General features: G+C 44.7%; 5 protein-coding genes across 6 annotated transcripts in view; 3 read left to right on the top strand and 2 right to left on the bottom strand.

Annotated features, from left to right (window-relative positions):
• Window positions 1-13,986, bottom strand: part of LOC128440403 (tyrosine-protein kinase receptor UFO-like) — a gene marked incomplete at its 3' end in the record, with an annotated part of 16,408 nt that extends 2,422 nt beyond the window's left edge. Inside the window, 7 exon segments of the mRNA XM_053423098.1 lie at window positions 2,874-3,069; window positions 5,360-5,475; window positions 5,573-5,653; window positions 8,590-8,772; window positions 8,854-8,954; window positions 9,317-9,527; window positions 13,141-13,986. Of these exon segments, the coding sequence (XP_053279073.1) occupies window positions 2,874-3,069; window positions 5,360-5,475; window positions 5,573-5,653; window positions 8,590-8,772; window positions 8,854-8,954; window positions 9,317-9,527; window positions 13,141-13,300 (1,048 nt within the window).
• A 9,400-nt stretch (window positions 13,987-23,386) lies between these two features.
• Window positions 23,387-30,054, top strand: LOC128440036 (cytochrome P450 2A10). The gene is made up of 9 exons (XM_053422612.1): window positions 23,387-23,776; window positions 23,871-24,033; window positions 24,133-24,282; window positions 24,917-25,077; window positions 28,399-28,575; window positions 28,758-28,899; window positions 28,993-29,180; window positions 29,257-29,398; window positions 29,489-30,054. The coding sequence occupies exons 1-9, from the start codon at window positions 23,606-23,608 to the stop codon at window positions 29,668-29,670; spliced, it is 1,476 nt and encodes a 491-aa protein (XP_053278587.1). The 5' UTR covers window positions 23,387-23,605; the 3' UTR covers window positions 29,671-30,054.
• A 2,460-nt stretch (window positions 30,055-32,514) lies between these two features.
• On the top strand, window positions 32,515-45,001 carry LOC128440402 (uncharacterized). The gene is made up of 19 exons (XM_053423097.1): window positions 32,515-32,761; window positions 32,862-33,024; window positions 33,124-33,273; window positions 33,877-34,037; window positions 34,178-34,354; window positions 34,545-34,686; window positions 34,754-34,941; window positions 35,018-35,159; window positions 35,249-35,426; window positions 39,818-39,860; window positions 40,067-40,303; window positions 40,741-40,903; window positions 41,068-41,217; window positions 41,679-41,839; window positions 41,923-42,099; window positions 42,410-42,551; window positions 43,139-43,326; window positions 43,407-43,548; window positions 44,399-45,001. Exons 1-19 carry the CDS (start codon window positions 32,591-32,593, stop codon window positions 44,581-44,583), a joined length of 3,060 nt encoding a protein of 1,019 aa, XP_053279072.1. The 5' UTR covers window positions 32,515-32,590; the 3' UTR covers window positions 44,584-45,001.
• Window positions 45,002-45,136: 135 nt separating this feature from the next.
• Window positions 45,137-51,854, bottom strand: LOC128440038 (cyclin-dependent kinase-like 1). The gene is made up of 10 exons (XM_053422615.1): window positions 50,979-51,854; window positions 50,066-50,250; window positions 49,528-49,649; window positions 48,735-48,807; window positions 47,910-48,000; window positions 47,372-47,572; window positions 46,851-46,933; window positions 46,706-46,762; window positions 46,452-46,604; window positions 45,137-45,817 (listed from the first exon to the last, which is right to left on the bottom strand). The coding sequence occupies exons 2-10, from the start codon at window positions 50,231-50,233 to the stop codon at window positions 45,722-45,724; spliced, it is 1,044 nt and encodes a 347-aa protein (XP_053278590.1). The 5' UTR covers window positions 50,234-50,250; window positions 50,979-51,854; the 3' UTR covers window positions 45,137-45,721.
• Window positions 51,855-54,609: 2,755 nt separating this feature from the next.
• On the top strand, window positions 54,610-64,644 carry tgfb1a (transforming growth factor, beta 1a). Of its 2 annotated transcripts, none has more exons than XM_053422613.1 (6): window positions 54,610-56,678; window positions 61,471-61,746; window positions 61,862-62,102; window positions 62,612-62,762; window positions 63,233-63,343; window positions 63,454-64,644. In XM_053422613.1, the coding sequence occupies exons 1-6, from the start codon at window positions 56,348-56,350 to the stop codon at window positions 63,499-63,501; spliced, it is 1,158 nt and encodes a 385-aa protein (XP_053278588.1). In that variant the 5' UTR covers window positions 54,610-56,347; the 3' UTR covers window positions 63,502-64,644. The 2 variants fall into 2 exon arrangements, with proteins under 2 accessions (XP_053278588.1, XP_053278589.1); XM_053422614.1 differs by lacking the exon at window positions 54,610-56,678 and adding an exon at window positions 58,222-59,532.
• Window positions 64,645-70,125: the final 5,481 nt, after the last annotated feature.

Here is a 70,125-nt window from a genome sequence, read left to right as displayed (position 1 = left end):
ACGTTGTTTCTCTGCTTCCCACATGAAAGCGACGCTGGCTTTGGCAACGCAGGCCGAGAAACAAACACATCTGAGGAACAATTAGTTCACAACAGCGAAGGTTAACATCTGCATCCAAGGCGGCCTACTGTTTTACAGTGGGTTGTGTGCTGCCGTGTTAGGAAGCATTAAAAACCTCCAACGTGCATCTCGTCCTCTGCGTCTCCACACGTGGACGGAACAAGGTCATCGTTCAGCCAGAGTCTGACTCACGACCCTGGGAGCTGCTCTCTGTTCTCCATTAATGAAAACAAGCTCAGCACGGAACAGGAAACTCTTCTCAGATCAGTGAAATGTTTGGTGTCATCACAAAACTCTCATCGATTCTCACGACGGAGCAGAACTGCCGTCCTCTAAAGCTCCGCGGCGGCCTTTCTGCTGACGGGAGCATTACAGGGAAATACATATGACGCATGTGTGTGTGTGTGTGTGTGTGTGTGTGTGTGTGTGTCTGTGTGTGTGTGTGTGTGTGTGTGCATGTTTTCGGGTCCAATCAAACTTCTCCCTTTCTTCCTGCTTCCACAGATTTGATATGTATTTGAATGCAGCGCTATTATAGAATAGAAACGCTCCGACAAAACAGATGATTCAAATGTTTATGAGTTATGGGTCTGGATCTTCAGTCCTTGTTCTGATCTGTGTGTTTCTACAACCAGTCGTAGTTAGTTCCCTTTGTTTTGTGCTTTGGAAAGATTCATTTCTTTCCGAAGCATAAAGAGAATCCATTTACAGAACGGACATTTAAAACGTAATCCCATTGCAAACTTCAGGATTAGGAGGGTGACACGGGTCGTTTGTCTTCCTCCCCCCCCCCCCCCCCTTCCCTCTGTTCTCTCAGCCTCCAGGGAAAATCGTGGACTTTGGGAAAACAGCAAAATGAGTGTTTTCTCAAAGCGCCCCCTTCCCCCCCCATTTCCACCCACGGTCTTCCACCCCGTCCATCCCTTCGCCTACTCACATCATCAGCCCGCTATTTTTGTTTTTTCCCACAGTGCCGATGGCTGTGTGCTCTGAAAAGAGAAATCCCAGGTCACCTGGGGTCAAGAAAAGAGGGGGGGGACTAGGAGATGAAGGCTGGAGAACCTCGCTCTGCCTCGTTTTTGAGATGCAGGGAATAAATTCCTCGGTGGTGTTTTGCGGGATTTGAGAGAGGAAAAGAAACGAGAGCAGGTTAGGGGAGGAGGTTTTCGGGAAGTGGAGGATGGATATGAAAATAAAAGCGAGTTGGCAGGAGAAGGATGAGAGCGCGGTCGTTTTTCAGACATGAACCCGTTGGCTTCCACGTGCGGACTCAGGGTCGGACGCGTTCTCCACGACAGGAACCTTTAAGGAACATTCAGGCGAGGGGCGGAGTCTCGAGTTCTCCAGATCATTTCAGGAGAACGTGCAGAGTTCAGTTCATGTGATGAATCCAAACATTCAAGAATCAGGGAGGAGACGTAGGAGAAGCAAAGAGGAAACTCACCCACATGTTAGAAATAGTTCAACCCAGTATTTACACAATCTGTTAATGAGAAACATTACGGGAGTGACAGCGTCCACCTCTCTCCGACCTCTAATGCCTCCTGAACTACATCTGACCACCAGCTCAATCTCATCCTTATGTTTTTTTATTTCATCCTCTGACTCATTAGAACAAGTGTCGAGAGAGCAGCCGCAGATAAAATCAAAAAAAAAAAAAAGAAGCCCGACGGGGGATTTATACAATTTGGCAAAAAACAGCCTTTTTCCACTGAAGTGAAACAGAGGTTGTTGTAACTCTGCTGAACAAAGAACTGAAACTCTGCGGTCCGGACAGAAACAAGAGAATCTGGAAACCACTATTCTCCTTCTCCTTTACAGAGAGTTCTGCTTCTCTCCCTCTCTCCCGCTCGTGAGAGAATCTGTGTTTTTTCGGATCGTAAGCAGCTTCCATTATGGAAAGCCCCCGTCATCCCTGCCGTGGCATATCTCTGCTCTTAGTAAACTCTATTTCCATATTTCCTATTCATCCGCGGATAGAGACGGCATGAGCTGGCATGGAAAATCCCACCTCAGTCTAAACACACACACACACACACACACACACACACACACACACACACACACCAGCCCAGCATTACAGCTTGGACAGATCGCTGAGATCTTAACTGAGGCCTTTCAGGAGACTTTAACGTCCTCCCTCTCTCCCTCCCTCCCTCCCTCCCTCCCTCCCTCCCTCTCTCCCTCTCTCCCTCCCTCCCTCCTTCTCGTCCCACATACTCTGTCCCTTCAGTACCAGTCTGCCTTCCACCTCAGGAGTTTACATTTGGAGCCCAGTTCACAGTGACTCTGGCGTCTGGTATTTTTTCATCAACACAGACTTAAAGGTAAAAGGGGCACAGGAAGGATTATTATGACAGGGACTGCTTCTCTCTCTGTGTGTCTGGACTCGTTGGGAGTCAAACTGAAAAGCAGTCAACAGACAACTTCCCAGTTTGAGGCGAGATAGAAAACAAGGAGACAGACAGATATCATCAGAGAACAACTCACACACATGAGTTCCTGAGCAGAAACAGTTCATATCAAATCTGTGCATCTACGACTCGAGATGCGAGTGGGAAGCAGCAGAACGGCCATGAAACGGAGAAATCTGTGAAATGAAACAGTCCACAGCACTTTAAGAAGTGTCTCAATTGTGCGTATCGGCTGTTGTGTAGCGTTTGTTATGTTCCCGTCAGACGGCAGGGACGGGAGGAGACTTGGACTGGAATCCCAGCCAGTAGCACGATAACGCTGCCGTGACCTTGACTCACTCACACACACACGACCTCCAGTGTGAAAACAAACATCTCCTCAAGTGGCCGAGCTCTCACCTCCTTCACTGGTGCGCAGCTCCACCCAGGGCGACCAGGCCGAGGGGCCCTGGCTGCTGTGACAGGCCACCCTCACCGTGTAGAGGCTGTGGGGCTCCAGGTCCCCGATGAGGTGGGTGGAGGGCGGGATGTTCACGTTCTGGTTGTGGATCATCTTCTCTGGGCCGTCGGCGAGCGACTCTCCTGACCCCCGGGCCTGGAGGACGGAGAAGACAAACTTAAATATCATGTTGTTGAATTTGGTTCACTGCTGAAAGGCCCAAACAGGAAGAGGACGCTGCTCTTGTAGTGCATAGGTTTTATATATTAATAATAACTCATATGATGGAGAAATCTGTTCCAACATGTTCAGGATTTAAGATAAAGCTAAAAAAACACCCAGCCAAAGCTTAAACTGGACAAATACACACAAACTCAGAGCAACAACATGTAGAAAGCAACTGGATTCAAAAGGGAAATGTCATCTGAATTAATATTAATTAATTCATATTATTGACCAGTTTAAGGGTTTTAGATATTTGTGAAAAATACCGTGAATTAAAAAGCTGCTGTGACAACAACTTATCTAAGAAAGAAAATCTTGTACTTTTCAAAAAATTTGTGTAAAATGACTTTAAATGACTTTTTGTAATAATAATCAAAGCTTAATTTATTTAATTCATAGAAAAAAATGGGTTAAATTGTCAAAACTAAAATAAAATCATACTCTTAAGCCAGCAGACGCTTGTTTATGACTTATTGTGGATGGAGAAGAAGGAGTTTGTTGTCTGATTCCTAACGACGGTTGGAAAGTTGTCGCTCGTTACGTGTTAATTGTGTAAAATTGTGTAAACGCTGTGTGAGCGTGACCCCGACTCAGCGAGGTGCACCGTGAGCAGAACTCATCAACCCAACGATCACACACATGAAAACCTGCTGCCGCTGCAAAGCCACGCTGGTGGAAAACAACACGTTTAAAGAGGAACACGAAGCAGAGAAGAAGAAATAAAAAATCCTTCATTGCACAAATCTTGAAAACCACATTAAAGTGTCTGGTTCTTTGTTCTCTGCTGCACCGGCTCATTATCGAGAGGCTGCTGCAGGCAACAGGCTGCATCGCACAGTCAGAGCTGCGCCGAACAGGGGAGCTACAAATTACATGAGCAGAAACAGATTAGCCCTGTGTGTGCACGTGAGTGGGGTGTGCACGTGACTGTGTGTGAGGTCCAGGTATTCCTCGTGTTGTGGGGACCTAAGTCTGTTTATACACCAACATTCTGGGGACTTGTCTTCCTTATGGGGACAAAAAGCAAATCCACGTGGGTTTAGGTCAAAGTTTGGTTTAGGTGAAGTTTAGGATTAGGGAAGAAGTAAAGGTTAGAATAAGATAACAAGAAAGTTACCAGAATGTGTGTGTGTGTGTGTGTGTGTGTGTGTGTGTGTGTGTGCGTGTGTGTGTGTGTTATGTAGTGCGTTGGCAGTAACTTTTAAAATCAACAGCAGTCTGAGTTATCTGAGTAATTTCGAGATGTATTAGATTATCTGAATGAGTGTATGAATGCCCTGTGTGTGTCTGTGTGTGTCAGAAACGTGGTGAATCACCGTGCAGCCTGTAAACAAGTGTGTTTAATCTAATTGTGAGTCTGAGTCACACTGCATTCCCCTTGCATGGCTCAGACAAAGTGTACCTGCTGCCTATACCCACAACCGTTCTCTTTCTTTGTTTCTATGTTTCTATGTTTCAATGTTTCTATGTTTCTTTGTTTCTTCCTTCCTTCATTCCTTTATATGTTCGTTTGTTTTTTCATTCTTTCCTTTCTGATCTTTTTGAGTTTCTGGTTTCTCGTTGCCACACAAAGAAAAGTTAAATTCAAATGATTTGTGCCCCGTGCTGCTGAGGCTGGCCCCTCGCCTTGTTCCCCTGTGAGGGGTGGAGGGGTTGAGAGAAGACCGAGGGGAAGGGCGGGGTGAGAGGGGGGGGGGAGAGAAAGAACAGCGAGAGGTACGAGGGGCAGCTTTATTAGAACCAGACGTTTAGGGGTGGTGCTGCACTGCTCCAAAAGAAAAATAGTTCCCCGGCTCTGCTGCGACCAGAGAAGTGGCAGAGAGACACTGACAGAGAACAAGAGAGAGAGGGAGCGGTGCTGGTCCAGGAGGCCACTTTCCCAGAGTGAAACCTGATCCACTGGTGCAGGAATAAAGCAGGGAGGGGTAGAGGATGAGTTAAGAGAAGAAAAGAGAAGAAAAGAGAAGAAAGAGAAGAAAGACCTCTTTTCTTTAAAAAAAATCAGCCCTGGAAAAAGGTGCGACTCTGTTTTGCAGCGTCCCACAAACAGAGTGATGAGTTTATTTAACACACAGGTCAAACAGGCGCAGGGAGTTTTCCAGCCTCGTTTTCCCAGCTTGTGGTTTTTCTCCTCTCTCTCTCTCTCTCTCTCTCTCTCTCTCTCTCTCTCTCTCTCTCTCTCTCTCTCTCTCTCTCGCTCGCTCGTGTCACGTGGTCTCACCTGAACCGAGCAGCGGATGATCGGGTAGTCGCCGCCGAACCCCGCCCGCCACGCCAGGCGCAGGCTGGTCTGAGTGACCTCCACGGCTCGGAGGTTCTGAGGCTGCAACGGAAGAACTAGACACAAGACAGAAATAAATACAGATTAGATAAACAACAACAAACCAGGAGAGGTTTTTTAAAGAGGCCGCACCGGAGTTCTCGTGCCACCTACCAGTGATGGTGCCGGATCCAGATGTGGCCACACCTTTGCGGTTGTGAGCTTCACAGGAGAAGGTGCTGGTCCGGTTCAGACCTGGACGGAAGAATCAGAACAACACACACGTGTGAGGAGTGATCGTTTGAGCTCTACACAAACCAGGGTGCTGAGTCGCAAATAATAATTATGTGAGAAACGGTGTGAAAGGTTGAGGTGAAGTGAGAATAGTGAGAGGGTAATGTTTTCCATAAGGTAACGTGATCTCTCTCTGTCAGCCCTGTTATGATCGTGTGTGTGTGTGTGTGTATGTGTGTGTGTGTGTGAGGACATTTTTAAGAGACCAAAAAACTAAAGGGCTGAAAGTCATAAAAAAGGTCGAGACTATTTCTGCTACATTTAAATAAATAAAAGCATCAAATTTCACTTTCTTCATTCAACACACATGTCTTGTTTAAGTATCTTCTTCTTTGTTGATGATATTATTTGAATTAGTTTGTTGTCTTGACCATGAAGTTGAGGTTACATGTTAATAAATAATCAATACAGTGAGATTTGATTCAACAGTATCTCCCATTATTGTTTCTTGATAAGGTTTTTAAAATATATATTCATTGAAGTTGGAGGGAACATCATGTTTGCCTACATGACAACTTTTATTTAACAGGAAAAACTATGATTAGAAGATATTTCAAGTTCAACATCTTTGGTTGTATTTGTGTTTTTCTTTTTCTTAATAGTTATTTAAGATAAAGTCTATTGTTAAACTGAAGAATGCATTTCTGTTAAATTAAGGGTTTGATAACGTCGATCCAATATTATTCTAAAATATGTATCGGCCAATATATCCCTCTTGGAAAGTTTTTACTCCATATTGGTGGATCTGGATATTTAATAGAACCACTCATCTTTAGATCTGTAAACCAGTGAAAGGGTGAAAACACTATGTGTTCAAACCACATGCATTTATCTGAGAACAGAGAGAATCGGTCCTGCAGAGTCTGAGCTGCTGAGGCTCCTCTGACACCGTGACACCGCCATTCAACACAGAATGAGTCCTCTGACAGAAGTGACTCACAGTGTGCTCTCACACTCCAGTCATACCACAAGACCGTGCACACACACACTCACACACACACACACACTCACACGCTGAAACATGTGATGTTCACGTTTTATCACTGTTATCTAACACCCCGACACTGACCACCAGCCACCAACACAGGATCACAGTGTGTCGCTCCGCACGGACGGCACCATGCCTCCATTGTGTTGTGGCCGGAAAAAAGAACTAGGGGCACGATCCTCTCTGGGTGAGGCGGGGTTGGGGGGGGGTTGAGAGAGGAAGAGGAGGGAGGGCTGATCACTGGCGGCTGTGTGGGTGAATGAACTGCTCATCAGGCCATCTCGAGATTGCGCCACTCGCCCTTCTGTCTGTTTCCGTCCCCGTCAGCAAACTGCAGCTCAACGTCCAGCGAGCAGCAGCAGAAGAAGAAGATGTCGGTCAACAGGAAGCACTGAGCTCATGGGCATCGCAGCACTGACCAATATTAGTCAGAGAGTATTACGACAGGGGCTTACTGTACTTTTCATAGTTTTGGTGATGTACTCCAGCTGTTTGGTTCGTTTTACAAGTTGAAATAGTCATTGTTGATTTAACGACTCCCTTTTAGATTTCTGGAAAGGATCAGGTTCATAAATCCAAACTGTGTAATTACTTTTAAATGTTTTCATGCTCTGACTTTTCAGAAAACATGACTTTCCTCAGACTGTCCAATGCTGCAGCTCCTCTTTTCAGCCTCTGTCGGAAAACACTTAGTTTTAAGGCGCCTGTCTCTTTAAGCCCCCCCCCCCCTCCTGGTAAAACTTCTTAACTTTGCTAAAGTCCTGTTTTCCAACTTGCAAATATATTCAGTTTGCAAAGCTACAAAACAGAGAGATACACGAACACCCTCCAGGAACAATGGATTCCAGGCCCTAGAACACGAGCATGGAACAGTGTGTGAGGACTTTCTTCAAGTTGTAATAACTTGTGCACTGGGAATAATACAACAGGGGTTTTAGTTCCTTCACTGTCGATCACATGTGAGTGGAAAGCTGCAGTTACAGGGGAACCCATTGTCCTTGACTCCTCACAGGTCCGTGTCATTCCTCCTCACCAGCCTAGTGAATGATTATTTGCCTTGGTGCGGACCTGTGGTCGGTCGGAGCAGCTGCCCATTCCACAGCTGTGAGTGCAGGTTCCCGGCAGCGGCAGCGGGTCGGCACGTTGGCAGCCTCCTCGGATGAGTCAACCCAGATCCTCACAGGGACCACTGCCGCCTGCCCCTCACTCCATCAGTCTGACTCAGCCTGTCCTCCTACTACTGGACTTAACACAGAGCAGATCTCTGGCACGCAGCTGAGGTCCAACGCCAGTAACTGAGCCCTCCTCCTGGTTATAACTGTCCTTTTATCTCTTCATGTCCTCTTCTCCCATTAGTCCAATCTTGTGCCTGCTGCTCTGTCTTTACCCAACAACCACAAAACCACAAGTTACAATGGATCCAGTGGCAGTGGGCCAGCCGACCCTCTCTCTCTCAGGGGAGGGTGGTTGCTCTGTGGTTTTGTTTCATCCATGAAGGGGGGAGGATCTGTTAAGTCTTTGAAACTATAGAAGAAAGTTTCAGTGCTGCTTTTTAAAGAGCAAATTATAATCAACCTAAATGGATAAATGCAATCGAAGGGTGTTTTATTGTGTTGTTTCGAGTGATTTAAACAACGTTGCTACTTGGACTAGAACTACAACTTACTGGAATGTAAATCCCTGTGACCTTTGACCTCTGACCACCCAAATCCAATCAGTTGATTTGTGAGTCCATGTGAATGTTGGTGCCAAACTTGAAAGGATTCCTTCAAGGCCTTGTTGAGATATCGTGTTCACAACAATGGAAACGGACAGACGGACAACTTGATAACAAAGCCTCCAGCCTCCCGGCCTTGGCATGGCAGAAACTGTTTAAATGTGACACTGGCTGCTGAGTGGAGTTTGATACCTGTGAGGTTGAGCGTGGAGGGCGACATGGCCACGGGGTCCGACAGGGAGTTGAGCGGAGCCCCGTCCTGCAGCCAGATGACCCTGACCGGCTCCGGGGGGCCGTGGGCCACGCAGCTCAGGCTCAGGGACACGTTGGCCACCACCGACATGTGCTGGGGCTCCACGGAGAAATGAGGAAGGCCTGAGGGAGGATTAACGGAGTCAGACCTTTTACCAACAGTCCAAGTAAATCTGCTTTGTGGCTGTCAGGAGATGAACTCACCCTCCAGCTGGATGCTCCCCTCCTCGGACAGAACCTGCAGATGTTCCGACAGGACAGCACATCTGTAGGAGCCCATGTCAGGAAGCTGCACCTTCTCGATACTGCAAAGAAAGAAACATGATTTCAGTGCTTTCATAAATATCAAGCAAAGACAAATCCCAAGTGACAAAGTGGGAGATAGAGGCAGAACGAGCCTGATAACTTCCCTTCCACATTTTGCTATCCAATCACGCAGGGATTAAACACATTCAGGGATTCTACTGGTTTTATCAGTTATTTCCAGTGCTCTCCACAGCAGCTGGAAGTCAGTGCACGGATCCAACAGAACTGGTTCAGCCAGGTGAACGGACAAGGTGGAGGAACAGGAAGTAAAATACAATCACAGCAGATTTGGAGCAGGTGTGGCTGCCTCTCAACATTCATTATTAGATCTCATGCAGCGTCCTGAGGGAGGCAGACCTACCTCAGCGTGCTTATTATCGTCCAACTGTGGCCGCCAGTGTGACCTTGGAACTGGTTGGTGTCTGCATACTGGAGTGGAACGCCGTCTCTCAGCCACAGCACATCAGGCGGGTCCTCCTCCTCACCCCCCGACCCCGTCAGGACACAGTGCACCTTGACGGGTCGGCCCAGCGAGGAGATGATATGAGCCGGACTCCGCTCAAACTCCAAATCTGTGATTGAGAGAAGGAGGATGAAGGAGAAGTGTGTTTGTGTTTCTGTGAAACCTTATTTAACAACCTGGAGCTTTCCCTTCTAAAGACTGCGTTAGGTCTGACTTTATAATATGTTCATACAATATTAAAATTAATATTCGACACAGTAAATCTAGATCTTTGGCTTTTGAATGGTTTGAATCGTGCAAACAAAAAACATGACTTCTCTTGAAGGTAAAAACCAAAAGGAAACATAGAAAGTCACTGAGTAGAGCGCATACTTCTTCTAAATTTAATTTCACACACTTTTCACTATCAGTCCTCTCAACATGGCAGTTTTTTCCGGGAATTGTTCCCTGTGAAATTGGTGAAAATGTCCAAAACCAACAGAAATTAAATTTAAAGTGAGATTAATACACTTTGGGAAGCTGCAGCATTGAATGAACGACTCAAACACGTAATCGATGATCAATATTAAAGTTGACAGGTCGATGAATCAACTGATCTCTTCACCTCTGAACCCGTCATTGTGCTCACTCTGATAAATCCGCTCATTAATGCAGGACTGGTTTCATCCCAGCATCGAGTTCACCCAGCACCACACCGGCTCTCTGGTGAGTCTGGTTATCTGGTGAGCGATAGAGGGGCTGACCTGAGGAGCACAGAGCTGATACTGGGACAAAGGCTCCTTGTTACGGCCCCAGTGTCACAGCCCAGAGAGCAAACACACATCCAGGGTTTCTCTCTCTCTCGAGCTGCAGGTCGACTGGGAATCTGCTCAACGTCCACAACGTGAAGATTCGCCAGAAATACCAGGACTATAAACTTCTCGTGGCTGCTTCTGGCTTCTCTCGCTTTTCAGAACATTTAACGGAAACGAGAGATGAAGTTGAGGATAAATCATGTGCGTCGGTTTGAAAACTAAAAGAACAGACACTCCCGTGGGTTTGTTTGGTCCTTTAGTCCTCGGGTCGCTCTCTGTCTTCTGAGGTATCAAATAAAAATGCTGAGCATCCGAGGCACGCTCACCCTGCACTTGATAAGAAGACTTAAAAGATTAAATGATTTGGGAACATTCCAACTCGGCCGGAGTTTTAGAATTTCTGGACAGGAATAAATCACACGTTTCACCGAGTGACGCCTGTAAAGATTTTCTCAAGCCCGTCAGCCCGCCCTCATCGTCTATTTCACGGCCGACCTTTGACCCCTTCACCCCGGAGGGCTGAGAGAAAAACACACGTAAACACTCATCATTCACCCGCAGCACACAGACCTTAAAACAACTTCTCACAAGCCAGAGTTCATCACTTGATACAATGAGTGTACATTTAAGATTAGACTAAAGGATCGAGGATTTCCAAAAATATAGAGTTTGTGGTTATGTTTTCATCTGTTTGTCTGTTTGTCAGCAGGATGATGCAAAACCTACTGCAGGGATTAAACCACAGAACCAGGAAATACAAGATGTTTTTCAACATTCTCAAAGTCAAATATACAGGACTGTTTCTCTCTGATCCCCAGTTTAAATATATAAGTACACAAGCGACATATAAGTACACAACATACCAATACACAAGCAACATATAAGTATACAACATAAAAGTACAAAAGCGACATGTAAGTACGCAGTCAAAAGGGCACTGGGAGGAAATGAACCTCAGTGTGAGATTATAGTGCAAAGAGGAAGAGATGCCAAATAGATGAATCAGTGCAAATACTTAATGACTAATGCGGAGACAATTCACAGTTGTGACAAGTTACGTTGGTCCAGAGCAACAACAGCAGCAGATGTTGTGACTTCATTTACGTGTTTTCTGATATTTGTAACTGTTTGTGTCATTTGGTGCAGATCCAGATGAAAAAATCCAGATCGAATGAATTTAGATGTGGTTTCTCTACAGGGGACTGCTGGGCCTTGGCGGATGTGCACGTTCTCTGGGTGCCTGTCTAGTTCCCCTCATATGAACGTGCTCTTTACACTTCACGTGCACACGTACATGCACGACTCAGAGAGCTTGTTCTGGGAGCGTGCAGTAAAAACCAAGGGCCCTGCTGAGTCTCTGCTCCACCGCCTCTCCGGCTCTCGGAGCTTCTTTGGCATTAAAAGTCATTCCTTCCTTTATTCCTAAGCTTGGCTGAGTCCTTTCAACGATCTGCTCGGCCCCGACTCATTACTCTCTCTTTTTTTTTTCTCACCCTTCAGCAGCAACACTGAATAAAACCAGCCCTACTTTCACTGTCTGTCTCTTTAGTGCTGCATTCATGTAATAATAAGCCTGTAAACCTTTTATGAGAATGCAGATGTAGACAGAGGCAGCAGGTCATGGTCAAAGTCTGTGTGTGTGTCTGTGTGTGTGTGTGTGTGTGTGTGTGGCCCCTGCTTCATTTGTGATTATCTCCTCCCTTGTGTCCCCTTTTGTCCCCGGAGGTCCCACACTCTTCTGTCTCTCTCCACCCTTCCTCTTTCTGTGTCTCTGGAAAATGTTCAGATGTTAAATGTCAGTGGACGTGCACATACCGAAAAAATACCACCACACAGTCCGAGCATTTATCCTCCTCTCGCTCCCTCCTTCTCCCTCTCTCTGGCTTTTTGACGCTCCTCCATTCTCCTTTGCCCTTTTTTCTCGTTTGGCCTCCCTTTCATGCCTTTCTTCAGATTCATCGCTACACATTTAACCACCTCCCCTCCCAGCGCTTTCTCCTGCGCTCTTGCCCCCTTACCCCATCCATCATCCCAGTGCTTGAGTCAGACCGGCTCTGACTCACAAACCAAAGCATTCGACCCCCCCCCCCCCACTCCCCTCCTCTCCTCCTCCTCAACTCCCGGGGCCCCCCCCAGCCGTACCTACATCCAAATAGGAACTGAGACATCAGGGGAAATTCTCCTGTGAAGCTATTAAATCACAGCAGCGTGGAGTAATCTCTGTCCCTGCTGGTCATACATCTAACTGAGGGCAGAGGTGCAGCTCCCAGAGAGAGGCTGCGTGGCTGTAATGGTCAAAACACATGAGCTGACAGGTGGAGGCCCCTGTAGGGACTCTGGGTTTTCATCCGCTGGCTGCAGAGGTCAGGGTTTTGGAACAGAAAGTGACCTCTGGGTGATAGTTGGCCATGTTCCCATGCACACTTACGGCTGTATAGTTTAGAGTCAACACTATTTATAGAGCAAGGTTTGTCTTTTTGCTCTTCTGGCTGAGGAGTGGGTTTTAATGACGTCCCCTCACTTTCCCAGCAGGATGTATTTTAAGCCTCTGAGCTGAGACATGTCTCTCAAACGTCCAATCAGGAGGAGAACCTCAGCTTGTTGCTGCACCTGATCATCGTGGAAAAACAGCTCTCCAGAAAAAACACACACTTTCCTGCTGTGACTGTCTCAACACCAGCAGATTTTTTTAAAACCCTTCTTTATCACCTTGTTTTAAAAGTGGAACGACTCCCTTGGTGTTGGCCACAGATGTTGAAGCACTTCCAGCTGTGGTTCCACTCCTCCAACCCACAGCAAATTGATTTAACGAGTTATAGGAGCAGAAAGCTGACTGAGCTAATTGCTCATTAAGATGTTTGGTGAAGTTGCCAAACAAGGCTGGAGAGTGAGGTTGGGGTGGGGTGGGTGGGGGGAGCTCCAGCTTACCTGTCAGGGAACCGGCGCCCACCGGCCTCCAGGCGGAAAACAAGAGGATCAGAAGCGACCATCTGTGAAACCCGGTCATGGTTCCTCTCGACGTGACGTCGCCTCTGAAAAGCAGCTTCAGGAGAAACGCAGTCATCTTGGAAACACCTCCGGACTCCATCACCGCATCTCAGCAGCTCCAAGACCTCCGCCCCCCCTTACCTCCTCCCCACTCAGACGATCCAGAAACCGGTTTATCCGCGAGTGGGAACCGAAACAAATCCGATTTCACACCGATCGTGGATAGAGAGAGGAACGTCCGCGCGTCTGGTCGCTTCCCCGCTTGTGTTGTTGTTGTTGTTGTTGTTGTTTTGTGTTGATCCAAATACACACGGCTCTCCAACGGGCGCGCGGCGAAACGAGCGCACTCCAAACTTTTCCCCCTGAAGTTTTCCAAATCCCAGTCTATACTGTAGAAACCCAGTGAGTATTATTTTTCAAACCAGTGTTCCCTGCAGCCTCTCTCCTTCTCACCGGTTCCCTCAGACTCACTCAGACATTCCCCCCCTTCGCCCTTTCTTCTCCCTCTCTCTCTCCCCCCCTTCAAACAGGATTCAAATTCCTCAACTCAACTTCTTTCCACCCTCCTCCTCCTCCTCCTCCTCCTTCTCTTCTCACTCCTCCTCCTCCTGGGTCTCCCTCCTTCCCTCGGAGGATGTGAGGAACCCTGCGGCATGCTGATTGTCTCCGAACAATCCCCCATTCGCTTTTTAATTACGCACGGATCCACACAAGTTGCAAATAGCCGCAGTGAATCGTTCATTTCCCGCTGGAAACAAAGTGGCCTGTGTGTGTGTGTGTGTGTGTGTGTGTGTGTGTGTGTGTGTGTGTGTGTGTGTGTGTGTGTGTGTGTGTGTGTGTGTGTGTGTGTGTGTGTGTGTGAGAGTGTGTGTGAGTGTGTTTGTGAGTCCGTCTGATGTCGGAACCTGCACAGAGAGCGAACGAGTCTGTTTACTAACAGATTCAAATCAGATTATTTTTTAAACACTAATACGAAACAGGGAAATTGGCTTAATATCAGATATCAATAAAGAGCAGAATTAAAAATGGAATTAAAATCAAATCAATCAATTAAAAAAAAATGAGACAAGAACATTAGGAGGTGAAGTAATGTGAGATTAGAGACTAGGATTAAAATGAGATGAGTTTTACATTGAAAACTTTATTTTCTTGATTATTAAATTTATTCTCATATTAATTGAGACATTAATCATATGTGCAGCTGATTTCATAAACACTTATCACTGTCTCCATATTGTATTTATCCAACAGATATTCTTAGGACCATTACAGTTTTATTTTTTATCGAACTTTATTATATCTCCATTTGTTGATATTTTGGTTCAAATTATTCTTTTGGTATTGTTTTTTTCTACTTTGCAGATTTTACTGCGTCTCATTTCTGTTTGTGTGTCTTTGAATGTTTTGTTTATTTTCTACACTGCAGCTCTATCATTATCTCAGCCTCATTGTGTTCCTAAGGTCAACACAAAGGTTGAATGGATGAATGAATTAGTCTCCGTGTCTGGGCCACAATACACATTATTAACACCTTAATTAATTTGCATTGTTAATAAAAACCAACTTGTTTTTAAAGGACGTCCTGAAGAACCAACGGCTTCTAATGAATTCCCTCAACCGGCCTGAAAACTAATTAAGTGGATTCTCAATACAACGTGAACTTTATTGACTTGCTGCTAAAAGTTTCAACCTTTATTTAACCAACATCTTAGTTAGGGTGGAATCACAGCCTCCTGATGGGATAAAGGGATTCAACCAAACAGAGGTCAGTAATCAAACTTCTGTGTTTGCATGAAACTCCACTGGTGCATCCTGAGCTGCTAAATAAACGCTGCAGGTCCCATCACATCGGACTGGGATGTCTGAGGGGAGCTGTGCTGGTGCAGCTCTCTACTGGGAGAAGGCCCTGCAGAGTTCACGTGAATCATTAGTTTTCTGTCTCTCTCTCATTAAAGTGCTGGGAGGTGCTGGGACGCAGGTTGTGGAGAGACCTGGTCCCACTGGCCCTTTAAGAGTGGCTCTGTGGACAGTGTTGTGTTCCCAGGGTCTTTAATGGAGACAGAGAGGGACTGAGAAAGACCCCATTGTATCTGCTCCCTTTTCAATAGGAGCTTGAGCAATGGCGCTCTCAGTGCTCCCAGATAGAAGCCCAGAGAGGGGGGGGGGGAGAGGGGGTCACCGAGGGGGTCCTGTACAAGAAAGAGGGGAGTTCTTCTCCAGAACACAAAGTTTTTTGGGGCTGGATGAACCTGGAAGCTGGGAATGTTTGGGTTTTTGAGGGGGATGGGCGTCAGCTGCAGGAATCAGCATTCAGGTTTAAGCCAAATCCTGCAAACCTGATTCACAAGAACCCCCCCGACTTCAGGATTTACAGATTTATAAAGGAAGTGAGAGTGGATTTGAAATGCCTCAAGTCAAAAAGCCACTCGGACCAGCAAAACCAGTCACACAGACACATTGTCGGGCTGCAGCACCATTCTGCCCAGTGGGCTCTGCTGAACAAAACAACCTGTTCGTTTCCAGTGAGAGACTCTACTGGCTGCAGGACCTGGGAGACACCTCGGTGCTGCTCTCCCAGCCGTAGGACCACCGGGGGGGGGGGCTCTTCCTCTTCCTCTTCTTCACCTCCTTGTTTCTGCAGCCAAAGATGAAGTGCTTCCCCCAACCTGTTGATGCATCACAGGAACTGACTTGACATGTGACTGCCTGGAGTTTGCAAGGGCTCTTCTGTCCCCTGGTGGCGGCAAACGGAAAAGGCCTCTTTCCTCACATGAGCAAATCCTCCACAATTCAATTCAAATGGTTTCACTTTGATAACAGTTTGGGGGGAGGTAGTGGGAGGAGCTTTGTTCGATTTTTATTTAGTTGAGGACTGTTTTGGTTGTTTGTAAAGTTTCCATTTCACATATTTGTAAGCGTGAAAACAAACAGATATGTTCTGTCTCTTTCCTGTTGTTATTAGGTTGTTGTTTTTGAATTCATACAGTTGTGTTACATTTTTTTGTCATTAATGCAACAGCAAAAATGTATTGATATATTCTTTCAGAATTGATCATAAAACACGACTACTGGTTGCAAAAAATGGACATAGTCCCATAAGAAGATGAAATTTTAGGATTGTATTCTATCCATCATCCATCATCCATCATCCATCCATCCATCCATCCATCATCCATCCATCAATCCATTGATTATCTGTGCCGATTATCCTTTGGATAAGCTGGAGTCAATCCCAGCTGACATTGGGCGAGAGAGGAAGAGAACATCCTGGACAGGTCACCATATTATCACAGGGCTGATAGAAGTCAGTGGCTGTTTGTGTCTATATACAGATCTACATGTGTACAGAGAGATATAGATATAGATATTATAGACACAAAGAACCATGCCAGAACATTTACATCTGCATGTTAGGAGACAGTATCAACTATTGCACATGTGCATCATACTCGCTTTTGAAAGTGGCACAGGAGAACCAGGGAGAGAGAGACTCCAGTGAGAGTGAAAATATAAAACGTCCCTGGAGGCAAATAGAAGATCCATTGACCCTGTGTTCATTTGTATTGTTGTTCTGATTCCTCTTTTAATCGCTGATTTATCAAAGAGTGTATTTTTAAGCCTTTTGTCTTCGTTCAGGCTCCATCTTTCAAACCATGCCTCCATGAAAGCTGTATACGTGAGACCTGTTTGACTTCAGTCTGGCAGTGGACATTTTTTTTTTTTTATCCCTCCTGTTACATAACGTTTTTTCAAACTGTGATAATCAAGCCCGGGCCGAGACAATGAGAGACGTTTAATCCAGGTTGGATATGTGACCTTGAAAAGCCGTTAATATCTTGGAGGTTGTTTCACTGGTGAGGCCACGTGTCCCAGGTCCGGGCAGATTAGAACCGCGGTCGGATCTTCAGCACCACAACAACAGGCTTCCAGCTTTACAAGAATAATAATCTGTTGTTTTTTAATCTGCCCGAGCGGGAGGTGATCCAAACCCTGTCTCCGAGCAGGTTCGATGACATTTCAATGTTGACCTGTCGCCCATATGGTTCGTCCAGGGCCGCAAATAATACAGGCTTAGATCTGTGTTTCTGAGAGAGGGGCAGTGTGGCACGGCCCAACGTGAACATGACATCTGGTGACGGCCATGATGAAGATCACAGGATCCCTCTGATGGGATTTGTCCATCGCTGTTATGATTATTATTCGTCCCTCCGAGGCTCATGTGTCTCTGTGCAGCAGGGACGGCTCCAATTCCTCTCACCAGGGCACGGCTTTAAGGAGGGGAGGCCTAAATAGTGCGGATTATACTCTCTCTCTCTCTCTCTCTCTCTCTCTCTCTCTCTCTCTCTCTCTCTCTCCCCCCCCCCCCCCCCCCCTCTCTCTCTCTCACCCTGTTCTTTTCATCATCAGAAGCCTCCATGTCTCACTTCAGTCCCTGGTGCCGTGATGACCACAGGCATGAGCACAGCGGGCGTTCATCGAGGCTTCCTCAGGAAATATGGTAGGTCTGATTTGATTCCCTCAGCAGCAGGTAGTTCCTCACTCTATATCTGAGACACAGCTTGTGTTTCATGTTGTGCATTATGTATATTTGTCCATTAAATGTAGGAGTATTAAGGTTCTTTTGAATCATCTCCCTATACGCCTGTGTTTTGATGTAGACCCTTTGGTCACATATGCATGCTGTGTTGTTTGTGTGTGTTTTTTAACTCTATGACATTGATATGAAATTACAATATAAGATCTTTTGGGAAAACTTATCCACAATTAGAATATCTCCGAGTAGAGTAGTCCCCTTATTGAATCACATTTAAATTCACTAGATCCAGATTTGACTTGGACCTGCATCACATTACAAACTTCAGTCCTATAAACAGGTAAAAAGAAAATGCCGGATCTGTCCCCTGATTCAGATCTGCACCAAAATGTAACACATTCTTTCCTGACCCATTTTTTCATCCATATTATTTGGATAATGCATAAAATAGTTTTTAGTTTTTCAATTTCTGACAGATGTGTTTTAATCCCCTGGAATATTATTATTATTTATAATAATTGTTTCCCTTTTCTTTTTCCTCTTTACACTGTGCACAAACTTTAGTAAAAAATAACTTTGCTATATCACTCGTATGATGTCATATAAATAAATCAGTCCACACCTCTCGACCTCTCCACCTCTCTGCTCTCTCTCTCTTTTGAAAATCCACCTGTCCATCTCTAATCCTTCTCTGGGAGAACTAGAGCAAGTCTTCCCCGTCCATCAACATGTGTCCTCCATCTATTATCATTATTACTCAGCTGATCGCTGTCTGGGACAATCCATCATGTGTGTCCTGCCCTGGAAACGTATTTTCACCCTTAATCCCTGAAGGTGACGACTGACAGGACACGTAGAATCAGCTGCTGTAATCATTTGCACGTAGTTTTCTTTTTATTGATTATATCTAGTTTACATTTCTACAGTTATTTTAGAATTCAGATCATACGCCAAAAGCAGTCTCCCCTGTTTTGTCGAGTAATCCTTTTAATATAACATTTTAGAATAGCCCTTATTTTAAATATGAATGTGTAAGGTGTCACTCATGGGGGGACTTTATGTTTCTGAACAGATCATTTAATATCCTCTTGTGCAGTGTAATAATATTCAGTACTCGTGTTCTGACCCGGCCCAACATTATAACCATTACTGATTGTTGTTGAAAGAGAAATTATTGCATCAATGCTATTTCTTGCTCTTTATTTGGTATATTTGTAATAATTCTTCATAACGATACTTGTCCAATTAAAACAAAAACTAAATAGAACATATATAAGTTGAGTACAAACTAAACCATAGCCTCAAAAAAATTAATTAATCAACACACAAACCTTTATATCCACACATTCAAAGTTTGAGATCCTACACAATCGTCTTAATATATGAATATGAATATATGTATATACATATCTATAACTGGACCTCGTGTGTTGTTTGTCTGCAGGGGGCTTCATGTTTAAACAGTGGAAGGAGAAGCACCTGGTGTTGACCATGGAGGGAAACCTGCTGGTGTGCCGCGACGCAGAATCCCCCCCCGATCAGGTGGTGGCTCTGCAGACCAGCTGTGGGTCCATCGTGGAGGGACGAGAGATCCTGGACCTGCCCCGGCTGCCTCCAGGGGGCAGGAGAGACTGCTGCTTCGCCCTCATCCTGCCCCAGAACAAGTTCCTGCTGCTGCTCACTGACACCCCAGAGGACTGCAAGTGGGTGTACATACTCTATACATGCACCTATCGTTCTTATGTGTGGTGACTGTGATCCACAGGCTTCTGAGTGAAATATAATAATGTTTGTATCATGTTTATCTTTCAGTCTTTGGCTGAATCTGATCAGGAAAGTGAGAGAGGTGAGTCGTGTTTTGTTGTTGCTTCATTCATCCCTGTTTTACCTTTTCTGATAATATAAGTAAACTATGTCACGTGTACAAAGGGAACACTTTGTGTATTTCAATAACTTTTTGATATATTGTTCCCGTCCAGGGTGTCATGTCCCCGCTGACCCTTCAGAGACGCTGCAGCATCACCCCCTGCATCACCGACAGGGACCCCCTGCCCGACTCCGGCAGTGAGAAGGACCCCGGGTCCCCCAGGACCTGTGAGGGGACGCCTCCTCTGGGTCAGGTCCCCGAACGAGGAGGCTCGCTCCGGGACAGACGCCAGAACCAAGGTGTGCATGTGGCTCGTCTGTAGTTAGCTGACGGAGGGAGATACAGTAGAGGAAATAACACAAAACAGTTTACAAAAAAGAAAGAGACACATGCAACATTCTGAGTCATAAAGTAACACACAGAGGTTGATTTACCACATAAATGGCAACTGTTAAAAAATACATGTTTCCCCCGAACCAAACAGTAGGTGTACATGTTATTTCTTTTTTTATGTTCAAGTTTTGATGATGAGGATGTCTCCAGTTTGGTTTTAATTACCTCGGCCAAGGTAATTAATCTACTGAACATCGTGAGATAGAAAAGTGGAATTTTACGTGCAATTTGGTGCAGATCAAAAGGAAAATCCATTTCTAGGAAGTTAAGTGTGGTTCCATAAGGGGACTGTTGGGCCAGAGGTTTCATTAAAAATGAGGCGAAACATCTTGATTGACAGTGAAGAATGACTTTCAATTGGCCGAGTACCACTCCCTGATCACTACTGTGCACACTCTGCTCCCAAGTAACATCAGAGCAAGATGGCAGCTCAGGTATCAAAGATAATTTGGCTTCATTTTTTCCTCCAGTGGGAGGAGGTTGAGATGCGTCATCCAGTTAAGGACCAGTCAAAGTCACAGCTCCGGTTGTGTAACGACTGAACGGCTCAAAAGGATGAAGAGAAAAAATTAATATTCAAAAACACTTCCCTGATTTGTTTTGCCTCCGCAGCCGCCGGAGCCCGACGGCCTCTGCCTAACGTGTCCGTGGCCCCCCCCCATCGCGTGTCGGATTGTCTCCGTCACGGAAACAGCAGCGATGCCCGGGCGGTGCGGGCGGTGTGCCTGCTGATGGGGGGGGCGGCGGCCTCCTCTGCCCTGGGCTACCTCAGCTCCTGCTCCCCGTCCTCCCCGCTGGCCAGCCGGGGCCCGGAGATGGCCCACGGCTCGGGCGTCTTCTCGGAGCTTCCTGCAGGGGGCTCCTTCCACGCCTGCAGCCAGGACGTCGACTCCCCCAACTTCAACAGCTTCGACTTTGAAGGAGACTCCGACTTCGACGCGTTCGACTGTGGAGGATTTGCTTTTTAGTCGTGACTCAGAAACTATTTGAAAGACCTTTAATTCTCCTTGTGTAGGTTTTCCTTTATAAGGGCATTAATTAATAAATTCCTGAAGGTGTTCTTCCTGGCGTTATGCCCATGCGCCTCGGGTTAAACCATTCATGATCGTGACTCCTGACATTTAAGCCTGCAGTAGTGTTCCTCCTCTTCCGTTGATATTTTATATTTTTATATTCATTACCTCTGTAAATACTTTCTCATCATCCACATTCTCTCCATTCCCTGGTTTGGCACTGTGCTCGATTCCACTTTGCCCTGGTTTCACAAATCACCTGATCATCTGCCATCTGGTCCGACCGGTGTCTCTCATGAAACGCAGTGCAAAGGTGAAGCTCCGAATAAATCCTGCTGTAATCATGACTGTGCCTCTCTTTGTCTCTCTCTCTCTCTCTGCATGCATGGTGTTAGTTGTGTGGCAGGTTTTGGAGGAGGGATGATGTATGTGTGAGTGTGTGTGTGTGTGTGTGTGTGTGTGTGTGTTAACCCTGCATGGCCGTTTGAGCTGAGCTTTGTTATCGTAGCTAAATTAATCTGCGTCACCCAAAATGAACTAGATGTGGACTTTGTTTGTGTGTGTGTTTTTTGTGTTCTAATTTTGTGCACCAGGTCGGGCGGCATGAGCTGAGACCATCAGCGGCTGTAAGAGAAGCTGCACAGGCCGCTCACCGGTTTCCTGTGTCACGTGTAAGAAGGTCTCAACTTGAAGCCATATCAAACAGAAAATCATATTTCCTCCAAAGTGAGATGAATCATGTGACACTCTGAAGAAGATTTAAATCCTTCCCCTTATAAACCCAGTAAGTTTCGAATGACGTGTCCATTATTGATTTGACCTTACCACAGACAGCACTGGTGTTTCTCATATAATGAAAGTGATGCAATAGATCAGAGGCTTGTTGCTCAACTTTGCGTGATTGCCAAGATATTGTTGACATAACAGGTTACGTGTTGTGGGCGGTGTAGCTCAACCGTTAAGGTTTCAAGAGCTGAACTCTAGTTTACCAGAGGTTTTTTTTGTTGATTTAATCATAATATAAATATATTTTATTTTATTTCAAATTATTTCACAGTTCACCTAAATGCAATGCTGCTTTAACCTTCTTGTTAAAAAAATAAATAATTCAAATACAAAGCTTGAAACTGGAAAAATGCTGATTCCCAGTGACAGATTAATAATTTTAAATGTCTTTAGATTGTGAGAAGAAGACAAGTACTTGGGTGGCCAACGAGTTCTAAACTCAGTACTCAACCTTTTTAAATCAGGATTGTGAATCATATGTGTTGAGATACTGGGAAGTGAAACCGGCCAATCGGTTTCACTTCCCAGTTTCTCAGTAACTAAAGCTAGTTAAAGCTGGAACCTCAGTCACCAGATATCTGCTGTTCAAACTTGTTGCAAACTCCAAATTTCAGCATGAACAGTCGATCCTCTTGTTTATCAAATCAATACAAATGCATAGATATCTTTTAACTAACATAAACATTTGTGAGGGGGGAAGTGAATGACCTGATTTTGTTCATGTAAAGTCAAAGATCACTGGCTTCACTCCAATGAACGACAGCAGTCAGATGAGCCTGTAGGTTGACAACAGAATCACATGGTTCACCTGGGGCCTAATGCGACCCCCACCGACCCTGGATGTGGTTTATAATGTTAGGCACCGTCAAAACTGTATCTGATGAAAACAAGCAGCTGGGCAGAGTTTGAAATATCTGTGGATTCAACTTACTGTAAAGCATATTTCCCTTTCCCCTGGGCCGTGTCTGTGATGCGTCGGGCAATAGTCCCGTTACACAACGGCACTGATTCCAGATCACGGGCAAATTTATCCCCATGCATGACCGGACTTATAGCTACAGCAGCCTGTTTAATTAACGGTTCGTCGATTGTGTGTGGTTTTTTGCGCGTGCATTTAAATATGCCACCTCACATGATGCCCTTTGAGCTGCGGCTGGGTTTGTCTGTTTGTTTAATAAGAACTTTCTTTGGCCTTGCTGCTGTAGCTCGTTCCTCTAATCCGTGTCCTAATAACCTCAAGGGTCAACAGAGAGAAACGAAACTGATGGAAATGTTTTTTTTGCAGGGTTTTATTCTAATTTCAACTCAAATTTATGTATATATTTATACAATAATGGGTTGAAATATTCCATTTTAAGTTATTTTTTAATGTGACGGGACGTAAGGCTGTGGAGGAGTGGATCCAGGAGGAGAGCCAGCACCTTAGGGGTCGCATCGACTCATTCAAAGGTCTGTTTGCAACTGTTGTTATTAAAGCTTCACAAATTGGTTTGTAATTAGTTGTGCAGTAAAGAGAAAAGCTTCGTTGCAATCGCTCTGTGTGTGTGGCTTTTTTTCATGTGCAATTAAATATGCCACCTCACATGATGCCCTTTGAGCTGGGATTGTCTGTTTGTTTAGTGAGGACTTTCTTTTGGCATTGCAGCTCTCGCTCGTTCCTCTAATCTGTGTCGTAATAACCTCAAGGCTCAACGGGGAGAAACGAAACTGATGGAAATGTTTTCATTGCATGGTATCGTATAAATACTCCAGACAGGAGAGCAGGTCACAGAGGGACAGTGGGTGGAAGAGAGACGAGGAGAGCAGAGCAACATGGACTTTCCTACCACATTGATATTAGCTGGGCTAATCGTAGCTCTACTGTGGGTTTTAACAGTGAAGAGCAGGAGGAAGTATAATTTACCTCCAGGACCTGTTGCCCTCCCTCTCGTAGGGAACCTGCCACAACTGGACAAAATTGCACCTTTTAAAAGTTTCCTCAAGGTGAGTTCAGCAACTGTTGTTTTGTCTAATTCGTAACAAATAGCCGAGAGCAGCTGTTGCTCAGTCGCAGCTTCTTCATCTGAACTTTCTCTAGCTCAGTGAAACCTACGGTCCAGTGATGACCTTGCACCTGGGCTGGCAGCGGACGGTGGTTCTGGTCGGGTATGAGGCAGTGAAGGAGGCGCTGGTGGACCAGGCGGACGACTTCATGGGCAGAGGGCCGCTGCCGTTTCTGTTGAAAGCCACCAGGGGCTACGGTAACAGACTGCTACAGACCTGTTTGTGTTACCGAGGTCTCAGTGGTGTCTCAGTGGTTTCATACCTGCATGTCTCTGTGTCCACACCCTGATGGTCAGGTCTGGGGATCAGTAACGGGGAGCGATGGCGTCAGCTGCGACGCTTCACCCTGTCGACCCTCAGAGACTTTGGGATGGGACGTAAGGGCATGGAGGAGTGGATCCAGGAGGAGAGCCAGCACCTGAGGGGTCGCATCGACTCCTTCAAAGGTGAGTTTGCAGCCGTTGTTATTAAAGCTTCACACATTGGTTTGTAATTAGTGGTGCAGTAAAGAGATTGTTGGAATCGCTCTGTGTGTTTATCTCTTTTACTTCAGCTCTTTAATCCTTATCTCATCCAGACTGCAGTTTGTGCAAAGTAAACACTGACTAAGTTACATAACCGGCAAATAAACACACACACTTCTGTCACAGCGTTGATTTACCAAGACTCACAACCAGGGATTTTAAAGATGCCTGCACAGCCCCATGTGGAGCTGGGCGATATGACTTCCAATCAATATCAAGATTATTTCAAACTTTTACCTTTACTACGAATAATAAACTGTTATTATTATTTTAATTGAATATACACAGTAACATTTTAAAATACCTAAAGATTTGATACATTTATAGCTTTTTACATTTGGCGGAACGGTGGACCAGTGGACCAGCATGGCCAACTCACAGCAAAAAGGTTCCCTTGTCAGAACCGGGTTCTTTCTGCAGTTCTCTTTTAATTAAGTAATTGGAGATTTTAAATTGATAATTGATGGATGCATTGCAGTTTTTTTGTGTGACCTCTCCAGTATCCTCTTCTCTCTTGGGATGAGAACTAACAGCGTGTCCTCCTCGTCTCCTCCAGCCGCTCCCTTCGACCCGACCTTGCTGTTGAGCTGCACCGTGTCCAATGTGATCTGCTGCATGGTGTTTGGCCAACGCTTCAGTTATGAAGACAAGCAGTTCCTGCAACTCCTCAACATCATGTCTGAGATGTTAAAGTTTGAGAGTAGTCCTCTGTGTCAGGTGAGTGGAGGGGGGGATGGTCCTAGAGAGATATAACTGTCTTTAGTCTGGTTTTCATTATAGACTGTATATATATAATGGACGTGGGGTCTGTGACGTCACCCGTTGGTTTCTGAGGAGTGAAGATGAGGCTAGTAGTAGGTATTCACCCGGCGCCATCTTGCCGGTGCTTACTCCTCCTAGTTCCTGGCCAACCCATAAATGGGCAAAGAGGAGGAGCGCAAGTGAAGACTGACACCTGAGCCACGCCCACAGAGCTCAATGTTACCTGGCTAGCTCAGGCTAAGGAGCTAGGCTACATGCTACCCACGGCTGCTAACCGGCTAGCGCTGCGATGTTGCTACCGGATGGTCACGATCTTTACAAAGAACTCACTAGAGGTAAGTAACCTTGAAACTACACAACAACGAAACCTATTGCTTTATTTATTATCATAATCACATACTTACATGCCTCAAGTGGTTTTTAACATGTAATTCTTATAAAAGTTACCGTTTATTTAACACGTCTAATGAACAGATTGAAGCAAATTTACTACAGAGTCGTGTGTTTGGTTGTGACTTGATTTTAATAAGTTAATATCAATACGCTACATGTTTAAGTTACATGTGATAGAAACTAAGTTTCACAAATGTTCTGATACAGGCTGGTATAACCACCATTACTATTACCACCTGTTTATTTAGCTTGTTATGGAGTTTACAGTGAATTAGACAGTTTAGATATGATTATAATCTCCACACACCAGTGTTGTAAACAGTTCTCATATTAATTATATAATCATGTTTTCACACTGAGAGAGGTGGAGAGACTTGATGTGGACTGATATCAACAGCTCTGTGGGAGATTATCACCTTGAATATTACAGATGAGGTAGAAAGATATTTTATCTATTTGTCCAATGTTTTATTTGTTTCAGTACTTTACATTTCATTTAGCTGACACTTTGATCCAAAGCGACTTACAGATCTGCATTCAACCATGAGGGTACAAACCCAGAGTCCAGTTCATCGGTTCTGTCTGAAATCTGTGGTGCTTCCACCTGCTGATCACAGAATAAACTTTAAAAACCAGTCTTTGCTGGAACATACACAACATAAAACATTCTTTTATAGTGAGTTCCTTCTTTTCATTAGATGAAGCACTGCAGCACCTGATGTCCTCAGCAACAACATGGTGGAGATCGGCAGCTTCAGGCTGGTCAACATGAGGACCACCAGCTTCATCTGCACAACACTTCATGTTTTCCTCCCTTAACTAAACACGGCCTGCAACTGTTTGGAGTTGGCAGTCATTGCTATGTGTCATGGATAATAGAGTTAATTTCTATATTCATTATGATTGGTTAAAAAATGAACACTCATCAGAACAATGTTTATCTTTTGCTTTCTGATTTGATACATTTTATTTAAGAACCCAGTGTTTTATTTTTCTTCTTTGCCATAAGAGACAGAACGTGGTCATCACCGCTGTGTCCTTCAGGCTTGTCCGTCCCTAATAAGATGATATGAAACATAAAAGTATGGCATTATTGTTGAGGAAGTGTTACTTATGAAATAAGTTTGTATCCTTATTTTCTGTGGATATTCACACTATGTATTTGAATTTGCTTTTGGATTAAACTGCACTACCAAGACAATGAATGTACAGTATGGAGTTCTTCCAAATTAAAAGTATTGCATATATTATTTAAAACATTATGTATTATGTGCAATACTTTGCTTTGATTGTTTGTAAGTTATGAAAACCGGTCTGTACCTAGAGTCAGTGTTGAAGTGATGACTCTCAGTGTTCAGTTTGGTTGGATTCCAGTTGTGTGTCATGTTGGACATCCTAGAGGAACATTCAACACAAATACACAGATATGTAAAGTCATACATGTGCCAGGTTAACTTCTTAACAGACTTATACATGGTAAAAATAAAAGTTTATTACTTCAAAGTTCACCAGATCATAATCATTTCAGCTTAGGAAATAGGTGGTGGACATCAGCCTCAGGTTCTCTATGTGACTGTCTATTCTATTAAAGTTACACTTCCTAAAATGTATTTATATGTGACAAAAAATACATTATTCTGCATGTCCACTGATTTAACACAATAATTCAGTAAAGTCTGCCTAAGATTAACGATGTAGAAACTGAAGGTAGCAGACAAGTTTAGTTTTCACTGCAACACGTTACAACACATCAACACCAATACTCTGAATAAAGAGCTTTAGGAGACGTAATGCTACTTTAAACAGCTGCTCTTAAAATGCAGATGTGACTTTAAATAATCACGTTTCAGTTGATCACAGTTAATCTGTTTCTGCAGAATAATAATCTGTGTAATTTAGTCACGTCAAATGGGTTGGCGAGTGAAACAACTTTACTTAACATTAGATATCTAACGTGGTGGAGCTTATTCTCCAGAAACACACTTTCTCCTGTCTCAGTTTAAAAGATTCATCCTCATAAACCTTAAATTGCGTTCATATCCCATATATTAATTGTTGCTTGCTGCCTGTATGAGTTGCTGATGTGCTTTCTTACACTATAAAAATAAATGTATTACTTTTACTACCACTACTGTTTTATGTCATTTTACTTGACATAGATCTTTTAATTTTTTTTATATATATCTTACTTGGATTTATGCATTTGATGTATTTTATTATTCAGTGTTTTACTTTCCATCTCAAGTTATGCAAGCTTTGCATTTTCATCTCGATCTGTTTCTTGATTACTTTATGTTTTACTCTTTAACTTGTTCAGGAGAACAAGCCGAACATTAAACCGTATTATTCATCCGATATGTGAGTGGAAGCCTCTCCACAGACTCAGGTCGTGTTCAGTGACGGGGATTAGCCTGTTAGCCTGTTAGCTCAGGTGAAGCCAAGCAGGCACCAGGCTAGGAGCTGGAGTCGCGAGCTAACGGTGACGTCACATGGCCATCAAGTGATAATTATTCATAATATCAAACCTCTATATAATTTAAACAAGTGAGTTAGAAAAAAATTCACTCCACTCAGAATTTTCATGAAGGAAGAACTTAGTGATTGTGACTGAAACGTTTTTTTGAACCAGGCTGTAAACAGGTTTAATTCTGCTCTAGAGTCGGGCTTTTTAACTTGGGAGTCAATAGGAATTGACTCCTTCTTGTAGCCAGCCTCAAGTGGCCACCCAGTGAACTGCAGCCTTTTGCACTTCCAAATTGGCCTCATCGCTCAGCCCAGGATGTTACCGCTTGGTTTTCATACAGTGTCTTTATATCATCCTGAAGACGATTTGCTATATACAAAGCATTTCACAAAGCTGTGGTGTGTGCATCTCTTCCTCAGATGTACAACGTCTTCCCCTGGCTGATGGAGCGTCTTCCCGGACGCCAGCACTACTTTTTTGCCCGAATTGAGGAGTTGAGAGATTTTATCGCGACGAAGATCCACGAGCATAAAGACACACTGGACCCCAGCTCCCCACGAGACTTCATCGACAGCTTCCTCATCCGAAGTGAGCAGGTCAGCTGAAAACACATTTATTCAAACTGGCCTTTGCATTGATGTGTAATATCTTGTATTCCAAAGATGTGTCATGTTTTGTTGTTTGGTTCTTTTATTTAAATGTTTTAACAGTTGTTCTTGGCCACCTGCTGCGTGAAGTACACATTAATATTTTGAAGATGTTTTTTTTTGTCTCTCAGGAAAAGGACAAGCCCACAACTGAGTTCCACCACGACAACATGGTGTCGACAGTGTTTAACCTGTTCCTGGCGGGAACAGAAACCACAAGCTCCACCATCAGATATGCCATCAGTGTGTTCATCAAATACCCAGACATACAAGGTATGTACAGCAGGTCCACTTCCCTCCACACGACCCACTAATAGCATCAATAAAACCTGATCAGAGTGAATTCTCTTTATTTGCCTTGTGCAGAAAAGATGCAGCAGGAGATTGACAGTGTTGTCGGAAAGGACCGGTGCCCCAAAATGGAGGACAAGAAGTCCCTCCCCTTCACATATGCTGTCATCCACGAGGTGCAGCGTTTTCTGGACATCGTCCCCCTCAACCTCCCTCACTACACACTGACGGACATTTCTTTCAGGGGTTACACAATCCCCAAGGTATCCTCAAGCTCATGCTGTCATATTCATGCAACACTGTGTCATATGACACTGACCTGATGTTTTGTCTCGACAGGACACTACCATTATTCCCTTGTTGCATTCTGTGCTCAGAGACGATAAACAGTGGGCGTCTCCCTGGACCTTCAACCCTCAGCACTTCCTGGACCAGAATGGAAACTATAAGAAAAATCCTGCGTCCATGCCATTTGGTGCAGGTGAAACACAAATCAGCACAAAACGTGACACTAACAAACACTGACAGCCTCGTATCAATCTGTGGTTCCTCTGCTTGTGTCTCTTCACAGGGAAGAGGGCGTGTGTTGGTGAGTCTCTGGCTCTCATGGAGCTCTTCATCTTCCTGGTGTCTCTGCTGCAGCGTTTCACCTTCTCCTGCACCGACGGCCCCGACAGCATCGACATGATGCCTGAGTACGGCAGCTTCGCCAACTTGCCTCGCAGATACAAGGTCATCGCTACACCGCGGTGAACCGAGGAGCTCCATTCTAAATGTACAAACGACTCTCATACTTGTATACAGACTATGTCAATGTCAATATCAATGTCAATTTTATTTATGTAGCACATTTAAAACAACTTGGTTGATCAAACTGCTTTACAGGTGGAGTGGTACGACCAAAGGACAGTAAAACGTAATACATTAAACATACATTAAAGTTCAAGTAATACAAATAAAATAGATTTGTTTATAAAAATTAAATTATGTGAGACTTTACATGTGTTATATATACTGTGGACTAGACTCAGAGTGTAAGACTTTACCCAGGGTATAAATACAATGTCAGACTATATTGCGACTATACTGTTTGTAGACTCAGACTATAACATGTCAAACTATACTTAAACTATACAGATTGCATATATATAATATCATATATATTAGAGTTCATAGACTGTTCTTGAGTTATACAGACTCAGAGTATACAGACTGTACTGAGAGTATACAGCAGACAGCCAGCAGGCTTTAAAGGAACAGCTTCTCCCCGAGCAGAATTTTGAATGTTTATTCCTTTTTTAAAGGTTTGTCCTTTCATGTGTAAATTCATATATGTATTTTGTATCGAGAGAGCTATATTGACCTAGTATATATATGTATATTATGTGATTCATATATATATATATATATAAGTATATATGAATTGCGTTCATATCCCATATAATAATCGTTGCTTGCTGCCTGTATTAGTTGCTGATGTGCTTTCTTACACTGTAAAAATAAATGTATTACTTTTACTACCACTACTGTTTTATGTCATTTTATTTGACACAGATCTTTTAGATTTTTTAAATATCTTACTTGGATTTATGCATTTGATGTATTTTATTATTCAGTCTTTTATTTCTATCTCAAGTTATGCAAGTTTTGCATTTTCATCTCGATCTGTTTCTTGATTTCTTTATGTTTTATTTTTAAGTTAAAGATATGACATCAGTGAATCGCTTTAGTTGAATCTGTTTCTGTAGCGGCCGGATGCTCAGTCAGCAGATATCTGCTGTTCAAACCTGTTGGAAAAACAGAAGAACTCATCAATCTGCCTCTGAAGACGTCAACAAAAGTTGATAAACAACCCTTTAAGAGCATCTGAGTACAGGACACAGCAAGAGGGGGAAGTTCACCCAGCTTTCATGAGCAGACTCCTCCTGAATATCAATCCTGCAGGCTATTGGTGTCCTGTCCTAACCCTGAGAATAGAGAGTAATAGAGTAATATTAATAGATATGTTTTATCTATTAATATTCTTCTCCATCGGCCTCGGGGAAGACAGACGAATTGAATAACTTGTTTCTGTCCAGACGTTCAAACAAGGTGCTGAGTCACTTAACGCTGGCTTTACTCCAATGAAAACAACAGTTCACCGAAGGATACATTTGGTGAACCAGGTGACTTCACCCATGGCCCAATGGGGCGCTCATGCATGCTTTCTGTCAAGTGGCCAAATAATTGGGAAATGACAACTGATCAGCGAGAAAACAAGAAGAGCAGACCGACATGGACTTTCCTACCAAAGTGATATTAGCCGGGCTAATCGTAGCTCTACTGATTAGCCTGAATGGCTGTTTGAGCAGAGATTTTGTATCGTAGCTAAATTAATCTGTTTCACCCAAAATGAATGAGCTGTGGACTTTGTTTGTTTGTGTGTGTTGTTCTAATTTTGTGCACCAGGTTGTGTGGCATGAGCTGAGACCATCACCGGCTGTAAGAGCAGCTGCACAGGCCGATCAGCGGTTTCCTGTGTCACGTGTCAGAAGGTCTCAACTTGAAGCCCTATCAATGCTATTATCTCCAAAGTGAGATAAATCATGTGACACTCTGAAGAAGATTTAAATCCTTCTCCTTATAAACCCAGTAAGTTTCCAATTACCTGTCCATTATTGATTTGACCTTACCACAGACAGCACTGGTGCTTATCATATAATGAATGTGATGCAATAGCTCAGAGGCTTGTTGCTCAACTTTGTGTGATTGCCAAGACGTTATAATTTAGTTATATGTTGACACAACAGCACAGTAACAGGTTAACTTTGGTGAGAGGTGAAGCTCCACCGTTAAAGTTTCAAGAGCTGAACTCTGGTTTACCAGAGTTGTTGTTTGTTGATTTAAAAAAAATATATATATATAATTTATTTCAAATTTGTAAAACCTGCAGTTATTTCACACTCTTATTTTTCAGTTCACCTAGAAGCAATGCTGCTTTAACCTTCTTGTTAAAAATAAAAAAAATTAAAATACAAAGCTAGAAACTGGAAAATTGCTAATTCTCAGTGACAGATTAATAGTAATATATATATTAATATTTGGATTGTGAGAAGAAGACAAGTACATGGGTTCAAACTGTGAGGCGTCGGTTATAACCACATTTAGTCTTTCTAAATTTAGTATATAACCTTTTTAAATCAGGATTGTAAACCATATTATATCTGTTGAGATACTGGGAAGTTAAACCGGCTAATCAGTGAAGTGGATCAGAACCAGTGGGTTTCAGTTAAAGCTGGAACCTCAGTCACCAGATATCTGCTGTTCAAACTTGTTGCAAACCCCAAATTTCAGCATGAACAGTCGATCCTCTTGTTTATTAAATCCATGCAAATTCATAGATATCTTTTAATTCACATAAACATTTAATATGATCCGTCAGCATCAGCCTCAGGGAAGAGAGGTGGAAGTGAATGACTTGCTTTTATTCATGTGAAGTCAAAGATCACTGGCTTCACTCCAATGAACGACAACAGTCAGGTAAACATGTAGGTTGACAATAGAATCACATGGTTCACCCCCGACCTAATGCAGTGCTCATGCCAGCTCCCTGTCAAGTGAATAAATACTCCAGACAGGAGAGCAGGTCACAGAGGGACAGTGGGTGGAAGAGAGACGAGGAGAGCAGAGCGACATGGACTTTCCTACCACATTGATATTAGCCGGGCTAATCGTAGCTCTACTGTGGGTTTTAACAGTGAAGAGCAGGAGGAAGTATAATTTACCTCCAGGACCTGTTGCCCTCCCTCTCGTAGGGAACCTGCCACAACTTGACAAAAATGCACCTTTTAAAAGTTTCCTCAAGGTGAGTTCAGCAACTGTTGTTTTGTCTAATTCGTAACTAATAGCCGAGAGCAGCTGTTTCTCAGTCGCAGCTTCTTCATCTGAACCTGAACTTTCTCTAGTTCAGTGAAACCTACGGTCCAGTGATGACCTTGCACCTGGGCTGGCAGCGGACGGTGGTTCTGGTCGGGTATGAGGCAGTGAAGGAGGCGCTGGTGGACCAGGCGGACGACTTTACGGGCAGAGGGCCGCTGCCGTTTCTGTTGAAAGCCACCAGGGGCTACGGTAACAGACTGCTACAGACCTGTTTGTGTTACCAAGGTCTCAGTGGTGTCTCAGTGGTTTCATACCTGCATGTCTCTGTGTCCACCTCCTGATGGTCAGGTCTGGGGATCAGTAACGGGGAGCGATGGCGCCAGCTGCGACGCTTCACCCTGTCGACCCTCAGAGACTTTGGGATGGGACGTAAGGGCATGGAGGAGTGGATCCAGGAGGAGAGCCAGCACCTGAGGGGTCGCATCGACTCCTTCAAAGGTGAGTTTGCAGCCGTTGTTATTAAAGCTTCACACATTGGTTTGTAATGAGTGGTGCAGTAAAGAGATTGTTGGAATCGCTCTGTGTGTTTATCTCTTTTACTTCAGCTCTTTAATCCTTATCTCGTCCAGACTGCAGTTTGTGCAAAGTAAACACTGACTAAGTTACATAACCGGCAAATAAACAAACAGCCTTCTGTCACAGCGTTGATTTACCAAGACTCACAACCAGGGATTTTAAAGATGCACAGCCCCATGTGGAGCTGGGTGATATGACTCCCAATCAATATCAAGATTATTTCAAACTTTTACCTTTACTATGAATAATTAACTGTTATTATATTAATTGAATTACGCAGGATTTTTGTACATTTTTAGCCTCGGACATTTGGCAGCACGTGGACCAGTGGCTCGCACGGTCAACTCACAGCAATAAGGTTCCCTGTTCAGAGCCGGGTTCTTTCTGCAGTTCCCTGTTAATTGGAGACTTTAAATTGATAATTGATGGATGCATTGTAGGTTGCAGTTTTTTTGTGTGACCTCTCCAGTATCCTTGTCTCTCTTGGGATGAGAACTAACAGCGTGTCCTCCTCGTCTCCTCCAGCCGCCCCCTTCGACCCGACCTTCCAGTTTAGCCTCACAGTGTCCAATGTGATCTGCTGCATGGTGTTTGGTGAACGCTTCAGTTATGAAGACAAACAGTTCCTGCAACTCCTCAACATCATATCTGAAATGTTACAGTTCGGCAGTAGTCCTCTGGGTCAGGTAAGTGGAGGGGGGGGATGGTCCTAGAGAGGCATAATTGTCTTTAGTCTGGTTTTCATACAATGTCTTTATATCATCCTCAAGACGGTAAGCTATGTAAACAGCATTTCACAAAGCTGTGGTGTGTGTCTCTCCCTCAGATGTACAACGTCTTCCCCTGGCTGATGGAGCGTCTTCCCGGACGCCAGCACTACTTTTTTGCCCGAATTGAGGAGGTGAGAGATTTTATCGAGACGAAGATCCACGAGCATAAAGACACACTGGACCCCAGCTCCCCACGAGACTACATCGACTGCTTCCTCGTCCGAAGTGAGCAGGTCAGAACTACAGGAAACCACACTGAGTGATGTTGTTCATTTAGCTTCGACACAGTGGAACAATCTTCGTGTCAACATAAGAGCTGTGATCCCTGCAGCTGAAAACACATTTATTCAAACTGGCCTTTGCATCAGCTGCTGCGTTAAGTTTATTTAAATATTTTAAAGTTTGATTTCTTTTGTCTCTCAGGAAAAGAACAATCCCACGAATGAGTTCCACCACGACAACTTGGTGTCGACAGTGTTGAACCTGTTCCTGGCGGGAACAGAAACCACAAGCTCCACCATCAGATATGCCATCAGTGTGCTCATCAAATACCCAGACATACAAGGTACGTCCCTGTAATCTTTATCTTTATGGCAAACTAAAACACTTAATAACTGATTTCCCTTGTGCAGAAAAGATGCAGCAGGAGATTGACAGGGTTGTCGGAAAGGACCGGTGCCCCAAAATGGAGGACAGGAAGTCCCTCCCCTTCACAGATGCTGTGATCCACGAGGTGCAGCGTTTTCTGGACATTGTTCCCTTCAGCCTCCCTCACTACGCACTGACGGACATTTCTTTCAGGGGTTACACAATCCCCAAGGTATCCTCAAGTTCACGATGTCATATTCATGCAACACTGCGTCATATGACACTGACCTGATGTGTTGTCTCAACAGGACACTGTCATTATTCCCTTGTTGCATTCTGTGCTCAAAGACGAGAAACAGTGGGCGACTCCCTGGACCTTCAACCCTCAGCACTTCCTGGACCACGATGGAAACTTAAAGAAAAATCCTGCGTTCATGCCGTTCGCTGCAGGTAAAACACAAATCTGCACGAAACGTGACACTAACAAACCTGACAGCCTCGTGTGAACCTGTGGTCCCTCTGCTCGTGTCTCTTCACAGGGAAGAGGGCGTGTGTTGGTGAGGCTCTGGCTCGTATGGAGCTCTTCATCTTCCTGGTGTCTCTGCTGCAGCGTTTCACCTTCTCCTGCACCGACGGCCCCGACAGCATCAACCTGGTGCCTGAGTACAGCAGCTTCGCCAACTTGCCTCGCAGATACAAGGTCATCGCTACACCGCGGTGAACCGAGGAGCTCCATGATGAATATACACACGACTCTCACTGATGGCGCCAGCTCAGAGACTTTGGGATGGGACGTAAGAGCATGGAGGAGTGGATCCAGGAGGAGAGCCAGCACCTCAGGGGGTCGCAGAGACTCATTCAAAAGTGTGTTTGCAGTCAGTTAATGTGGAACAGGAATAATACACAACCCGAGCTAAATTAGTTTAGAGCTTAATCTTACCCCTGATAACAATGTGACTCTGAGAATAAAAAACACTGTAAAAAAAACTTTTATTGTTGCGTTTGATATCCTTTCACAAACTACACTGAACAGATGCAGAAAGAGAAGATGCATAAAACCAGTGGAGGGTGACGGGGGTGCAGTCGACTCTCAGGGAAGCAGCAGTGGGTCAGTGTGGAAGCTTTGTTGGAATCGCTCTGTGTGTTTATCTCTTTTACTTCAGCTCTTTAATCCTTATCTCTTTCTATCGGGCAGTTTGTGTGCAAAGTAAACACAGAATAAGTTACATAACCTTAAAAAAAAAAAAAAACACACACTTCAGTCACTGCTGTGATTTACCAAGACTCAGAACAGGGGATTTTATAGCTGCACTTTAATTTGGACAGATAACATGTGTCTCATTGGAGGAGATCAACTGATTGTTCTGAATCTACTCACTGTTCTCGATGATGTCCTCACAATTCATTTAGGTCAATAAAAGTTACTGATTGAATGACATTACTGAAAAGATCGACACAGAGTTTCCTACATTCCAGATAGTAAGCAGGCCGAGACGTCTATGAAAACACACAGTCCAAGGCCAATGTTTTTACTTTCAAGTTAAAAGCTCCAAGCATTCGATAGCATTGACAAAGCAAAACCCGAGTTGCAATGCACCTTTAAATCAACTTTTAAAAACGCAAACTTTTCTCCCAGGTCCCCGTTTATGGTCTGATGACAGATAACAGCAGGTTGTTGAAATGTCCGGATTGAGCTGGTTGTAGATGTGGAGGTTTGGAAAAGCTGTCGAGACCATGACAGGATTGACTTTAGGCTGAATGTTAGAATCCCAAAAACAAAGTGAGTGTGGGGTAAAACCTTCTATCGCTAAAAATTACTAGCTTACTCTCAGGAGGCAAGGAAACAACCTCAGGTGATCCTCAAATTGAACCTCGGGTAACAAACAGAACAGGTGACATCAAGGGGAAACTGGGATTGAACACAACCTCACAAAGACCGAGGGCAACACAACAGTCGTACTGTGACCACTATATAGAATATACAATCAACTATAGTGAGACTATGCAAACTGTGCTCACACTATATAGCCGATACTCACAGTATAAATACTCTGTGAACCACGGGGCTCTCCAACACACAGCCAGAGACGGAATGATTGCTCTTGAACATATCATTTATTAATCACCACACACGTGATCAAACATATAAAATGATCACACACATCAAGCTTTGCAGCTTCACTCCGGCTCTTCTCATGTTCCTCCCTCTGTGAGGCAGTGAAGAGGCTGCCTTTTAAAGTGTGAGGACCAATCAGCTAACAGCTCTCACCTGCGCTGATTGATCCTCTGTGGTGCAGGTGAGGGTTCTCTCCCCGCCCCCTCACCTCCTCATATCAGTACTAATCAGTGGCGGCTGGTGAAAATTATTCTAGGTGGGGCTGTAGGTGCCAGAAGCTTTCGGTAACTATCCCAATAAAAGAACCCAAACCAAAAGATACCATTGTTTTAGGGATAAACAATAATTATTTAATTGCCCTTTAAAAACAACAGTTTGACAGATACTTGGATAGCTTGGATGGGGAACCATCCAAGCTGTGTACAGTAAGGATGGGACTCTGTTGACCTCAACTGAGGAGGTCGTCGGACGTTGGAAGGAACACTTTGAGGAACTCCTGAATCCGAATAACACGCCCTCTATGTTGGAGGCAGAGCTCGAGGTTGATGGTGTTTCGTCGTCAATTTCCCTGGTGGAGGTCACTGAGGTAGTCAAACATCTCCGCAGTGGCAAAGCCCCAGGGATTGATGAGATCCAGCCAGAAATGCTAAAGGCTCTGGGTGTTGAGGGGCTGTCATGGTTGACACGCCTATTCAACATCGCGTGGGAGTCGGGTACAGTGCCAAAGGTGTGGCAAACCGGGGTGGTGGTTCCCCTGTTCAAAAAGGGGGACCAGAGAGTGTGTACCAATTATCGGGGTATCACACTTCTCAGCCTCCCTGGTAAAGTCTACTCCAAGGTGCTGGAAAGGAGGGTTCGGCCGATCGTCGAACCTCAGATTGAAGAGGAACAATGCGGTTTTCGCCCCGGACGTGGAACTACGGACCAGCTCTTCACTCTCGCAAGGATCCTGGAGGGGGCCTGGGAGTATGCCCATCCGGTCCACTTGTGTTTTGTGGATCTGGAGAAGGCGTATGACCGGGTCCCCCGGGAGAAACTGTGGGAGGTGCTGCGGGAGTAGGGGGTAAGGGGGTCTCTCCTCAGGGCCATCCAATCCCTGTACTCCCAAAGCGAGAGCTGTGTTCGGGTCCTCGGCAGCCAGTCAGTTTCGTTCTCAGTGGGTGCTGGTCTCCGCCAGGGCTGCGCCTTGTCACCAATCCTGTTTGTGATATACATGGACAGGATATCGAGGCGTAGTCGTGGTGGGGAGGGGTTGCAGTTCGGTGGTCTGAGGATCTCGTCACTGCTTTTTGCGGTTGATGTGGTCCTCATTGGATCATCGGCTTGTGACCTTCAGCACTCACTGGATCGGCTGGCGGCCGAGTGTGAAGCGGCTGGGATGAGGATCAGCACCGCTAAATCTGAGGCCATGACTCTTAGCAGGAAACCGATGGATTGCTTACTCCGGGTAGGAAATGAGTCCTTAGCCCAAGTGAAGGAGTTCAAGTACCTCGGGGTCTTGTTCGCGAGTGAGGGTACTATGGAGCGTGAGATTGGCCGGAGAATTGGAGCAGCGGGGGCGGTATTGCGTTCGCTTTACCGCACCGTTGTAACGAAAAGAGAGCTGAGCCGCAAGGCAAAGCTCTTGATCTACCGGTCGATCTTCGTTCCTATCCTCACCTATGGTCATGAGTGCTGGGTGATGACCGAAAGGACGAGATCGCGGGTACAAGCGGCCGAGATGAGTTTTCTCAGAAGGGTGGCTGGCGTCTCCCTTAGGGATAGGGTGAGAAGCTCAGTCATCCGTGAGGGACTCGGATTAGAGCCGCTGCTCCTTTACTTAGAAAGGAGTCAGCTGAGGTGGTTCGGGCATCTGGTAAGGATGCCCACTGGGCGCCTCCCTTGGGAGGTGTTTCAGGCACGTCCAGTGGGGAGGAGACCTCGGGGAAGACCCAGGACTAGGTGGAGAGATTATATCTCAACACTGGCCTGGGAACGCCTCGGGATCCCCCCGTCAGAGCTGGTCAATGTGGCCCGGGAAAGGGAAGTCTGGGGCCCCCTGCTTGAGCTGCTCCCCCCGCGACCCGACCCCGGATAAGCGGATGACGATGAGATGAGATGAGAGTTTGACAGATAATGACAATGATATGAGATGTATATTAGTGAATACTCTTAATACAAAATTCAAGTTCTTGAGAGACATTTACAAGAGGTTGATGATTAAAAATAACTATATACAAAGAAAAACTGTCTCATAGGAACATAAAATGTACCAATTGGATTACATATATTAGTGAATACTCTTAGTACAAATTACAATATCATTGTATATTATTGTAATATTTACAGGTGGATGATTAAAGTTAACTATATACAGTTAGCATTAGCTGTAAGGTGGAATCAGGGTCAGCTATGGCATGATAGAAGCAAGAGCGGCAGACAACGTTACTCACCCCGCTGGTGCGCGCTACCGCACTCGTCTTCCCCGGTGGAGCGACTCCACGCTGTAAGCCAGTCCGGCAATGTGACAAGGTGTCTCAGTCAAGTGTGCCGACCAAGGTCCCGGAACGAAACAACAGCGCCAGGGAGACGCGAGTAAGAGTGGGCTGCTGCCTTAAATAGGGGCTGACAGCGCCCCCAGTGGCAGGGAGGGCACCCGCATCTGGCCACACTAGGATACTTAAAGCTTGGGGCGATATTTTTAGCGCCCCAAGCTTATCAAATTCGATGACGCTCATTGGCTAATTTACCCGTTGCTATGTGTTTTTTTGCCTCAGCAACAGCCTACCATTGGCTGAGCTGCTGCAGTGCTGGGGCGACTTTCCCAGCGCCCCAGGAGGGAGGAGAAATGACCATGGACACAAATTATCCCCTAACTAATGGTTTATATTATATGTATGACTGGTTCTTGATGATTCAAAACATATTTATTTGTAGAATAAGCAGTACTTAAATGATTATTTTGAAAAAAATAAAAAAATAAAAATAATTTTTAAAAATCACTTTCAATCAGGTGGGGCGGCGCCCTAGCACCCCCTATTGGCCAGCCGCCACTGGTACTAATGTTACTGTTTATGGTCATTTTGTACACGTACAGACACACAATAACCACAACATGTGTATATGTATCCTGTGTTTATGTGTGTGACATATAAACTGGGAACACACACAAACACGAGACCCAGTTGTAGCGGTGCACATCCTCAGTCGCTCCTCATAGAACTGGAGTTACTCATGGTAACCTCTTTATTTTGAAAACAAGGGATGTTGCTCAATCAGTGAGAGAGAGTTTCCTGCAGAGAGAGGACAGGGCTTGGTTCACTGGGACAGTATGGACGTGTCACTGGTTCTAGTGGCGGGGCTGATCCTCACTCTGCTGGTGCTGCTGGGTCTGAAGAGAGGGGGTCCGGTGAGTTTACCTCCAGGACCCTCAGGCCTCCCCCTCATAGGAAACCTGCTGCAGCTGGACAAGAGGGCCCCGTTCAAAACCCTGCTCAAAGTGAGAGACGCACACACACACACACACACGGACACACACACACACACACACACACACGGACACACACAGTAAGGCGGTTGGTCACATTGTTGACTTCTTTATCTCGATGGGCTTGAAGCTTTAAAATACATCGACATTCAAGTAACATTAAATGTTATATCGTTTTCATGTTTTTCATACTAAACATTTTTGCATATTGTTTCTCTAGTGTAAAACACCTTGAACTGCATTTGTACATCTGTATAGAACATGTAAAAATAAAGGTTATTTTAATAATGTCGTATGAGTAGCCCTCTTGTTTACTCTGGGACTAAAACACAGTACTTTCACCCTCACTTGTAAAGACAACACATGCTCTCATGTTTACTTTACTGGTTTGTCCCTCACACGTCTGAACAAGAATCCCATTCACCTTTGCTGTGGTATCTAACCTCCAGCTCAGTGAAAGCCACGGCCCTGTGATGACCGTGTACCTGGGCCCTCAGCGGGCTGTGGTTCTGGTCGGGTACGATGCCGTGAAGGAGGCTCTGGTGGACCAAGCAGACGACTTCACGGGCAGAGCACCGATTCCTTTCCTCTTCAGAGTCACCAAGGGCTATGGTAACGATGGGAATTTAGTGACGCAGTTCATATTTTGTAGTTAACAGCAGGCTGCAATCTGTGTTTTACATCTGCTCCTGGATTATTGCACCCTAGACTCTTATATAGCAACAACAAACTGCCTGATTCCTTTTGAATGTGGAGCCCAGATTTCTTTTTCCCAGGTTTGGTGATCAGTAACGGAGAGCGCTGGCGGCAGCTGCGGCGTTTCACCCTCACAACGCTCAGGGACTTTGGAATGGGACGCAAGGGGATGGAGGAGTGGATCCAGGAGGAGAGCAGCCATCTGGTGGCACGCCTCAACAGCCTGGAAGGTATGTGGAGAATGTGTCAGAGGAGCTGCCAGTGTGATTCATATTCATCCCTCAGGTTGAAATTTAAATAAACTGTAAATCAATCAGGAGATTTTAACTTAAGTCCTGTAATATATTCTGCTGAAGAGAATATTTGAGATTTTGTGTCTGCTTGTTGTTTTTTTTAAGTGACTACAGGGTTGGGTTGGTTTGTCCCTTTGAGCCTGATAAACCAGTTGATAGGTTTTATCCATAATTAACTTTCCATGTCCAAACTGCCGGCTGGGACATATATGGACATGCAGGAAGTTTTCACTTTGTTTTCGCTCTCTGCTCTCACGGACCAACTCATCAAGCTGGTGCCACTCGATCCCTGTGAACTTTCTTCAGGAAGAAATTAGTCCTGTGAAAGAAAGTTCTAGAAGGTGAATCTGAATTTCTCTCACTGAGACCAAACACTTTGTAATTTTGTGATCCTTCAGGTGCATCTTTTGATCCGACCTTCTACATGAGCTGCACCGTGTCCAACGTGATCTGCTGCTTGGTGTTCGGTCAGCGCTTCAGCTACGACGATGAAGAGTTCCTCTACCTGCTGCAGACCATCTCAGAAGTCCTGAAGTTTGGCAGCAGTCCCTGGGGTCAGGTGAGGAGGAGGAGGAGGAGGTGGAGAGGGTGGGTGGACCCTACGACAGGTTTAACTTTACTCCTTCTCTCTTCTCGTCACAGCTGTATAACGTCTTCCCCCGACTGATGGAAGTCCTACCGGGTCGACAGCACACAATCTTGGCCAGGGTCGGTGCGCTGACAGATTTCGTCAGGCAGAAGATCCGTGAGCATGAAGACACGCTGGACCCGAGCTCGCCCAGAGACTACATCGACTGCTTCCTGCTCAGAGTCCGTCAGGTACGACCAAGTTCATCAACCGCAAGAAGCCTCTGGTCCTAAAAACATCATGAGATGGCCCCCTGGTGGCTGTCTGCAGTATAGATCGTAAATCTAGCCTCCTGCTTCTTAGTGGACGGGACATGGACAAAAGCTAAAAGTAAAAATTCACATTAAATAAATGTTTTCTAAAGATGTTTTCTGTCATTTTATGCAGTTCTTATCACACTGTTTATTTTTTTCGAGTGTCGATTTATGTAGAAGAGGAAGTAGAGATGCGTCATCCATCCATCTTGATCAAAGTAAAGTGGTTCTCATCTTGTTCTTCTAGGAAAAGGAAGTTCCCACGACTGAGTTCCACCATGAAAACCTGGTGGCGACGGTGTTGAATCTGTATTTGGCAGGAACAGAAACCACCAGTTCCACCATCAGATTTGCACTTAGTGTGTTCATCAAATATCCAAAAGTACAGGGTACGTCCCAACCAGTGGAAACCAGTTTGTAAGAGGAAGCTGGTCCAGTGATTCAGGAAAAAACAAAAAGACAGACACACTTTTTCTGACACTATGGATTTAACTTGCTCTTTGTAGATCCACATATATATTCCTCAAAAGAATTGTTTTATTGTGTGTAATCAACGATTTGACCCTGATTCATGTCATTATCAAATCTTAATGAAGAATATTTTACAGTTTTATTCTAAATAAATCCTAACCCTAAAACTGGAAATTAAAATATCTATGAACAAAATTTGTTAACAAAAATGCACAACTACTCTGCATTCAGATCCACACAGTTGAAGGTTAATATGGTTGGTTTGGCCAAACACACATATCACACACAACATTTTAAATGCTATCTCTAAACTCTCTCTTGAGATGAATATCACGTGTGTGTGTGTGTGTGTGTGTGTAAAATATGTCAGGAGCAATTCTTCAGAATTCAGAGGCTGGAACTGGGAATCAGTTAAATGACATTGTGTTGTTGTTGTTGTTGTTGATTTAGTAATTGTTCCTACACAAGTTAAATGTGTTCACTTGTGTTTTTCCTCATTCTGAAGAGGATATGCAGCAGGAGATTGACACTGTGATTGGACGGCAGCGTTGTCCCTACATGGAGGACAGGAAGTCCCTCCCCTTCACAGACGCGGTCATCCATGAAATTCAGCGTCTGATGGACATTATTCCCATGAACCTCCCTCACTACGCCCTCCAGGACATCACCTTCAGGGGCTACACGATCCCCAAGGTATTCTGCTTCCCAGTGTTCTTCATCCAACCTTCTTCTTCCAGATAGTAAACATTCCTCTTGATCTTGTGTATCCACAGAACACCTTGATCTTTCCCTTGTTGCACTCTGTGCTCAAAGAGGAGAAGCAGTGGGCCACACCTTGGTCCTTCAACCCGCAGCACTTCCTGGACCAAAACGGCAGCTTTAAGAAAAATCCTGCGTTCCTGCCATTTTCTGCAGGTGAATAATTTACTAAACATCCATTTATTATCATGAGAAGGTGGCTGAACATTGGCATAAGACATGGATGACGTCATACTTACAATCTATGATTTAGACAAGGGGTCTTCAAAGTTTTTCAGGCCAAGGCCCCCAAACTGGTGGAGAGATGGAGCAGGGACCCCCTACTATATATTGTATGAAATTGTGTTTTATATTAATTTGGACCTAGTTCCATATATAAACATAGCTACCCTGTTATTGTGCATTCAATACTAAGCTATTCAAATATAACACGGGTGCATATATTCATGTTTTTAATTTAAACATGTGCAAGGTACAGGTTGGCCATGCCACTGCCATTTATTAACATATATCTTGCATACAACCCTGAGCTATTAAAGTAATTCACAGATTCATGTTTTTATTTTAAACATACATGTAGAAGAGACAGTGAATCCTCAAGCCATCTGTGGATGCCACACATACTCCCACATTGGTGAGATGTCTGACCCTGATGGGTAGCACACAACTTATCTAACCTTGGACAGATGGAGGTTGTCGGGCAGAGGGTCAAATCAGCCTCACAATATGTCGGATGCATGTTAATGTGTATTTAAAAACATTTAAATTTGTGGGGGGAAAAAATTGGTTAGAAAATAAATCAAAAATTGTAAAAAATAAAAAAAACATTTCGAGACCCCCCTGCAGTACCTTCGCGGACCCCTAGGGGTCGCGGACCCCCTGTTGAAGACCTCTGATTTAGACTATGATATTAATTAGAGGCCATTTACAAACCCAGCTCCTGCAGCAGCTCTGTCTCAGGCGTTTCCTGTATTTTCACTCTCACTGGTTTGTGTTGGTTTCTCAGGAAAGAGATCTTGTGTTGGAGAGTCCCTCGCTCGCATGGAGCTCTTCCTCTTCCTGGTGTCCCTTCTGCAGCGTTTCACCTTGTCTTGTTCCGGAGGTCCTGACAGCATCGACCTCAGCCCCGAGTACAGCAGCTTCGCCAACGTGCCCCGAAGGTATGACATCATCGCCACGCCGCGGGAATAATGGATCATTTGATATCAAAGGAAATAAATTCCGTGGTAGCATAAGTCCAGACAGATGACTTCATATTTCTTTTCTCCTGTGCCCATAACTCTCATGTTTGACTTCACCTAATAGTGTGAGTCCATGTTTGTATATCTTCTGTGTCCGTGTGTCAAATGTTAACAAAGTGTTTACCAAAGATTTTAAAGAAGCTCATTACATCACTTAGTCACGTGTTGTACTTTAATTACACCTCATAATACACAACTCACAAACACAGCTTATCTAATAGAGGATCTCCGCTCTTGTAAAAAGTTATGTAATATCATCAACTACTGTTTGAAGCTTCATCTTGTGAACTGAAGTAGTTTTTTGTTTTCTTGCTCTTCTTGAATCACGTAACAAAACATGAGAAGGATTGTATGATAACATATTAATGTAACAGGTAACCGGTAAAATACCATCAATTAAAACAAGTCTGGGCCCTTTAAACCCTTTGCTCAGTGACATGACCTGGAGTGATGTCAGTAATCTGATGAGTTCCAGGTGATCCATCGAGCAGCCTGTCGTTGTGTAGAAGTGTTTAGAAGTGTTTAGAAGTGTGTAGAAGTGTGTAGAAGTGTGTAGAAGTGTGTAGATGTGTGTTCCAGAGCAACAGAGTGAACGTCGGTGTCAGACTTAAGGGATCATTGTCCGACACTGAGGCTGAAGCGTGTGAGGAACCCGGAGTATCAGTTGTCATGGCAGGTTCTATTAAACCTTAATAAGACTTGGTTAAGATCTTACACGTCAAGTATTAGGTGCAAAATATTGTGCCGCAGTTTATTATTGTTTTAATAGAACAAAGTTTACAACACGTTTACAGAATCTAAAGATAATGCATTTATTCAGCATATACTGTTTCCTATAATAAAACATATCCACAAATATATTCTATTGAAGTTATATATTTTTACTGGTTAAATAGATGAATCAGCTGTTTACACTGAGTTTGCCAGAGAATGAGAGAATTCTGGTCCATGTGTCTGAGTGATGATGGCACACCGGTGATTCTTACGCCTGTGAGATGTTTAATATGATTATTAAATTAATATGATGTTTAATATGATCAGTGACCGAACTCGGTCCTGAACACGTGGAGCAGGTGGTAAAGCGTTTGCTAGATGTTGGGCAGGTGATATTTATGCTTCACCAGTTTCTTCACATCCGGTGCTGGTGAGATGTTGCTGTTTGGTAACTGAGGCAGGTACTGGGCCTAGAAGGAGAGAGAGGGGGGGGAGAGTGAGAGGGGGAGAGAGAGAGAGAGAGAGAGAGAGATCACACAAGTAAAAAACACAAATATCAGTTCTGCACCCATTTTTATGCCTTAATGTATCAGGGTAATTGTATTTCGGGGGGGGGGGGTCCATCCTGCACTTGTAAATGTGATATGTCAGAAATGCCTTGAGGGAATTTCCTCAACATTTGGTGTTACTTGGACTCGGGGATAATATCCTTTATGAAAACTTCCTTCAAAGCCTGCACTGTAAAGCTCTTTCATATGCCTTGGTCATGTTTTTATTTTGGTGAATAAACTTTTGAAAGTTGAAGCTTCTTGCTGTAATTTCTGTAAATATTAAACTACTGGTTATTTGCTCTGTGTTTTGTTTGGTTTGACCAAAAGTCTTTTCTCTCCAGCAGCTTGATTGTTTGGCGGAGGCATTAATTCTAGCTTATTATTAATAATTAATGAATTTGTCCGACTGATGGTGGTTAAAAGTGGATTCTTCGCTCAGAGATCAGGTTGAAGGTCATGTGACCAGCTCAAGGCCATGCTTGACTGTAGCAGCAGGCCCAGTGTCTGAGTTTGAACTGGTGGGGACGGTTAGTTCCCCGTGTTCCAGACTCACCCCGGCCTGCCGCCGACGGGAGCCTTTGTCGTGTCGTCTTCCCGGGCGCTCGACCTCGCGGCCCCAGTTGGCTCCTCCTTCTTCCTGGAAATACGGCAGCTCCAGCAGCTCCTCACAGGACAGGCGGTGAGACGGGTCCATCACCAGGCACGACTGCTCACACGTACATGGACAGAACCGAGTCAAACACCTTTAAGATGACCACGGCCGACATATCAGGCTCTTACATGAACATCCACATGAACTCAACACACCTTCATGACGTGGAGGGCCTGAGAGGAGCCTCCGTGGAAACGCTTCTCCAACGGCTCCTAAGAACAAAAGCAAACAGAGAATCAGAACAACTTGACTACATCACGTCTTCTTCTGGTTCACATGCACACGTCAGAGGGCTGGTACCGTTGTGTCCGGCTCAGGAATACTGACTCCACTGAAGAACACGTTGGAGCGAAAGACCTGCTGGTGACGAGGGATCAGGTCACCTGAGGTCAGGAGGGAGAAACGTTTAGATCCTCATCCTGGAGCACAATGTGGAAGTGGAGTGTGTGTGTTTGGTAGATGAGGAGTTGAGTCCTCAGGGCGCTTCTATTCCCAACCTGCTTGTTTCAGCTTAACTATTCTGCATCTGCACTTTAGATTTAAATGAATTTGCAACAAAAGCTGTGAACTCGACAGGTTTGTGTTGTATCTGTGCTATTGTGGTTTCTTTCTTTTATTTTAACAACACAATAATGTGGTTTCGGTGTTGTTTGAGTTTGGCCTGAATAAAAAAAAAATACATCTACTTGTAAATTCAATTTGCTGATATCAGGACCTGTCAAGAGAGTAATGTCCTCATAACTGTGCAACTCAAATTAGTGGATTCATACGTAGATGACTTATTTTGAAGCGCTCATTAATATGTCTTCTAATCAGTGCACCTAGAGTTTTCCGGATGAGGTAGAGCTGGTCCACGTCGGACTTCCCGGGCCAGAGCGGGTTCCCGTGGAGCAGCTCAGCGAAGACGCAGCCCAGAGCCCACACGTCCACAGGAGGCCCGTACTGGGTATCTCCCACCAGCAGCTCCGGGGCCCGGTACCAGCGGGTCGCCACGTAGTCGGTGTAGTCATCCTCTGGTCCTGCTGGGTAAACCGACACACACCTTCACTGATGCACTGAATAATGAACACTAAGTCGCACACACATTGTAGAGGAGGGGATTACAAGGCCGGATGAATGACTACACGTTATTGTATGGTAACACAACACTGAAACCTAAGGCAGGATGGGTAAACAGAGACACATCCTACACAGAGGGGCACTAACTGGCTGAATGCTCCTCCTGTGTAGGGCAGTTACTGTAGCACTGAAGTGTGGAGGCTGTGGACAGGAGACGCTATAGGCTCCACGTTGAATAAGTCATTAGAGGAACATCAACACTAAATGCTCATAAACGCCGCGGCTCTGTGGACGACCTACTCAGGATGCGGGCGAAGCCGAAGTCGCAGAGCTTGATGACTCCGGTTTTGGTGAGGAGGATGTTCTCGGGCTTCACGTCTCGGTGGATGCACTGGAACATAAAGTCTCAGGATCAGGGATCAACAGGACACACACAAAGAAAAAGAGGTTTATAATGATGAGTCAAGAAGAGGAATTCATGTGGAGGAACAAAAGCAAGGGATCAGAAAAACCTCAACACATTTGATTAACGAAACCTAAGAGCTCCTAATGGAACGGTTAATGACAAACCTGATGTAATAACTATTAAGAGTAACTTTGGCCCCTTTCCTCTCAGCTGTTGGTTCATTAGAGACATGGAATATGACGCACCAGCTGAAAACTATAGCAAACTCCCCTAATGCCAAATGAAAAGGAGTCAATTAACTTTTTTTAGGAGGTTTACCCGAATTTAAAACCTGGTGTATACCTGCTATTTTGGTGTAAAAGACATTTTATACAAAGTAATGATTCTGCTAAATTTTGGCACATAATTAAGTTCTATCGTAAACAAATAATCAGATGCCGTATGTACATTTATCCCTTTCTAACTACTCAGTAAACTGTGGTGGACAAAGTCACTGAAATGTAATGTTGGTGGACTTTGTAATTTTTCTCTCACTGTGTAGTCACATGAGGAATTGATCCCTCTGTGGCCAGTAGAGGAGGAAATGATAAATGTAACGTACATAAGGTATACAAATATTATTGTATGTACTATAGAACAAACAAAAACCACAATGGTGATAAATAAATGAAATTCCACAAGGTTTTAACTCAAATAACAGTTTATAGAAATACACTGACGTTGTGTTTGTGGCAGAAGTTGACCGCCTGCAGCGTCTGCCACACGATGCTCTTCAGCTGAGCCTCAGGGACCCTGTGCAGAGACAGACACACACACAAACCAACACCAGTTGTAGTGAAGGAGAAACAAAAGCAAAGGTTCCAGCGAATTTAAAATCAAGACGTGGAGCTTAACGCAGTCCTCGGGTCACCCCGGTAACTTTAGGCCCGGTCTCTACCAGCGACAGCTCCTTTGTTTTCAGGAGCAGATAGAGTTTCTGCTGCGCTGTCTGGGAGGATAGAACAAGCTGAGGAGACTTTCTGTGACGTCTTCATCACGAAAAGCTAAAATAAAATCCTATGACCACAGGTTACACGACCTCCAGAACTCTACGTCTTTAAAATCTCTCTGCAACAGTCTTCACTCCCTCTTTTCCTTTCTTAAACAATTTACACATGATCATTAAATTGAATGTTAAATATGACATCTTCAAATGGGAGGCTCACTTTAGTAGTGGTGGAGATATTAAGATCCTTAACTTACTAACAAAAGTAACACTATGAATAATGAACAATTTTTAAATGCTGTTAAAACTGCACTCAGGTAAAAGAATAAAAACAATGACCAGCTCCATATACAATTCTTGTTATTTTAACTAATGTAATATTTTCAAACACACTCTAAAGGCCAAGTGGGTTTGTGTGTAAAGTCGCTACTACCTGTTGAATCAGCAGAGATAGTAGAAGTATAAAGTAGAATAACAAATATGTTTACCTCTGAGTAGTACCTAGGTAAACAACTCAGCGGACTTACCCTCGGGGGTGCTTGTCCAGCTCGTTGAGAACCGTCTGCTCACAGAACTCAAACACCAGGTGGAGCCGTCTCTTCCTCCTGAACACCTCCAGCAGGTTGACCAGGTTCACGTGTTTCAGCTGCTGTGGGATCAGCAGAGGATGTGGAGGCTCTGAGGATCTGAGGCCTGCGGGAAACTCTGAAGACCTTTAAAAAACTTTTATTTTTGAAGGATTACCGTGAAACTTGATGGAATGACTTCGACCTTCTTGTGGAGAATACTTCATAGAGTTTGTGCAATTTGGTGCAGATCCAAATAAATGTCATAAGGGGCCACGGCAGAGTTTTGCTTTTATTATCTTTAATCATATCAGTCTTTAAAAGCTAATTATAATAATAATAGTAAGTCGATGGTAAGCGTGATGAGTTCCTCACAAAGGGACTGAAGCCAGTAACTTAATAACAGTAACTTAATGAGTGCGTGTGGACCTGAGTGGCTGCAGAAGGCGTGAGATGTGAACAAACCTGATCCTATCGAGTGATACTCATCTCCTCTCACCTTCAGCATACGTATTTCTCTCAGTGCGATCTTCTTGATCACCGGGTCGTCCTCGGACTCCACGAACTTCTTGATGGCCACTACCTGACCCGTGTCCCTGTGTTTGCACTTGAACACCACGCCGTAGGAGCCCTCGCCAATTTTGGCCAGTTTCTCGTATTTCTCCATTGGGGCGGTTGGTTTTGCTGTCACGTGTCAAAACAGGACAAATGAAAGTACTTTGTCATTTCTCAGGTACAATAACATAAAGAGGTTTACTTACTGCTAGTTAAAGTACGACATAGTAACCTCAAAAAAATGAATATAGCACCTTTTCAATATTAGTTTTCTAAATGTTTAACCTTTGAGATAACTCCACAGTCGCTTTGAGTAGCATTCTGTTTAACTAGTGCCGTTTTTCTAAGTGTCACAATCATAAACTCTATATGAACATACTATATTTATGTAAATACTTTATATATAAATGTATTGTACTTTATATTCACAATATCTAGAATAAACTAAACTCTAAAACAGCTTACTGTGCTTTCAGTCATTCGAACCCACTCTGTTATTCTCTACTTGGCCTAAAAACAAATATTTTGTGTATATGCTTTTAATTGGGGTAGAGTCAAAGAGCACCTCTTAATATTATTTTATTAATTTCTATTGAGTCTTTACTTATCTAATGATCTATTGAATGTACATGTTGTTTCATAAGGGGCCACAATTGGGTGCCATTCTAGTTTTGCTTTTTATTTGATTTTATCATATCGTCTTTAAAAGCTAATAATAATACTGAAATTATCACAGACTAAGAACTTTATTTCAACTCCTATCTCTTGTCATGTATTTGACGAGAACAGTTGATTTTTATCCTGAAGCACATTGAGTTTATTCTCCTGATATGAAAAGTGAAATAAAAGTTAGTTACCTGTTGATCACCTGGAGGATCTGAGGTCAATCACCTGAGCAGAGAGAATCCTCATCGAGGGTGGGACTCCACCAAAACACTGCAGAGCTGCACGAAGGTTGTTGGTTCCAGTGAAAGTTATTCTTTTCAGTTAGTTTTACCAGTTGAAGGTTATTTTTTCAGTGGAAGTTATTGGTTCCAGTGAGTTTTACCAGTTGAAGGTTATTTGATCTAGTGGAAGTTATTCTTTCCAGTTAGTTTTACCAGTTGAAGGTTGTTTGATCTAGTTGAAGTTATCTGTTCCAGTGAGTTTTATCAGTTGAAGGTTATTTGATCCAGTGAAAGTTATTCTTTCCAGTTAGTTTTACCAGTTGAAGGTTGTTTGATCCAGTGGAAGTTATCTGTTCCAGTGAGTTTCATCAGTTGAAGGTTATTGGTTCTAGTTAGAGTTATTCTTTCCAGTTAGTTTTACCAGTTGAAGGTTCTTTTTCATTGGAAGTTATCTGTTCCAGTGAGTTTCACCAGTTGAAGGTTATTTAATCCAGTGGAAGTTATTGGTTCCAGTGAGTTTCACCAGTTGAAGGTTATCGGTTCCAGTCCTCCGCTGTCAGCTCGGTTCCTCCCCCGGGACTCTCTCCTCCCTGACGGCCGGCACCTCCTCGCTCTTCTCGGTTACTTCTCCTCCGCTCGGTCCCGGTGGTTCTTCATCTCCGCTGCAGGATCACGACTCATCTGCGAACCCGGAAGTAACGCGTCGCTCTCTGCGATGTTTAACTCGCCTCCATGGAGACGACGCGACGGGAGAAGCGTGCGCAGACACAGCGCGATTCACAAAGGAGGGCTGCGCAACGGAAGAAGCGTGCGCTGTGTCCGCGGAGACGGGTGACACACCGTTAGCTTCCCTGCTAGCTAATCAAGCTAGCTCGTAGCGCAGTTCACACGTGATTCAGATGTTATTAAAGAGAATTCTCTACATTTGGATGAAGGATGATATACGTGGAAAACTCACTCAGGTACTGGGACGTCTCAGATGAACTGTTCTCATGGTTTTCAGTTTGTTGTTGCCTGTAATCAGTGATTAGTCATAGTTTGTTCGTTAACTCAAGTGCTGCAGAGTTTGAAGTAAACTTTATTTACTTTACTTCATCTGTTATAGTTATGTACTCAGAAATTAAGCGTTTGAATACAAAACGTGATTAATTAATGATTAATTTGACCAAAGACCCATCTACAATATAAACAGCTTTACACGTTTATATCATTACTACTATTACTACTACTACGACAACTACTTATACTACTATTACTACTACTACTATTACTACTTATACTACTACTACTTATACTACTATTACTACTTCTACTACTACTACCACTACTTCTACTACTACTACTACTTATACTACTTATACTTCTACTACTACTACTACTACTACTACTACCACTACTGCTTCTACTACTACTACTACTTCTACTACTACTTCTACTGCTACTACTACTTCTTCTACTTCTACTATTACTACTACTATTATTGCTACTACTACACTACTACTACTACTATTACTACTACTACTAATAATAATAATAATATTTTAAATAAACTCCAAAACAAAACATGAAGATAAGTAATATGATATCATGTGAAGTCAATAATCAATAATAATCAAACAACTCAAAAACAGATGGAATAATACCTCATTCATATTTAATGGCAGAAAGAAAATTAGAAAATAAATATAAGTCATATCTAAAGACATTATAACATGTTATAATAATTACCTTTATTTATAATTCCACTTTCAAAATCACAGTTGCCAATTTTGATTTCGCAAGGTTTCAGTCTGAAAAGTAAATTGTATTAATAAAATGAAAATGTGGATACTTAATAAACAGGAAAGGTTTTAAGAGGAACTTAAAGGTGACACTGACTCAGCAGCTTCATTTCCTTTGACAAGTCGTCACAGAGCTGTTGTGCCCTGAGGTCAAAGGCTCTGTCCCCTCATACTATTAAAAATAATAGTAAGATGACCTCATGTTACTACAAATACTCCAGCATAGGTTTTCATTATACCGGCTCGTTCTAGAGTAATATTCCCCCCAGTTGAGTAGAGACTGTTTAAAGAAGCTGCAGCATCATGTCACTCTGCCACGGACCTGAAGTGTCTGCAGGACCAGCTCTGATGTGGTCACATGAGTTATGAACTATCTGCTCTCTCGGTTCACTGTGAATATCTCTTCTCCCGGCGTCCTCCCTCGGCTCCTCTGGCTCAAAGGCCGGTGTTTGCCACACGGCTCTCTGGGATCCTCCGCAGAGTCGTACAGGACTTCCCAGTGAATGATGGGAAAACAGAGCATGTTGCACTCTTGTGCTCAGAGACACACAGGCACCTCCAGGTGCTGGCACACGGGGACCTTGTGGCAAAGGGTATGAAATGCCCCATGGCAGACTGGTTAGACGTGTCGGTTGTGCGGCGTCAGTCCGGCACCAGGGTTGTTGTGTTCAGGGGCCAGTGTCAAAACCACCAATGGAGAGCAGAGAAAGAAGGTCAGGATATATACTTATATTACTGCTACTACTGCTACGGGGCAGTTTAACATGTATGGTTCAAAAGAGGTTGTTTTTTCATCTGCATTTGCCTGTTGAGAATAATGAATGGATCTTGTTAAAGTATAGGGGATGTTTAGGAAATTTGTATATATATTTTTTTTATATATGATTTATTTGTAGAAATTTCCAAACAAGACTTAATGTACAATAGTCCTCACAGATAAGAAATGAGAGGATAACATATCAGACAGCCAAATGGTGAGGATACACATTACAGCCCCAAACATTATTTTGATGACAACCCCAAACGCCTGTCTCATCATTCAGAAGAAAGCCATGAGAGAACATGTGCGTGTCATACCATCTTTGACCAGGAGGTGACAGTGCACACTCACATTTCCTCAGACCCACACACAACAAAACAAGTTACAGTGGTGGTTGTTGACATTTGATAGCCACCTCCACTTTATTCTCACGATCTTATCATTAAAGGTCAATCAATGAGATAATGCGGATGTGAATGGGGGATTAACTGAAGCGTCTGTTGGCATCGTTTTCTGTTGTTTGCGTAGCTGGTATTTTAGGGGATTTTTCCGCTTCAGCTTCCTTATGTTGAATGTCACCATTTATTGTCATGGTTTAATGAATAGCTCCTTCTCTACATCTTAACAATAGACGCCCTTAGGGAACACGGCCACAACCTAAAAAGCTCAGAGACTACAATGGCAATTTATTGTCTTTATTTCCCTGTTGAATCATCCCTCAGATGGAGACAAGATGATTGAAACCACCAAAGGTTTTGTTTTAGTCTGGTCTTTCTTGTGAAAATACACAACCCAGCCTCTGAGAAGCATGCAGACCTCGGAGAGGGCACCACACGGTCCTGCCCTGTTGGCTCTCCATCCCTTCAAATGTCTACTTTTAGACCGGACCTGTGCCAGGTGCCTCAGCTCTTTGGCCTGCCAGGCGCTCACCTTCACAGCCACCAGGTAAATGTGGCGGTCAGCTGGCGAGACACTCGATGCCATACAAGGCTTGTTGACATTGTCAGTCATCATGGCCACAGCCTCAGACTGGCCAGAGACTGTGTGAGAGAGAGCTGGTGCCTCTGACTGCTTCTAACTCAGCGCGTTCATCTCCTGGCTTCCTGATGTGGACGAGCGGCCGGCAGCAGAACTCCGTTAAACAGCAGATGTTTTACACTGTGGCCGTTACCCTCATTTCCTGGGCGGAGAGCTCCCCGCTCTATTAGACGAGTAACAGGAACCAAAAAGAGAGTGAGAGGCAGAGGCAGAGCGAGAGAGTGCAGTAGAGAAGTTAGCTGAGTTCTCACAAATCACTTTGTCACCAGCAAGCTCTGACAAGCACCAGAGAAAGAGGGAGCGCACAAGGAGAGAAGGCAGGGAGTTAGAGAGAGGTGTGAATAGGGACTCGTGTCAGAGGAGACTCACGAGGGAGGGTGTGAAGGAGCTGGAGGGGGCATAAACGAGGTGATACCGATGGATGGATAGAAGGAGAGACAGGACACAGACGAGACTGCAATCTGATTCCCTAAGCAGCCAGAGAGGGACTGTTACTCTTGCTCCTGCTGCTGCTGCTGCTGTGACTGGATGGTATTCGGTCATTTACAGAGAAAGGTTTGTCAAGCTTCATACTTTGTCACAGGAGGACAGATTTACTCAGACAAGGAGAGTTTTGCTGTGCTTTATCCTCTGAGAGATGTCCCCTGACATGTTGTTTCATATTTGAGAATGAGGACACAGATAGAAAGACAGCTGTTGTCTCTGTGAAGCAGGCATGAGGCACTGAAAAGCAGCTGTACACAGATCACATGCTGTAGCTGCTAAAAAGAGGTAGTCAGAGCCGAGGGGACATTTATTTATGTCTTGACAGCATAGGTTCCCCACTGCTGTAGAACAAGAGCTGAAACTTTTTGAATTCAAAAGTTATTTTACTTTCATTCTCTTCACTGTGGATACCGGATCAGCACTGGACTGACGCACAGCCCCGGAGAGTTTTATCAGGGTTGTAAAGGAAGCCAGAAGCCATCAAACTTCGACAGCAGGGAAATAGGAAATCCATTTTTTGCACAGTTAAAGCATAGGTTAACGGGTCGTGGCTATCTTCTCTTTGTCAGAGGCGTTAGGCTTAACATCCATGTACAGAACCATCCTGACTGGTTGAAGAGACCTCGTGGGTCAAAGAGGACAGGAAGCCGTGTCAGCTGAAAGCCGTAGTGTCAGATGTAAGTACGTTGTAAAGCCCCCATCACACACAAGACCGACTGTTGAGCAACACAGCCCTGAGCTGACACGTGGGGGGGTGTTAATATACGTACTTTAACTAAGATAGGATTCAATCGTGTGAGTCTTAGAGAAGCAGCTCTGTTGTGTGTTGGTAGATTGATGGCTGGTGCACAGGTCTTCTGAGGCTTGGAGGCGCTGGGTGTGTTTGTGCAGGCTTGGATGGGCGCTGTTTGCTTTTGACAGCTTGTCTCTGGACTCACTTCAACGTCACTGAGTTACCTGCGAGGCTGAGTCAGAGGCTGGCTCATCGCTCCCTGTCTGCCTGCCCACTGGGATTCTCTCCCACCTGCCTCGATGCAAACAAGCCCACAAGTGTTAGGGTGGTTTTTGGCAGCAGTGGCACTGGTAGCCCCGAACCTGTAGGACTCTCAACACTGCTTTAATTGTCCTGCTGTGAGTAAACACCTTGCGTCAGTGACACCTCTCCGCTGATTCACTATTCCCTGAGTGTTGGAGGCAGGCAGGGAAAGAGAAGGTGAGGGAGGATTGCCCAAAGAGTGCCGAAGCACAGAAGAAGTCACAGTCAGGTTGGCACCATGAAGCTGGCACTGTTGACGCTCATGGTCGTCTACGTGGTGGGCCATGTGAGCGGCATGTCCACGTGCAAGACGGTGGATCTGGAGATGGTGAAGAAAAAGCGCATTGAGGCCATCAGGAGCCAGATCCTCAGCAAATTGCGTTTGCCCAAAGAGCCCGAGCCCGATCAAGCCGGAGACAAGGAGGAGATCCCCGGCCCTCTGCTGTCGCTCTACAACAGCACCAAGGAGATGCTGAAGGAGCAGCAGGCCGACGTCCAGACAGACATCTCCACCGAGCAGGAGGAGGAGGAGTACTTTGCCAAGGTGCTGCACAAGTTCAACATGACCAGTGAGTACCAGTTGACTCAAACATAAGTTGTGTGTATTGTGAACACGTGGACACCCACTACTGATGGCTTTACTAAAACCACTAGAACTGTCAAGTAATGGTTGGTCTGTGATTTATGCTCCTACATTTACAGGCACTTGAAACGCACACACACACACAGTCACACAAGCACACACCTAACCTTAACCCCTAACACTGCACGTTGTATTAGTGAGAATAAGGCTTTCCGTAGCCACTAACCCAAACCATGATAACTAGATGCCTAACCCTAACCCAAACCCTAACCCTAACCCAAATCTAACCTTAAAAGCACGTTTTTACCCTCAAACAGCCAATTGAAAGTGGGTCAGAAAGTGAGGAAAATTATATATTGTGATACACCTCTTCTATTCTTGAAAGCGGTTGTTCTTCTGATCTCACATCAACAGTTGTTTGCGGTGGGAGGGAAATGAACCTGTGTCCACCAGAATGACGACATGTAAAAATACCAAAATCCCCAAAACACTTTGTTTGCTCTACACATCTCAACATTGTAATCGCAGGGATCGACGGACGTTGCAGCTCCAGCCCAAATTAATCATCACTCGGTGTCATTGCCAATCTTCATCTATAAACTCCCTAAATTCCCTGAACACGTGTTCCTCTTCTGATCTCCACCCAACTTCTTCAGGCGGCTTGACGGGTTCAGGGATCACATGCGTTACGCGTTAGCAGGACCGTGAGTTGCATCTGCTCCGATGCTCTCGTGTGGCCTTCATGGTATCCACAGCGTTTTTACTGCTTTATTAGCGCTGTTTGTTTGGCGAGCATGTGTGCGCTGTTTGTGCAGCCAAATGCTTTTGGGCTGCGATCATCCAATGACTCTGAGGCTGTTATGATAAACATATTACTTTGGTTTTGTTTCTTCGCTCCATTGTTCTCTACATGCCTACACTCCTCACTCTATCAGGCAGGCATCCACACTATCCCTCTTTCATCCACCACTTCAAAAGACAGAGTGGCTGGACCGTGTGCAGCGTCGAGGGAGAACAAAAGAAACGTTCACAACGATGGGCACGATGTTTGTTCTGCTCAGATGAAAACCAAAGAGCAGGAGGGGAAAACAGAAAAGAAGTTAGACGAGAGAAGACATGAAGTGCACTCCTTCACCCTCACCCTCTCCACTTCTCTTTCATTTTCTGAGTGTTTTTCTCTCTCCGTCCCTTGGGGACTGGGGGTTTCCTGAAACTTGAGCATCGGGCTCTCCCTTCGCTTATCCTGTCACCTGTTCTCCATCATATCTTTTTCATTTTCATGTCTCCCTGCCCTTGATTATCCGGCTCTACCCCCCCCCCCCCCTCCCTTGCCGCTCTCTGCCGGGTTTCCTGAGCCTATTATCAGTGTGTTTGCAGCGTGTTTGTGACAGGGCAGCTTGGCAGGAAGGAAGGCAGGCTGATGGCCACTGAGATCTTGAGTGACTCAGGTCCGGTGCAAGCGGTGCCCATGGGGAGCATGTGTTTCCTACCTCTGTGGAATGCCAGTGAACAGCCCTGCTCGCTCTCAACCCGCAGCGAGGCTTCTTGAAAACAGACCCAACCTCTAACGTTGGGAAAAGGGCGACCGCCAAGTGTAATTGTAATTATTTAAAGAAGAAAATAAAAACTCTACCTTTTTACGAGCGTGTGTGGGAGGCAATCGGGCTTCTGTTGTTTATTTTAAACCTTCATTAACAATCTTATTTGTGGTTTATTTCACTTTATGGTTCTTTTTACTGCACGCCCTGACTTAACTCCCCTGATGCCCCACAGCAGCCGTCAGCGACGCATCGTTATATGCTGAGCATTTTAGAGCCTAATAGATTTAATATCCAACGTGGTAACTGTGTGGCGGATGAGGCTGAATTCCTGCAGTAACACCCTTCCTCGGAGCCCACACAAACTGACCTCTTATATTTAATATGGTGCTCGTCCAATGAACTCTCTCCTCGTTTGGAAATCCGCCCCAGGACTGAGGTGGACACCATGACTTCAGACTAATTATCATATTTATTGGAAAGTAAAGCTGCTGCCACCCTTCGATGGAGAGGAGATAGAAGAAACCGGGGTCCGAGACTCCGTGTGTAATACAGGCTGAGGTGGGGAAGCAAGACATCGGCCAGTGGGGTAAGGGAAGGTGGAGCCGAGCATATGAAGGAGGCAGGTATTTAGCCTGTTGCTGGAATCTGGTTCCTCCCACTGGTAATTACAGGGCTGTCTCCCTACCTGTTGCAACAGCTGTCCTGTGGATAGGCCCTGATTCAACACACAAATCCCCCCCCACACCCATGTCAGTGCGCCGGCTCAGGTGCTGTCTTCACCCCGATCTGAGAGAGAGAGACTTGGTCCTGGTTCGTTCGTGTCGAAGAAATTTGCCATTACATTATTTCGAAGAAACGGTTCAGTGAGAATCGGCCGGAGGTGAAGCGAGCTGTGCTAATTAGAAAGTAGAAGTGAGGGTAAGAATTTATGCTGCTGCAGCCAATATGCTTCCTCTGGGAAGTGACTTAATTTCCTCTTTCGTAAACACTCCTCTCACCCATAACACTTTCATCGCAGTTTACTTGAACTAGCTAGAGAGACGATGACTTTCCATGCCCGGTGTTGCTCGGTACATCATCACTATAGGTCACCGCTCTCCACACCTACTACACACGCCGGTGACGCTCTGTGTTTCCATTCACACTCTTACAACCAAACATACGACTCGGCTCTGGGTGGGACCGGTGAAATGTCATCTCGTTTCCCGTTGCACTCCACACCAGCTCTTTTCAGTTTCACTTTGGCTTCGGTACAAGGGGTGAAACTCTACCTAAGCAGCAACACAGATGGCGATACTGGTAAACGATACACACGCAGCCTTTGACAGCGAGGATCCTGGTACAGCCGGGTTCGACTATGCAGCACAGAGTATGTGAGGCTGCGGCGTGTAGCTGCTGTCAGCGAGTACTTCCCGGACTTGAGAGTATGAGATACCCACGTTTGGCAGGGCTGAGGCACAGTTGACTTTTTCGGGGGCCTGGGCTTCAATTCTCCAATTTCTCTGCGCCCTCCCACTCGCAACCCGTCTACGCCTCACTGCTGCGAGTGAAATTCACATGAGTGCATTCTTCACTCTGCTGTTTTCTTTGCATTGACCCTGTTACACCCCCCCCCCCTCCCCCCCCCCCTCCTCCCTCAACCACCTCCTGTCATTCTCTTTCTACACAGCGTTTCACTCTCGCTCTCCTGCCTTCCTGCACTTATCTTTGCACGTATCGATGTGACTGAATCCGCTGTAATGTAACGCTGAAAGATTTACGGTCTTAGAGCCTTCAGTAGCTTGGCTCTGTTTTCCGTCAGGCTCTGTGCGGGGGAATGTTCCTGCTGTCATGTTATGGGCAGTTCCGAGGCATCGAAGCTGCTGGAATGGGCAGCACTACTGTAAGAAGACAAGACGCTCTCTATGGTCTATGGTCAACGTTACAGCTGCTGGAGGAGACCAGTGTTTGGCTGCCCTTACGAACATTGGGTAACGCCGTGAACTTGGCCCTTCCCGTATATGAACGTGTGTACAAACAGTTATGAAATACCTTTTTCCCAAGAACTTTTCATCAAGTTAACTTTTGAGTAGTAAACTAACTTCCCACTACTACAGCACACTGCGCAGTAAATTACTGTGTTGAATGTGCCGAGCATGCAGGTTATAAAGTAAATACTAAAAGGGACTTTTCATTATAGTGTTATAAATGTTAGGAGACGGAATCTTAAGTGGTTTGTTGATTCTTTAGCTCACGTCCATTAACTGTCCCACTGCCATCCATGTTCTATTATGAAAGAATTCATACTCTCTGTTGCCAAGAGATATTGCACAATGTTTTTTCGTGTTTAGTACTAAGTTCACTGCATTTTTACTGTAATTAGGTTTTGCCAATTATCAAAAACACACCAGAGCTCCACCAACCACCCCACGACCACAAAATGGAGCAAAACAGAGAATAGAGGGAAAGCGTAGATCATTGATCTTCTCACATAGTCTTGATTTAATGGTTGTTGTTTTTTACATAATAAAGCAGTGCAGTGTTCATATGGCTTTAAAAAGGGAAATTTAAAACACATTTGACACTAAGTAAAGTTGGTTTCTTTCTTGTTTTTGAGACCTTCTCCAGAGAATGTGGTAAAACAGAAGAAACTGTTTTGTGGGACCTCAGTGGATGATCCTCTCGATTATGGCGTTTTGCTCTGTGTTGTCCAGAAGATCCAAATGGAAATATTTTCTCCCCTCAACATGACTAATGGAATCACAGAGGTTATGTTTCATGTCCATGTAGAAAGAATAAGCTCTTGGGGTTTGGCGAACCATCTACATACGTTTAGCTTCCATCAAAACCATGTGTACTTTACTATTTCATTTCTTAATTTACCTGCTTTCTTTATTGCTTCTGTAAATTGACTGATAGTTCAGTACCTCAGGGGTATGGGGGGGGGTGGGGGGGGGGGACTTTGGAAGGAGAAGTTGTTTTTGTCTTTTATGATATGATTAAAAAAAGAACACATAATTCCCCTTTATAGTTGTTCCCCCGTCTTTATGGAAAGAAGACTGAGGCGCCAGATGATAAGACAGCTGGGCTGCAATACACAAAGGATCAGAAACTGATGAGGGATAACAAGCAGATGACCTCATAGAACTATTCTGTTTTCCACGTCCCTCAAATATGCAATTAAACAACTTTATTGCCTGTAAAAAAAACGGTAAAAAAAACTCCAACTAAGCAATTGTCCTTTTTTTTAAATCACAGGAACAAACGACACTGATGTCAAGAAAACCATGACAATGTTCTTCAACATCTCTGACATACGACAAAGTGTCGGCGATCACCGGCTGCTGACGAGTGCCGAGCTGCGGATGTTCATCCAGAAAACCAAGATAGCCGATGAGCAGCGGGTGGAGCTGTACTATGGCCAGGGCGCGTCAGCCCGGTATCTGGCTTCCCGCTTCATCAGTAACGACTTGAATGACAAGTGGTTGTCGTTCGATGTCACCGAGACCCTGCAGAAATGGCTCCCACAAACAGGTTGGTTCCAGTAAACGAGTGCAGCTCATCTAGTGATCTAGTGCTGTGACCTTTGTCCCTCTGCTGCCCTGATGAGTGACCAGGCAGTTATGGTTTTTAATCTCTGTCCCTCCAGAGGACGAGCAGTGTTTCCAGCTCAGGCTCTTCTGTGGATGCAGCGAGAACGGACTGAGCAAGGAGAGCGGTTTCAGTTTTGAAATCTCTGGCATCAAGAAGGACAGATCAGACACCGGATTAATCAAACAGTTGATGCAGCAACCGCCCTACATCCTCACCATGTCCATCCCTCAGAACACCAGCACCCACCTCAGCTCGCGCAAAAAGCGCTCCACAGACGGGACGGACACGTGTACAGCGTAAGCAAACCTACACATCACACTGTATACATTTGATTTCATTGACAACATAAAGATATGGCGGCTCACTGTCATCTGTAATCCACTTCAAAAGGCTGTGGTCATTTTAATATCTGTAAATGCCCAGTGTTTGCGTAGAGGTTTTCAGCCTTATAGGATAAAGCACAATGCTCCTCTTGTTTACCCACAAACCGAAGCAAGGCCACGCTGCCACACGAGGCAGATGGCCTGACCATCAGGATCACTGGTGGTTTGTGTCTTCTTGCTCAAGGACGCCTAAATGTGTGGAACCGAGGATTTGGGATTCAAACCACAAACCTTCAAGCCTCTAGACCACAACGGCTCCGGAGCACTGGCTCGGTGCTGTGAGGCGACATTTTGTGTTTTAAATTAAAACTATTGTTACTGCAGCTTGAGAACTGACTGGTTTCAAACATGGGAGCTCTACAGACACTCTGTCTGTAGCGTGTCATCATCTCACCTCGCTCTCCCTGGGTTCTCTCCTGCAGCCAGACGGAGACCTGCTGCGTGCGGAAACTCTACATTGACTTCAGGAAAGATCTGGGCTGGAAGTGGATACACAAGCCGACGGGCTACCACGCCAACTACTGCATGGGATCCTGCACCTACATCTGGAATGCTGAAAACAAATATTCTCAGGTATAGTGCCGAGGCATGCAGCTACAGAAACCTGACCTCAGAGCCACTGGTGTAGACTTTGTGGAAAAATTGTTTGGGTAGTAATGTGTATTCAAACATATAGTTTTATGAACTGTTTTCTCTTCAGAGAGGAATAGCCCCTAAAATATCACTTAGTAAACTACAATGATTAAAACTCGATTGAACTGCAGCATATTTGACAGCCTCATAGATTTCAGTCCTTTAAATATCCCTGATTTCTTTTCAATCAAGATTAAAGATCGTTTCTCTGGTAAAAAATGTAACGGCCTCGATGTCCCATGTCCCAAATGTTCTGTAGTTTTTTGTGTTAAAGAGCAAATTAACCAACAAACAGACAAACTATAAATAAATAAACAAAAACATACAAAGACTATTCAACAAGCTAATACCTGTACATGAAACTCACTTCTCTGTGTTCTTGTATTTCCATCATGTTTAATGGTTCTCAGATTTTGGCCTTGTACAAGCATCACAACCCGGGAGCCTCTGCCCAGCCCTGCTGTGTCCCTCAGGCGCTGGAGCCACTGCCAATCCTCTACTACGTGGGCAGGCAGCACAAGGTGTGTTCACTGCAGCCAAGTCACCCCGACTCTCAGGTCAAGTGTTTGCAGAGCATTTCTGATTTGAAAGCAAAAACCTTCTCACGTGGCTGTATCACTTTTACCTTCAGGTGGAGCAGCTGTCCAATATGAGCGTGAAGTCCTGCAAGTGTAGCTAAAAAAAAAACAAGATGGCCCCCCTGCTCTGCATCCCCTCAAACGTAAACTGAAGAAGAAGAAGACATGTTTGAGACCCGGATGAAGAGGATGAGAATAAAGAAGACAAGAAAACAGAAAGAGGAGTGAAAGTAATGAGGATCTTTGTGGTCAAGCTGTCCTGCTGCGAGCTCGGCCATTATCATTTCAGAAGCACATCAATCCATTGGACTTCTTCATATAGATAATATTTGTATGTGTATATACTTCTTCTTTGCAGTACTGAAATATCTGTCTTTAAATGAATTAATTTATTTGTTGGTCGGACAGATTTCTAAAGAAGCGATTCACACGTGTAATAGTGCGTCCAAAGAATCAAAAGGATTTATTATGAACAAAAACAAAGTTTGATAAAAGACGCCGAGGGACACGAGGACCAGGACGACCCGGACGGAAGAGAACTTTCTGTCTTCTTCCTGCAAAGGTCCCAGTCAACAGCGTGAAACCCCAGGCGTGGAGGAGGAGGGTTGTTGGGGGTTTTCCCTGGACAATAACGCTGCAGGTGTTTTTGTCTCCAGCGTAAAGGACACGAGACACCGCGGGGACAGGCCGACCTGGGGAAACCCCCCCCCCGTCCAGCTGTCAGCCGACTGAACGCTTCACAGGAGCCGTCCATCAGTTTTACCTGTTTGTTTTCCAGCCCACGTGAATCTTTACAATGCTTCCTCGTCACTGTGTTTGTGTTTGTGATTGAACGTCAGCTTGTCCTCGGGCAAGCGAGTGATATCACCAGCTGTGAGAGTGATGACACCGTGTTGTTGTCCCTCTCTCCGGGGACCTGCAGCCGGCGGGTTGTCTTTAGATGGTGTGGGTCAGGGGATGTTGTTGTGGTGTTGGTTTTTAGGGGGAAAGCCGTTCAGGACCTGATTCACACTTTGCTGTTTTGTTAAACCAATTTATTGCCCTTTTTTTTATCAGGACAGTTTTTTACTTTCATCTGAAGTGTGACGCGTTTTGCCTTTTTCAATCGTGTAGCATTTGTTTTTTACGAAAAGGAACCAACCCATTGTTTTTTCTGTTTACTCTCTTTTATAGTGCACTTGCCATTTGAAATTTGTATCTGTAAATATTTAAAAAAAATTGAAATAAACATTGTTGTTAAATTATCACGTCAGAATGGAAGATTTTTTTATTTGGCAAAAAAAACCCCACCTGAGGTGTTTCCACTTGTCAGAGGGCTGAGTTGTGTAAGTGTGTGAGTATCCCACTTGTCAATGCTTGCGTTTGTGTGTTTGTGTTGTGTGACGGAAAGGGGAGAGGACATTTTAAAAACTGACGACAGAACTGACAAAACTAATATGAATGAAAGGTTTTATCTCGATACTTTTAGTCATAGGAAATATTATCAGCTGCAACTTGTTTAGAGGACAGTTAGTTCAGGTAAAAACTCTTTATCATTAAACACTTGAGACTGAGTAGAAGTGTAGTTCAAGGCGTGGATGTCCCCACCTGCACACACCTCCCTCTCCTCCCACCCGGCTTCAGGCTCAGACTTCATGTCTCTCAGCTTCTCTCAGCTTTTCTCAGCTTGCAGCACACATACGCTTCTTTCAGCAAATCTTATAAGCCCAGGTTGTGCAATTAAGTAATGAATGTCCGTCAGAAAGGAGAGATCTCCAGTGGAAAGGCGTGGGCGTGTGCCAGGTGCGTGTGGTCTATTTCTGGGCAGCCGGTGGATGCCTGTTTACTCTGGACGGCTGGAGACTGACTGAAGACGAGCAGCAAGCCGACGGCTGAGCCAACATCAGGATTCCGGGACGCGCACCCCCGTTCCTGGCACTGCCTCCACCCGAAGGGATGCACACCATCCCAACATTTTTCATTTTTTTTTTGTACTATCTCCCTGCACCTACTCTACCCCCACCCTGCCAGCCCCACCCCTCTCCCTCAGTACTCAAGGGATTACTGGCAGCCCATGAGGCTGAATTGGGAATGAGGAGAGCAGGTCCAGACCCGTTGGTAAGTCCCAGACTTAAGGGCAGTGACTACATGGAAAATTAAACACACATACTGTACACATGCACATGAAAACACTGAACCCACTGACACACACTCGCACATCAACGTCAAGCGCCTTACATAAGCTTTGTGCGAGCGAGCCGAGCGCTGGATGCTTGTGCGGCTAACAAGGTGACAGTGATCTGTGCTATCTTGTTCCAGCGCTGGTTGTGTTACCCAGGCCTCCTCCGGAAAGCACAGGAATGTTTCTCTCCTGCGAGCCGACACTGAGGGAGCTTGTTTAGAAAGAGCACATAAACAAAGTAAAATGAAACATGATCGGCATAATTAAACAGCCGCTCGTCTCACCTCTCAGTGAGATTCAGACTGATCTGCTGCCAAGTTCTGATATTTAATGGTGCGGAGGCACAATGTGTGCTGTGTTATCTTGGCAGAGCAAAATGTAATTGGAATACTAAAAGGCTTTTTTCTCTCAAACGAAACACGACCATTACCGAAACTAAACAAGTAAAACACGAGGTTCGTTGGAGGAGACCAGATCATTAAAACGCAGTTCCTGAAATCCCCGGCGCTTCCACCTGCTTGACTTTCCCTGTAATGACCGAAGAAAGAGTATGAATGTCAAGAGGGTGATAAATCTATCAGGGCGCTAATGGAACGGTCCCGGAGGGAAGTCAGACTCAAGCAGGCCTGTCCTTCTAACCAATGTTCACTTCTCAGCAGCTGCTTCCTCTCGAGGCCTCGAGGCTTTTTATGGGACTGAGACAAACTGCTGACACCTCCTGCCTCAGAGTGAAGTACATCCCAGAACCGACCCATCCATAGAGGGAAAAGAACACGGGGGGGGGGGGGGGGGGGGGCACTTGAATGCTGCGTTGTGAATGTTACACAAGAGAAAGGAGTGAAGACGGATGCCTGCAGCATTTCAAGGTCAAGCAGGTGTTCGTCTTTTTTTACCACTAACACAATCCACGTGCCGCGTTTATAGGACTGCATGAGTAACAGGAAGATCATTGTGTTGATGCACTTCATCAGAGCAGATAAGTCATTCACATCTGACATAATTGGGCCTTTAAATGCAGCCATGTGCCGCGTTTCCTCTTTGTGCATCTGCAGAAATGAGAGCCCCCCCCCCCCCCCCCCCCCCGACCCCCCCTTTTCATGTAGCGCCGCCTGGAACGTTTTTTCTACAAGTTCACCACGGAGTCCGACCGAGCTGAACTCCAGCTGATTCCAGCCACAACCAGCCAGGCCCTCCAAATGCTATTTTGGGTTCTGTCTTATTACAACATCTACGACATTTGCAATTATACGTCCACTGATCTGCTGCCACAACTGGTCATTAGAGGTGGAGCGGTGCAGCGGCCTGGTGTAATTCCTGTGGACTCAGACGGAGCTGACCTTAATAACACGGCCCGGTGTCCTGCTGCTGCTCAGCTCCGCTCCACAGACACACAGCTGCCCCGAGCCATTGTTGCTCCAGGTGCTGAATCACACACACACAACACACACACACACACACACACACACACACACACACACACACAAATAAACATATATCAACAAACACACATTTCCTTCGCACAGTTATGACTGTGATGTAGCAACATATTATTTCTACTTTTAATTGTGTTTTGGCTAAATTAAGAAATGTCTTGATAATAACATCCTTATTGATTTACATTGCCATGATAAAAGTTAAAAAACAAAAGTTCTACTCAGAGACAGATGGATGGATAGATATAAAGAAAGATAGACAGATAGATAGATAGATAGTTAGATAGATAGATAGATAGATGGATGGATGGATGGATGGATAAATAGATAGATAGATAGATAGGTAGATAGATAGATAGATAGATAGATAGATAGATAGATAGATAGATAGATAGGTAGGTAGGTAGATAGATAGATAGATAGGTAGGTAGGTAGGTAGGTAGGTAGGTAGGTAGGTAGGTAGGTAGGTAGGTAGGTAGGTAGGTAGGTAGGTAGGTAGATAAATAGATACATAGATACATAGATACATAGATAGATTATAATTATTATTAATTTTGTTATTATAGTAGCAGCTGTACTATTGACTTAACCTTAAAGTAAAGTAGAGGTAAAGCAGTATTTGCTTTGTCGTGTATTCATTAGACTAAAACATGTTGGTATGTGTGCTTAAAACATAATGACTTGGCTTAGATTGATGATGCCTGCCTTTTGGACTCTTAGTCATTCTCAGAGAGTCCTCAAAACGGTTATCTTATTTACTCCCTAACTTTTGGGTATGACCTTTGATCTAGGGAATTGTTTCTGACCAGCTGATGTATGGATTCAGAGGGAATGTCTTTGAGTAACTTATCTTAGTCCTCAGACACAAAAATGTGCCGTTATAGTCAGAAATCCCATGTGGGATGTGTTTAACCTGAAGTCATGGGTGGAACCAAACTCCCTATATATGTGTGCTTTCGACCACTGCAAATCAGATTTCACTATTGGCTGTGTGTCTCCGGGTATCTAGATGCCCGTCCCGACCTGTAATTTCTTGTAATAAACTTTGTAACACTGAAAGTACTGGGTCCTCGGAATCCTTCCTTCATCATCAACAACTTCTACAACATCATTGACCTCTCGGCTGCAACAAATATACGTTAGCTTTAGCTGATTTAGTTAAAGTTTAAAATATTAAAGAGTAACATGAAGTTATTTGGTTGTTTTTTCACTTTGACATAACAAACCTTCTCACTTCAGTTTCAACAAAACCATTTTCTGAGGAAGTGAAGAGAACTAAAAATATCCTGTTTTTCCTATGAAGCATAAATTCATAGAGCAGCTCCACTGAACACAAAGCTGAGCAGACGGCTCCTCCACCTGTCTGTACTTCCATCCCTCTCACTTCACACCTGCACTGTGAGTGGAGATGGTTATCACGGCCTGACTCAGCCTCTTATCTCTCGGCTCCTCTCTCATCCCTTTGTAAACGGCTCTTTGAAGCCTCCTCCCCGACTTATCACCTGAACCAAACAACAGGGCGAGCGATAGGGGCAGAAGACAGATGAATGAGAATGAATGAGTGAGGAAGAGAGAGAGAGAGAGAGAGAGAGAGAGAGAGAGAGAGAGAGAGAGAGAGAGAGAGAGAATAAAAGACCACACACACCTCTGCTGGATCGGCATCCAGCTCAAATGGTTTAATGTCTGGAAAAACAAATGATAAACATGGGATACTAACGAGAGCTCGTTCTCCTTTCCCCCAGGATGAGTGGTTCACTCACAGTAACCGGTAGCTAACGTGAACACATGCAGGATCAAAGATGGAGGAGGAACTCAAAGCCTCTTCAAAGAGAAAAGTACAAAGGGGGAAAGCACGATAAACCATGTGAGAGTGTGTGAGTGCGGTTACAGAGCCCTGACTCATTTGCTGGACTTCACTAAGTAAGAAATGTTTTCTAAAAAAAGGAAAGGTACCAATTACATCTCCGGCCCGGCTCCTTCTCACGGTGCCGCCCCTCAGCTTCCTTCCTTCTTCCCCCTGTGCGCCTCGCTCCGGCTCTGGGACACGTTCAACCCGACAAACAGCCCCTATCCCCCGGGGGTAAGACACTGAGGGAGAGATCCTCCTCTGGGGTCCGAGCCACAGGATCTAAATAGCATGTGGATCTCACAGGAACGTCCCCCAGTGGACGGCTGTGACGCCGGGGAGGAAGGAGATCTGGTGCTGGTTGAGAATTGAAAAGTCCCAGAACTGCCACCAAGCCGCCCCGAGCTGGCGAGCCAAGTCGATGAGTTTTTAATAGAAGGTTTTTCTTTTTGTAAACTCGTTCTGGGTTTTGCTGTACGAGGGGAAACAAAGAAGAAAGAATGGAATAGATTTATTCTGAGGCAAACTGTTCTTAAAATTAGATTTGATTATGCTGATTGGATCATGCAGCTTTTCTCTCCTGGTGATACTTCACAGTTAAGACTCTCTCTCCCCATTCACTCAGATTGGAGCCGGTTGTTCTCGGCCCAAAATAACATCCCCGGGTCCGTTTCCAAGATGGCAGACGAGTGGCGAGTCTTGCCTTCGAGGACTTTGGTCACTTGAGGACAAAATATTTCAGTTTTTACAGCTCACCATAGTTCAGTGTCCATTCATCCATCCATTGTCTTCTGCTACTACAGGCACAGGTCGCTGGGTTAACCAGCCAGGTCCCAGACCAGATGGGATAGGTGCAGCGAGTTCTGGGTCTGACCCAGGGTCTCCTAGAGCAGGACCTCCTAGTAAACCTCTACGCATCCTGATTAGATGCCCCAACCATTTCTACTCCAGCGGTTTCTACTCTGAGCTCCGTCTGGATTTCAGAACTCCTCACCCTCTCTCTGAGGCTGAGCCAAACGATGGAGAAAAACTAATTCTGTCCACTTGTATTCATTCATATAGTCTCACAAAACACCAACTGTTTGCTCTGCATCGTTCTTCACCGGTTCCTCCTAAAAGTATCAGATTGATTTCAACTGTTCATCAGTTGGTTGGTTGAAAACTGAAACCTGCAGCTGCTGTAGGGTTAATCAAACCAAACCACTGAGCTGAAACAGGCTAAAGGGCTGCAGACAGCTCATAGACTGTAAGGACGCGCCTCCACTTCCTCCCACCAAAATATCTC

Source organism: Pleuronectes platessa, chromosome 5, assembly GCF_947347685.1.
Source record: "Pleuronectes platessa chromosome 5, fPlePla1.1, whole genome shotgun sequence".
Lineage (NCBI taxonomy): Eukaryota > Metazoa > Chordata > Actinopteri > Pleuronectiformes > Pleuronectidae > Pleuronectes > Pleuronectes platessa.
This window is presented reverse-complemented; position numbering and strand designations above follow the sequence as displayed.

Coding starts and splice junctions, on each gene's coding strand:
- LOC128440038 (XM_053422615.1), bottom strand. CDS start 50,233: ATGGAGAAATACGAGAAACTGGCCAAAATTGGCGAGGGCTCCTACGGC. Junction 49,650..50,065: donor GAGAAATACGTATGCTGAAG/GTGAGAGGAGAT, acceptor CTGATCCCACAG/CAGCTGAAACACGTGAACCT. Junction 46,934..47,371: donor CCTCATCCGGAAAACTCTAG/GTGCACTGATTA, acceptor TCCTGACCTCAG/GTGACCTGATCCCTCGTCAC.
- LOC128440036 (XM_053422612.1), top strand. CDS start 23,606: ATGGACTTTCCTACCACATTGATATTAGCTGGGCTAATCGTAGCTCTA. Junction 25,078..28,398: donor AGAGTAGTCCTCTGTGTCAG/GTGAGTGGAGGG, acceptor TCTCTTCCTCAG/ATGTACAACGTCTTCCCCTG. Junction 28,900..28,992: donor CAAATACCCAGACATACAAG/GTATGTACAGCA, acceptor TGCCTTGTGCAG/AAAAGATGCAGCAGGAGATT.
- tgfb1a (XM_053422613.1), top strand. CDS start 56,348: ATGAAGCTGGCACTGTTGACGCTCATGGTCGTCTACGTGGTGGGCCAT. Junction 56,679..61,470: donor GCACAAGTTCAACATGACCA/GTGAGTACCAGT, acceptor TTTAAATCACAG/GAACAAACGACACTGATGTC. Junction 63,344..63,453: donor ACGTGGGCAGGCAGCACAAG/GTGTGTTCACTG, acceptor TTTTACCTTCAG/GTGGAGCAGCTGTCCAATAT.
- LOC128440402 (XM_053423097.1), top strand. CDS start 32,591: ATGGACTTTCCTACCACATTGATATTAGCCGGGCTAATCGTAGCTCTA. Junction 42,100..42,409: donor TCCTGCTCAGAGTCCGTCAG/GTACGACCAAGT, acceptor TTGTTCTTCTAG/GAAAAGGAAGTTCCCACGAC. Junction 42,552..43,138: donor CAAATATCCAAAAGTACAGG/GTACGTCCCAAC, acceptor CTCATTCTGAAG/AGGATATGCAGCAGGAGATT.